Raw genomic sequence first — 72,089 nt, 5'->3', positions numbered from 1 at the left:
CAGACTGAGCTACTGAGTCACTGCCACAGCAGGTGTATTTGCAAGGTATGTGTGCAGGCATGCTGGCTGTGATACACATTGTCTGCATCCATCAGTATGTGCATGGCTTTCTATGGCTGTATTTCTGCACCGGGGTCCAAGTTGAACATGTTCTTTGCCATTGTTGCAGGTGCCTTTCTATATGTTGCTGATACAAGGGCACATTTACCTGCTATGGCAGGCCTCAATTACAACCATTTTTATGTCTTTGGTTGTCTAGTGGTGTATTATTGCACCAGAGTCCAAGGAACACTCCCATTTTCCCATTATTTTTTAATTCTAGTTTGTACGGTGTGGCATGGTGCACAGTTCTGCTGAGACATGCCTAATGATGTAAGTGGCAATCACTATGTTTTGATGCAAACACCTGTTTCAATTAAGATCTGTGTGGTGTGGTGAGTTAATGCAGTGTGCTGCAGGTGTGATGGCCTGGGTTCAAAACATGTCAAAGGTGTTTATTTTGTACATGTGAATTACAATGTCATAAACACATATACTCATTAGAGCTCTATTTAGCTGAGCTAAGTGAAGCTGCGTGACGTGGCGCTCTGCACAGCTCTGTGCTAAAAAATATAAAGAAAAGTAAAAAGGGGAGATAGGAAAATGACAAAATGGGGGCAAGCAGGGGGAAAAACATAGTGAAAGGCAGGCAGTGATGTGCAGGAAGGGTGTAGGAAAGAACCATAGCTATCCATTTCTTGTACAGCAACAGCTGTGCACTTTGACAAATTTTGTAGATGAATTTGAACTCTCAAACTCCAGAGAAAGGGGTGAGGGCAACATAACTGTGTTGTCAAGCCAATTGAACCAAATTACTTGTGTCCAGTGGACACGTGTGAAATGAAGAACTACATATGGGGTGATATTTTTTTTTGGACAGGTGCCTGTTTTTATTTTTTTTTATTAAGGTGAGAGTGGAAAGATTGGGGAAGGGACTTAGGTATGTGTGAGGAGGTAAGATGGGTAAGATGGGTAGGAGAGGATGTATTTGCAGACAGAAAAGACAGGCAAGACAGCAGACAGGGACAGTGTATGACACATGAGATGGGTGAACACCTTGGATGGGGAGGATGTTATGGAATTCAACTTGCATGTCTCTCCAGATGGCAACAGTGTCTCTACCCATGGGACTGTTGACACTGTTCCTTCACTGCCCCAGGGGTGGCTTTGCTGGAGGCTGGTTGCCAGGGCGAGGCTGACCCACCAGGTTGGCCTGCATGCCCTATATCTGGTGCAGGCAGCATTCATAGCTCTGATGAACAATCTTGTGCACCATGACTGGCAGTTCTGGCTGGGTGACAATGCTTCCACCACCACCGCTCCCAGGGGGGAGACCAGGCCCCATACCCTGAGGAAGTCCCAAGAGATGCAGCAGGTGGTACAGGGGCAGCAGAAGGGGTAACACCAGTCTGGGTACCAGATGTGCTAGGAACTGTGCCATGGCCAGTTGAGGCAAGGTAAGCAGATCACCTGGAACCGGCCTATCCCAACGTGCTGTAGTAATGGAGGTATAGCAATAAGTATAGTTTAGTTGTGAACAAATCATTGTTAGTAATAACAGCATGGATTAACATTGGAAATAACCCAGTTACATATCAATACATATTATATGAAACACAAAAATAAATAACAGAACAGTCAGTATGTTAACAGCATGCCAGTAACAGTTACAGCATAACATCAACAAAATAGGTAATTTAACAAGATATGATAATATGCAACCATTATAAAACAAAACTCTAATAAAATACATGTCCAAAATACAGTTAAGGTAATAACATATATTAATAGTAAACCATAACCAATGAATAACAATAAGAAATAAATAAAGATTAGGGGTGGGGAGAGAGAGAGAGAAAAAACAGTCCATTAGTAACATTTCTGGTTATTTCTTTCACAACAATACTACTATCTACTCTGTGGGTCTGCATTTTGTTTATCTGTACAGTGACTACAAGTCTCCTATAGCTGATGTAGCATGTACATACCTCTCAAGCTATTTGCATGGGACACTATGGGTCAAGCAGTAACAGCTGCAGGTACACAACTACACATAACACTTGCACATCAGGTGGACCTATATAACTAACAAGGTGTTCTGTGGGCTGATTCGGTGACACTTTGCACTCTAGGTAATCATTTCCATGGTAATCCTATGAAAGACGGATTACACACTATTAATTACATAATGTGAAATTGTGACACTTGAGAGATATGTATGTGTACAGTACAGACACTAAACAGCTGTCATGCCTTGTTTGGCAGGCATGGGAATATAACTCAGTAGTAGTGACTGCAGGGGACATCTGCATAGGATGTATTAAATGACTGCAGCAACTTTTAACAGACACTCCAGGCATACAGCCATACCGGGAATACACATTTTATTATTTCTGACTGAACATTGCTGATGAGCACATTCTTGCTAACAATTTTAACAGTCTGTGACATCTAAACACAGAATTATCTACTCATAATATGGGCTACCTCACCCATTTACCTGTAGTTTCTGTGAAGAGAGAATTTTTGAGCATTACATGACTGCTACTGTAATATTTACTGGTACATACAACTGGATTTGAACCCTGGACTGTGAGTTGCAAAATGAACTGTATACAGAGCATTTAACAGACTGAGCTACTGGGTCACTGCTGATTATTGACTGACTGATATTTGTCTAGAGCTTACCTGGAACTATAATATGACCTGGTGGTACTACTACAGTGTTATACTAGACTGCAGTGAAAGTAGAACACACATGCATGAAATACAAGCATAACTCAGATAGTATGTAATCTACATTTCAGTATCATATCTGTGAAGTCAAACAATATCAGCTCATGGAGTGGGCTACCTCACCCATATACCTTTATTAGCTGAGCTCTGTGGGTCACAAAGCATTGTGTAACAAATATTGGCTTTGAAACAGCCTTGAACAGTACTCATATTAGTTAACCAATACAATTTGCAGCATTAGATTTGCATTCTACAGCTATTATAGTGTTATACTTGACTTCAGCTCCATACCTTACAGCTTCAATGCATGCAACACTACTGCAATGGTTACGACAACACAATCCTGATGTGCACCATTTCCCTAGGTGTTATTGGTATTGTTTTATGTTTTTATTGCACTACAGTTGACATGATTCATTCATTGCAGTACAGCTCTAATTCCACATTTATTGCACTACAATCTTTATTGTATACACTTTAATGCAGTTATTGGTATTGTTTTATGATTTTATTGCAGTACAGTTGGCATTATTCATTTATTGCAGTACAGCTCCAATGCCACATTTATTGTACTACAGACGTTACTGTATATACTTTATTGCAGTTGTTGCTTTACTCTCTCTTACTAATTTCACTAGAGTTAAAATAATACATCCATACTCACCACACTCATGGAGCAACCTGGCCAAACACCCAGCGTGCAACTCAGCATTGCGAGCCCTCTCAGCTGCAGCTTTTGAGAGAAGCACACCATTATGCAGACTACATATTGGTAAAACTGAGGAAAAAGTATTTACATACTTGTGGGACATTCCCTGCCCTCATTTCTTGGACCCAGTTGTCCAAGAGTACCCTCTTCCATATTTTCAGATCATCATGGTGGTGACGACACTGCTCACCTGTACGGGGGATACCAGTGACACTGATGAGTTTTATGGCCAGCCAGTCTCAGGCCTCTGCCTTTAACTATGAGCCCTGGAAACTGCCCTGCAGCAGTCTGTCTGCATGGTTTTGTACAAGGAGCCCAACCATGACCCTGGACTCCAGAATGCCCCAACACTGCACCCGGAAGCGCGCACCTTCACCACCACCAGCCATTGTATACTATCAATGATAGAACTCCAATGCATTCTGCTGTATTCCTGCCTATTGGGCTTAATATAGCCTGTTTTCCTGCCCTTATATGTCATTGGGCAACATTCAAAAAAGCACTGCATCACTTAGCACCACACAAACCAGCACAGCTGAGCTGAGAAGCACGAACTTTCACAGAACAGTAGTCTTAGCAGAGGTTAGCATCACACAAACCAGCTAAGCACAGCTGAGCAGTGCACAAACACTGGCAGCCATTACCATGTTTATGCGGTGCTTAGCAGGTCTAAGCACAGTTGAGCAGAGCTTAGCACATGTCAGTGAGGCCATCTTTTATTTAAAAAATGAATAATATGTATATGAAAATGAAATTTAGATTTTCCCTTCCATGTATTCAAACCCTAGACCTACTGCACATGAAGCTGTAACTCTACCCATTTAGCTATGAGGATATTAAGAAATCTGGGATACCTTCACATATATCACTCAGCTACCTATAAGCACTGCTGAGCACCGAGCAATGCAAACACGCTTAGACACGCTTAAACACACCTTTAAATAAATAATTAATTACATCTGGTTTCTATTTTAGATGTCTGGCAGGTGTCTGCTATCTTATATGTGAGCACAGCTTGGCATTTCTGTGCTCCGCACCATGCAAACATGCTTTTTTAAAAAAAATCATAAAAATAACACAAAGGAAAATAAAATTAAAATAAAAATAAAATGAAGGACATTGCAAGGAGTCTCATACTCCTCTGCAGCCACGGTTAGCACTACACCTCTCCCTATACTGATTCAACAACTGTGTTCCTCAGCTCTCTTTTGGCAATGAGCCATCATTAATCTGCATGGGACACTGTCGAGGGGGAACTGTGACCACTGACATGGATACATTCCATGTAGGTTCTACATGGTGCCTACATGGATTTTATTAAATCCTGAGGAATGTCTAGAACTAGAAGTTTTTTGTATTGTCTTTAAATGTGGAGGAATGTAAATTATTTCATGACTGCTACCATTTGCCAAAAGATCTGAGGTCTATGTATTTTCACAGGTAAATGCTGAATGCTACCAGCTGCATCAGTGGGGTTTTCAGCTGGGATAGTCAGATGACAAGAAGTGATGTCATTCTGCAAGCTATCCCAGTAGTAATATTTGGGATATTAATTTAAGAACTCTCTTAGAGAGAATCTGGGCATATTGTATTTTGTCTTTGACTTGACAAGAACATCCACTCACCACTTCTGCCTGCTTGCTCAGTAAGTAAGTTAAGGGAACAGTATAATTTGTTTAGATATAGTCAGAAATGTATTTATTTATTTTATTTTACATTTTTTAACAGAGGAAGTCCAACTGGACACATGTCCTTTTTCAGTGGAGACCCGAGGAGAAAAGCTCCAGTTATACCAGTAAAGTACAGAATAAGAAGCTCAAATATATACACCTATGGAACAGAAATGTCTAATACAAGTCAAGAAATGGTGAGTAGGAATACTCTACTTTATTACATAGTTTTTTTGTATATATAACAAGGCTAGGCACTCATACAGTATATAACAGTGTTATTCTAATGTTATAGGAACAGCAGGTCACAAGTGGCAATTTTATACATGATTTGTAGTGAGACTCACAGTAAACAGTTATCAGATTGTTAGTTATAAGTTTCATGGAGTTATTATTACAGAGAAGATAGTGATGAACAAGTGAATTTTGGAGTTATACTTTTATACTCTTACTTATTTGGTATGTTAGTGGTAATTGTGTGGTAGAAAGCATTTGGATAGGTGCTTGTGGAGACTATAGAGTTATTAATCAGCCGAGAGTTGTACAAGAACAGATCCATTTGGTAAGGAGGTAGCTTTTCAAGGCTGGTTTAAATGTTTTTGGTGATGATAGGGAGGTAAGATTAGTTGGAAGAACATTCCAAAGCTTGCCTATATAGTTTGAGAAGAGGGAATCTCCTGCTTGATTTTTGGATATATACGTTTGTATGTGATTTTGGTTGGTGGATTGGAGAGTTCTGGCAGTAGAATAGGATTTAATGAGGGTTTGTAAAGCAGGTATTTTTTCAGACTCTGAGAGGATTTTATGGGCCATTGAGAGTTGTGAGTAGTGTAATAGTTGGGGCAATTCTAACCAATTGAGCTGTTTGAGTGCTAGACAGTGATGAGACCTAGATGGGGAATTTGTGGCAAATCTTGCTATTTTATTGTAGCAGGTTTCAAGTTTTTGTAAATCAGATTTTTTCAGATTAGTGAGAATGGGTGCAGCATATAATAAGGTGGAGAGTAGGTGGGTTTGGGCAGTAGCTATTTTGGTGTTATTTGTGAAATAGTGTTTGTTTCTATGTAGGGTATTGAGTTTTTTGTGTACTTTTTTAACTGTCTTGAGATATATGAATATCAAATCTGAGTTTATGGTCAATTTCTATTCCCAGTAGCTTAGTATGCTCTGAGCTATAGCTAAGCTTAATTTAAACATTTTCCTTTTTATTTGAGAGTGTCCTGCAATGTTGTTTTAAATATTTCCTGTGAGTTTGAAGTCTCATGTAACTGTAATTATATACTGAGTATTTTATTGTTCTCTTATTATCTAGTATTAAATATATTTAAACCTTTCATTGTGGCTTATATTTGTGAGACATATTTAAGTTCTAAGAGTACTTGCATATTTATTTGGTGACATTGTGTAGGCCACTCCTCAGTGGTGTAGCTAGAGTTTGTACCACCCAGGGCTGTCTTTGAGTTTGCCGCCCCTCCACCCTCACAATAATCATGGTCAAATGGCCCCACCATACACAACCCCCCCTGCAGCTATTCCAATGTCTCATTACTTGGCTATTTCTCCCCATTTACCATAAACACTGTCATGTATATTCTGCTTTATGCTTTACTTACTACAATGATTATTTGGATTTCTTTTAAAACTTTTATTTTAAATTTTATTGCACAAACACTGATAGACATCTGCTAAACAATGCAATACAGTCTTACAGTGAAAACAGACTTAGCATTAAAGCTTCTCTGCCCTTGAAACTCACATTCATTCAGACAGCATTGAAACCCACTTTCAAAGAAAATACATCTGGCCAGTGGCAGATAAAGTTTACCTTTGGGCTGTTTTCAAATCATAGGCCCTTTGCACACATATTTAAGACCATGCAAACATACATGTGTTCTTTGATGTACCTTCATGATTATATTAAACTATATTCCTAGTATAATACAGCACACTTGTTAGAGTGTGTATTAAATTTGTTTTGAACATTTTTCCAGTAAACAATGAAACAAAATGTATGAGTCAATATTGACAAAACTTCACAGTTCAGAACATCTCCATCATAAATATCTACTCAAACATCTGTCATTATAATCCACCAATATCAGTAAATATGCACAATCTCTGCAGAAGTAGAAGTCATCTAAATAATTCCACATTAAAGAGATCGGTAACTAATGAAGAGGTTGCTGCTAGCAAACAACTTTATATTCCATTGTTTCATCTACAAATAAAGTGCCTGTCGTCCTTGAAGGATAAAGTGCCTATGTTACATTCAAAAAATGATAAGCTAGTAATATTGCAATAGGGAATGAATGGCAAACTGATGACAAGTTTATAGTTACTAGGTATCTCCTCCAAAGGAAGACATTCTCAGGACTGCAGCATCCAGCCTCTTTAAAGTACAACACAGTATAGCATTAGCAATCCATCTACATACTCTGGGAGTAGAACCCACAGCCTTCTGCAGCAAAATCAAGTATACTACCTGCTGTGCTACTAACAATACAAACAGATTTGAGATAAGCAGAACTAAACTTATCTTCCCCTAAAGCTCACAGCTCCTTGTAAAACCCACTTGACACTCAGCTATATCTCTCAACTTTGCAACACAAGAAATCTGGAAAAAGACAAAGTTTATTGGGGGGGGGGGTTCAAAGGCCCAAAACCAGGGACACATTTTAAACATTGCTTGCATTATCTTAAAAAGTTGCTAGAATAAAATGTTTTGTGTTATGCGTTTCCTGAAAGATAAGAAGGCTGAAACTTAAATGGCTATCATTATTTAGTGAATTCAGTTCTCACTGATTTGCCAAAAAACACAAAAAAGGAACAGACCAAAGTACAAGCCAAACATTCCAGACATTCTGTGAAAATCGGGACAGTTGACAGCTATGGACTCAACTCCTTGAATGACAAATGTTGATAGGGGTAGAGAATTCAGGCTCTTGCTTCTTGTACCTAAGGTACAGATTTGAGCCTGAGTAACACTAACCACCAGATATACCTAAATGGGACATTTTGTACACACACATACACACCAGCAGCAAGTTTCCTTACCACACACACACACACACACACACACACACACACACACACACACACACACACACACACACACACACACACACACTCCAGGAGCAAGTTCCCTTACCCCCCCAACACACACCAGCAGCAAGTTCCCTTACCACACACACACACACACACACACACACACACACACACACACACACACACACCCCAGCAGCAAGTTCCCTTACCACACACACACACACACACACACACACACACACACCAGCAGCAAGTTCCCTTACTCTGCACACACACACACACACACACACACACACACACACACACACACACACACACACACACACACACACACACACACACACATGCACACACACACCGGCAGCAAGTTCCGTTACCTTACACACACACACACACACACACACACACACACACACACACACACACACACACACACACACACACACCAGCAGGTTCCTTTACCACACACACTTCCCTTACTTGAACAGCAGCAGCAAATTCCCTTACTTGAATGGCAGCAGCAAATTCCCTTAGTTGAATTGAATGACAGCAGCAAATTCCCCCCGCACACACAATTCCCTTAATTGAATGGTAGCAGTAAATCCCCCCCCCCCACACACACACACACAGCAAAATTCCTTTACTTGAATGTCAGCAGTAGCAGCAAAGTTTCAACAGGAGCAATAAGAAACATGTACTGTAAAAACGGCAGCAGTAGCTACAATTTCCTTACATGAATTGAACAGCAGCAATAAGAAGCACGTACTGTAAAATGGAAAATTGCTTGCTCAAGTGTCCAGGAAGAACAGCATGTCTGTGTGACAATGCACATGCACAGATGTGATGCAACCGGACCAGCTATGGGACCGTTCTTAAAGAAGAACACCCTTTATAAAAGTTTTTTTAATTAAACTATTAAAGAAAATGTAAATGTGACAAATTAAACTATTAAAGTAAATGTACATTTGACAGTCCCAAAAGTGCCCCCCAGGATGGACCGTCCCTCTTGCCCTCCTAGCTACACTACTGCCACTCCTAATAGCCTTGCTCTTGGTCAAACTACCATTTGTATTGATAGTAACATTACACAGTAAGATTGGACACCCTTTGTTAAGGGCCTTAAAGTAGCTAATAAGGATGTGGCTGGTGGCAGTGATAACTACCTTATAGTCTGGGCAGAAGAGGGCATAGCTAGTAAACCTATGTCAGCCTTTCCCAGGTGTGTGTGTGTGTGTGTGTGTGAGCTACTTGGGCAGGGACACGAAGTACTGGTTGGACAGAGAGGGGGCTGGAGGTCTTGACTTGGCCACTCAGCTGGATCTCAACTCTATAGCTGTGCCAGTGGGAAGTCTTATTGAGGATCTGGAGTAAGAAGGAGAAACAAGCCCCAGACTGACTGTGGTCTCTGTGTGCTCTTAATAGAAATTGCACTTGATGGAGAGAGCTGCATCTGGAAATACTGTGTGTGTACTTGGCATCCTCCCAATGTATGTCCCCCACTGTTGCCAGTGGTGAGGATTGAGGTTCCTTTAACACTGGGCCAGTGGTGGGCCATCACAACAGTAACAGGAAGTAAGTATAATTTTAAAACATGTAAGGCAGCTAGGTTTTTTGGAGGGGCTAGCTGTGCTGTGGATGAAAGAAACTTAACATTTTCAGACAAACTGGCATTAAGGCCTATTGTGCATTTGTGTGAAATACATTGGAATCTGTACTCTTTTTTATTTTAATATACCAGCAGGCAACCAGATGGCGTAGCTAACTGTGTTGTGGATGAAAGTAATTTGCCTTTTTTATTTGTTCAGGTTGAAGTGTGGCATTGAACGCGAGTATGCATTTGTGTGGAAATAAACTGGAATATTTACTCTCTCCTTTTTCAATATGCTGATTGCCAACCAGATTGTAGATGCTAGCTGTGAAGTGAATGAAACTAACCTGCCCTCTTAATTTCATTTTAAGATCTGGCATTAATGAATATTGTATCTTTGTGTTTAATAAACTGGATATTTAATCATTCATTTTAATATGGTGGCAGGGCAATCAGATCTGGAGCTAACTTTGCTGTGGATCAAAGCAACTTGACATCATTCTCTCATTTTAAGTCTGGCATGAAGGGCTAGAGTGTATTTGTGTGAAATAAAATGGATTATTTATTCTCTCTTTTTGAGCAGGGGTTTGGCAGCGCTGTGGATAAAAGTAGCTTACCCTCTTCATTTTCTCAGTTTAAAGTCTGGAATTAAGGGTTACTGTGTATGTGAAATAAACTGGCATAATTAACTGTCTTTTTTAATATACCTGCAGGCAACCAATTTGGGGTTTAGCTGTGCCGTGGATAAAGTTACTCTTCATTTGCTCAGTTTAAAGTCTGGCATTAAGGGTTAGTGTATATTTGTATGAAATAAAATGGCATATCAATTTTTTTTTAATATTAGGCAGTAAGCCAGCTTTGGCAGCTAACTGTGCTGTGGATGAAAGCAGCTTGACTTCTTCATTTCCTCTGTTTAAAGTCTGGCACTAAAATCACATTCATTTGTGTGAAATAAATCAGAATGTTTATTTTCCAGCCTATCTTTGTGTGAAGCAGATTTGATTTCACAGAACAGCCTCGTCTTCTACAGATATTTTTTGTCTGGAACTTACCCTCTTTTCTACCCACAGTGCAGTCTGGTTTTACAGGATTAGTATTTTTTATGTAATAAGATGGAATATATAGTCTATTGTGCTGTTTGTGTGAAACAAATTAAAACTGTTCCTGATTGTGCAGAAAACCCCTGACGTTGCCTATTATTTTTGGTCTGTGTGTCACAAAATAGTACTATTTGTATGAAACGAAGTTAAAACTGTCACTAATTTTGCAGAATGTTCCTAAATTTGTATCATTTTGATCTGTTCCTCATAAAATTTGTGATTTTCCAACAAATCACTGAGGACTGCAGTCATTAATAATGGCAAATATTTTAAATTCGTGGAGAATTTAATAAAGCCTACATGGTCTTTTTTTACCATGTAGGCATTGTGGCATGCTGCCTACATGAATGTAAGCAGGTATGCAAGTCAGCAAACACAGCTGGGCGGTGCGCACACATGTGACAACATGTAAGTATCCGTGGCATGCACATCACCTCATAAGCAGGTGAATTTCATACAAATGAGGGAGGAAGAATGATCAAGGAAGTAGATAGGCATCCCTGCAGAACCCGTGTCGGTGTCCATAGTGTACACAGAAAAATTCCATGTACAGGATTTTAGACAGGCAACAGGGGCTGTAAAAATGTAGGTAAATGCATAGAAATGGCATAGCACATACATATTTGAGCAAAACTATCCATCATGTGTCCAAAAAACGTAAGGAAAATAAGTTAAAATAGTTTTTTTTTTTAATGATCTGGGTATGTTTGAGCAGCATGCCACAGTGTGCAAACATGCATTTATGAAAAAAAAAAAAAAAAGAGTGTAAAAAAAAAATGTAATACTATGTGACAGAAATGTATTATAGGACCCTGCATGGATTATCTACAATGGTGAAATGGTGCTGTTGCTAATGGGAAAGGGCCTGGAACTGTGTAGTTTCCAGGTCATGTGCATGGATGCCTATGCAAATGATATGGGGCTACTGAATAGCACAGATGGGTATTTGTGTCTGCATATTCCTTCCATGTAGGCACAAAACTGTGTTGGTGTCTACAGAAGAGGTAGCTGATACCAAGAAGGGGTTTGTCTGAGGACTTGCAAGCTCATTGGAGCTCAGCTGTGCCTGTTTGCGCTGCACAACCCTGTGTTCAGCAGGGATGAGTGAACACTGGCTGCTAATCTTTATTTACCTTTGGGGTGTGTGTTTCCACGTGTTTGCATGGTGCGCCACCATGCTGAGCATGACCTTTTAGTAGGGTGTATTCAGTGACTGCTGAGCTTTGATTACCTTAGTGGCGCTTGTTTATGAGTGTTTGAGCAGTGTGCCACTGTGCTGAGTGCATCTAAAAGCTAATGATATATTAATTACTGATGACCCCTGTTTCACTTAAACTAGGGCAAGAAAAAACGGCTCCAAGATCCACAAATCGCACCAGCTAGTTTGAATGTTCTTAACGCAAAAATAATTTATTAATCACACAAATACAGCGTTTTCGCCAGTCAAAATAGAGTAGCTTCCTCAGAGATACATATAAAACATTTAAAATCTTGGCGCTATTTATACATTTCACTGCAAGCATGCTCAGTATAGTTCACGTCATTTCCTTTCCTTACAACTTTTTTTCTTTTGTGCCCATACACCATTTTAGGAAGTCATGACGTATAATTAAAAATCATTTAAAATCTCATTTAAGAGTATAAAATCAACAGCAGTCATTTGTAGGCTTGTCTGTCAGTCCATATGACACCTACCATATACGAACGACCTCAACAACAAATGCTAAAATTGTTTGTAAAGAAATTACCCATTTTTACATAGTATCTGTCCTAGATGACTATTACATTAGTCAATCGCTTACATGTATTCATATTTCATCTAGGATATGGAACTGTTTCTTTATTTTATTACCTAGAGTGTAAAATAGAATATGTTATACCTATAGTTTGTAGTGGCTGTAAATATAAGCCGCCCAGTTAATCATGTTTTTTTATTTTGTTATATTTTATTTTCCACTTCACTAAAATACCCAACTTACTATAACCGCTAGTGTGAATACTTACACCAATCATAACCGCTAGTGTGAATTCCTAAACTCCATGCATTAAACTAGTGGTAGTATAAACACTATTGGTCAACCAAGTTGTATTTAATTTTCAGTTAGTTACACATTCCCATTTGTCCACTATTCTTTTTTTGTGGGTTAATTAATGTGTTTAAAAATTCACGTATTGTAACCCAAATACTACCCTATTGTGTACATACCCATTAATAAGTTATCTGAGATAGCTTTTCAATTTTAAAAGGCAAGAGATATTGCAATTCTCATTTAAACCAGGTGCATTGAATGCATTCAATTTAATTTGCCATTCCAACTCTCTGGTTTCGAGTCTAATTGATGTAGGCCCTCCTCTACTATTCTGTGGGATGTGATCTATAGCTGTAAAATAAAATTTATGTCCTATTTGTTGGTCTATATGCTTAGCTAGAGCATTGTCAAGATTTTGTTTTCTTATAGCGTACATATGTTGGTAAATCCTCTCCCTAAACTTGCGGTCGGTTTTACCAACATAGTACGCAGGACAACTGTCACAGGTAGCAAGGTAGACGATGGACCTAGTCTCACAATTTATCTTGTGTCCAATAGAATACTTTCTACCATTGATTGAGAATGAACTTCCTGTTTTTACACTACTGCAATAATTACACCGCCCACATATAAATGTCCCTTTTTGTTTTGAAAATGAATCATCATTTTTGTTCCCTTCTAACAAAGTTTTTAGGTTCTTCCCTTTCCTATATACAATAGTTGGTTTAGTCCCCAACTGTTCTAATAATAGTCTATTACTAGAAATAAAGCACCAGTTTTTGTAGATAATGGTACTAATTTCCTTAAAGTCAGTATTGTATGTTGTGATGAAGCTACAGGAATAACTCCGTGCTCCTTCACAAACTTGTGTTGAAGTGTGGACAAATGGGAATGTGTAACTAACTGAAAATTAAATACAACTTGGTTGACCAATAGTGTTTATACTACCACTAGTTTAATGCATGGAGTGTAGGAATTCACACTAGCGGTTATGATTGGTGTAAGTATTCACTTCACTATAAATAGCGCCAAGATTTTAAATGTTTTATATGTATCTCTGAGGAAGCTACTCTATTTTGACTGGCGAAAACGCTGTATTTGTGTGATTAATAAATTATTTTTGCGTTAAGAACATTCAAACTAGCTGGTGCGATTTGTGGATCTTGGAGCCGTTTTTTCTTGTTCAAGAAGTTTGTAATTTGGTTTGCTTTAGTTTGTTCGTTTGCTCCTATGGCTTCCGGTTCACTATCTAGCCCGGCAAGTCCAAACATTTTTGGGTCTACAAATTCAGGTAGAACCAGTTCAAATAATGATATGACTGCACTGTTAGCGGTCATTACGCAAAGACTCGACCAACTGAACTCTCGGTTGGATATTATTGACCGAGGGAATGGCAGGAGTAATAACTGTGGCGCTACGAGTGCAAGTAACAGTTCTGAATATACGGATAACCACCCTATAACAGCAGGGCAACGGAATGACAACTCTGGAGCTGTTAATAGCAATTCAATTCAAGCAGGGCAACTGAATGGTACCCCTGCAGGCGATGAAAGAATCTTTCTTGGGCCTTCCTCTTCTGGTTTTTCGAACGATCACATAGGCCAACCACAAGTGCTTATTGGAGTTCCGGCGTTGGGTGAATGGATTACAGCCTTGGATTCCTTTACATTTACACAACGAGGGTTACAGGAACTACCGGCATCACAAGGTGATACGAGTACAACTGTGGACAGTCTAGTAAGTAAACTCAAATTACTTGACCAAAAACTGTTGAAATTAAGAAAATTACAGTTGGAAGTATGTTATCTGAACCAATGTGTACAAGATAAGATGGTTCCAAAGGGACTACGCAGTTCCTTTGCACCAACTGGATTATTAACAGAGGAGTCTTTTTTATCAGAATTGCGAGCATTATTTGACCAACAAGGTCTCCAATTGCTAGAGTTAATGATTAAACATTATACATCACATATTGCCATATTAACAGTTGAGATTAACGACTTGGACAAATTAATCAAGATGGATGTGGACTTTGTCAGGTACAAATATGACTATGCACGCATCTTTAACAGCATAGATGCATTGTTGGTGAAACTAAAAGCTAACAAAAGTAAGAAATTAGTGAGAGATAGATTGGCTTATCAACAAAACAAAGTTTATGCCAAACTAACTATGCCACATATACAACGTGAAGTTAATTCAACGGTATTACCATGAAATTCCAACGAGTTAGATCAAGGACCCCAAGGGGACCCTGTAGTGAATAATATGGGGGATGAATATGAACTTGGAGCTCCTGAGGGGCCACGGAGGAGCAATAGAATTAAGGCCAGTAACTATAACAACAAGTTTGGACAACGTCCCCAGGGGGATGGCCAAAAGAACCAGACTGGTTTTTTAGGCCAACGGAACAACAATCACCAGAGGAATTACAGGAACAAACGATGGAACAACAACTAAGCTTGAACTGGGATCCCCAGGTGGATATGCCCCAAGATACTAGGCTAAAAATACTGGCGAACACCAAAGGGGATTTCAAAATCTACAATTTTTCTAGTTTCACTATAGAACAGGAGCTAATTGATTTATTGGCTCTTGGGAACACCTTTGTACCCAGTAGACAGTTCAACCTGACGGAGACTATCATTGACTTGAAATGTTTTACACGGAAGTTAAACCTGGGACTACTGTTTTCAACTCCTATGCAACAGGACGAGTGTAAACTAAAACTGTCCAGTGTATTTAACCCTCCTATTCATCCTGACTTGTCCCTTTTTGAAAGAGTGTGTGAATTTGACCTCAGATATTTAGATTCCAATAGAAATAACTGTTCTAGATATCAAAAATATAACATTTCTAAGGAACAAAGAGCACTCTTAAATGAACTTTGTCATCTACCAGTGAGGGTTTTCAAACCTGATAAAGGGGGTGGGTTGGTCATCTTGGATAATGTTGACTATATCCAAAAAATGCTTTGTATCTTGGATAGTTCAGCTTATACAACTGCTTCCATCAATGAGATGAATAAGGTCTATTCTAGAAACAGGGGATATTTTCGTGATTTATTTTTGGCAGGGAAAATAGATAATGACACCTACCAATATATTGATATTACTACACCGAAGACCCCTGTTATCTTCGGAATTCCGAAGATACATAAAGACCTTTACAACCCGCCCATGAGAGCACTCATAGATGCAAGATCATCTATGACTTATCCAAGTGCATGTCTAGTGGATAAAATCCTCTCTAAGTATATAAAAACAGTCCCTCACATCTGCAAAGATTCCTGGGCGTTCCTTTCCGACATCAATGGACTCCATTTTGACCCACTGTGTAACTTTCTTACAATCGACGTAGTGGACTTGTATACATCTATACCTCATTTGGAAGCCATTGAGTGGATAGGGAGCTTCTTGAATGATCTAGAGGTCCCTAAAAATGAGATTGATATAGTAACGGAACTTCTAGATATAATATTAACATCTAATTTTTTTACATTTGATAAAAAATACTTTTTGCAGACACAAGGCATAGCAATGGGGTCACCATGCGGCCCTTCAGTAGCAAACATATTTGTAGCATACTGGGAGAAGCAATTCATTTTTGGGAATTCCAACTATACAAACCAGATAGTGTATTACACTAGATTCCTGGATGATATCTTTATGGTATTTAAGGGGTCAGAACAGGATGCGTTGGAACTCCTCAACTATATGAACAACACAACTAGATTTTTCAGGTTTACACACAAATTTTCTACATCCAGTATGGATTATTTGGATGTAAAATTAGATAAGAACCTGGAAGATGGATTGCTAATTTCCTCAATACATAGGAAAAAAACCTATTGTAACTCATTCCTCCACTACTCTAGTCAGCACCCATACAAACAGAAACGTTCTATTATCAAAGGACAGTTGATTAGAGCTGTGAAGATGTGTAGTAATGAAGAGAAATTTAATAGAGAATGCCAGCACCTCTACGATATGTTTATAAATAGAGATTATCCTGAAGGGCTAATAAATGAGTTAATATTGGAAGTGAGGAACAAGAGAGAGAATGGATTTTATACACCATTGTTAAAAATGAAAACTTGCAACGACAGTGAGGTGGCCATATGTATCCCCAGTGTAGAAAACATGGATTTGGGATCCCCTTCAACACAAGTTTGTGAAGGAGCACGGAGTTATTCCTGTAGCTTCATCACAACATACAATACTGACTTTAAGGAAATTAGTACCATTATCTACAAAAACTGGTGCTTTATTTCTAGTAATAGACTATTATTAGAAAAGTTGGGGACTAAACCAACTATTGTATATAGGAAAGGGAAGAACCTAAAAACTTTGTTAGAAGGGAACAAAAATGATGATTCATTTTCAAAACAAAAAGGGACATTTATATGTGGGCGGTGTAATTATTGCAGTAGTGTAAAAACAGGAAGTTCATTCTCAATCAATGGTAGAAAGTATTCTACTGGACACAAGATAAATTGTGAGACTAGGTCCATCGTCTACCTTGCTACCTGTGACAGTTGTCCTGCGTACTATGTTGGTAAAACCGACCGTAAGTTTAGGGAGAGGATTTACCAACGTATGTACGCTATAAGAAAACAAAATCTTGACAATGCTCTAGCTAAGCATATAGACCAACAAATAGGACATAAATTTTATTTTACAGCTATAGATCACATCCCACAGAATAGTAGAGGAGGGCCTACATCAATTAGACTCGAAACCAGAGAGTTGGAATGGCAAATTAAATTGAATGCATTCAATGCACCTGGTTTAAATGAGAATTGCAATATCTCTTGCCTTTTAAAATTGAAAAGCTATCTCAGATAACTTATTAATGGGTATGTACACAATAGGGTAGTATTTGGGTTACAATACGTGAATTTTTAAACACATTAATTAACCCACAAAAAAAGAATAGTGGACAAATGGGAATGTGTAACTAACTGAAAATTAAATACAACTTGGTTGACCAATAGTGTTTATACTACCACTAGTTTAATGCATGGAGTGTAGGAATTCACACTAGCGGTTATGATTGGTGTAAGTATTCACACTAGCGGTTATAATAAGTTGGGTATTTTAGTGAAGTGGAAAATAAAATATAACAAAATAAAAAAAACATGATTAACTGGGCGGCTTATATTTACAGCCACTACAAACTATAGGTATAACATATTCTATTTTACACTCTAGGTAATAAAATAAAGAAACAGTTCCATATCCTAGATGAAATATGAATACATGTAAGCGATTGACTAATGTAATAGTCATCTAGGACAGATACTATGTAAAAATGGGTAATTTCTTTACAAACAATTTTAGCATTTGTTGTTGAGGTCGTTCGTATATGGTAGGTGTCATATGGACTGACAGACAAGCCTACAAATGACTGCTGTTGATTTTATACTCTTAAATGAGATTTTAAATGATTTTTAATTATACGTCATGACTTCCTAAAATGGTGTATGGGCACAAAAGAAAAAAAGTTGTAAGGAAAGGAAATGACGTGAACTATACTGAGCATGCTTGCAGTGAAATGTATAAATAGCGCCAAGATTTTAAATGTTTTATATGTATCTCTGAGGAAGCTACTCTATTTTGACTGGCGAAAACGCTGTATTTGTGTGATTAATAAATTATTTTTGCGTTAAGAACATTCAAACTAGCTGGTGCGATTTGTGGATCTTGGAGCCGTTTTTTCTTGTTCAAGAAGTTTGTAATTTGGTTTACTTAAACTAGGGCCATTAAATCTTCTTAGTGATGTACTTAGCAGGTAGAATGTATCATAGGTAGTCAGTTACACAGCCTGCACCTACAGCAGAGTACTATAAAGGTTGCATACACCCTAAAATCTGATTTTGCCTCCATACTTTGCACCAGTGGAGTACAGACTTGGGAATTTTAACTGAAGGAATGCTAGGGCTGCTGCAGGTCTGCTACATCTGTATGTGCCAGATGCTGAGGTCAGTGCTGCTGCTGCTGCTGACAGTAGGCCTAGACTGAGAAGGAGAAGAGTGTTCAGGCCCAGGGTAACCTTCCAGGAACTACATGAGCTGGAGATTGTACAGTACTACAGGGTGGACAGGGACATACAACAAGAACTCATTGAGCTCTGCCGCCCTCAACTCAGACCCAGAGCCAACAGAGGGGAACCCATCCTAATGGACACAAAGGTGTGTGTAGCTCTTAGGATACTAGCCACAGGTACTTTTCAAACACCAACTGGGGACATGATGGGGGTCTTTCAGGCATCTGTATCCAGGGTACTTAACCAATTCTGGAATGCCATAGTGCCACATACCAGTGAGCACATATCTTTTCCCCTCACTCCTGAGGTGAGGGCCAGCAATATGCAACACTTCTACCATGCCGCACGCTACCCTGAGGTACTGGGTGCCATAGGTTGCACTCATGTACACATCATGGCATCACTTGGTGAGGAGGGTAGAATTTAAGTAAACTGCAAGGGGTATCAGTGCATCAACTTCCAGGTCATGTGCAATGCCCAGGGCATCATCATGAATGTGTGTGCTAGCAACCCTGGCAGTTATCATGACTCCCATATCTGGGAAAAAAATGACTGGGCTGTTTTCAGGACTTTGCCATTTCCTCCACTGTGGTGCAATCTTGGAGTTGGTATATTTTATATTTAAGTAGAGAAGGTGTGAGGACACAGCCCCCCACTTTATTTTGTGTTTGGATTTTTTTTTTACAGATCAGTGATTTTTTTTCCCTGAAAAAAACGTTGATCCATGTGTTCGACATTTTGGATTTTCGGGGATTGTGGGTCGATTATATGGCATTTGCAATTCACTGCATTCACTAATATAATATAGACCCTGTAAATATATCCCCCTACAGCAATATGGACATGCCTTTATGGGCTTTCTTCCTGCAATGCTTAGGCACTTTTTGGCCCTGTAACTAGCTGCTGGCCTCTAAATTGCCATCCTCTACAAGGCCTTTTGATGTCATCCACCTTAAGAGCGCTTGCTGACAGTCTAGCAGCAGATAAACTCCATGGCTAATGTGATAAGTATTGCGAGCTATAGTGTACAACAGTAGATTGGTAGGAGTTCTAATCTCACATCAGCAAAGTCTGTGTTTGTGTCTAAATATATCCCCCTGCAGCACTATGGACATGCCCTGTAACTAGCTGTTGGTCTCTAAATTGCCCTCCTCTATAAGTCCTTTTGATGTCATTCACCTTAAGAGTGCTGGCTGACAGTCTAACATTAGATAAACTCAGTGGCACATGCAATAAGTACTGCAAGCTGCAGTGTGTAATAGTAGATAGGTAGGGGTTCTAATCTCACATCAGCCAACTCTGTGTATGTGTGTGTCTGTGTGTGTGTGTGTGTGTGTGTGTGTGTGTGTGTCCATACTGTATACACATATGATAACCTTTGTAACGTACACATTGGTAGGGTTTTGCATTACTTTACTGGTTATGGGTGATATGGCCTCCCAACTGAATGACCACAACATGGCCTGCTGATATCAACAAACATTATGTGTCCTACATGGATACTACTAGCAGACATGAGGCATACAGTGTGCATCCGGTGTTGTTCTCTGTAGGGTGTACCACTACATAGGTAAGTGTTCCACTGTACATGCAGCCAACATGCATTATGTGTGTGTCATGGCGAATCCTGTATACAGTGAGTGGAAGTACTGCTAGCCTGAATGTGGCCATATGTGCATATCAGTCTGTGACAGCATTGTACATCATGTCACAGAGCAAAAGGAGATGTGCACATCAGTAGCATGATAGCCATACAGTCATCACAATGGAAGGCATCATTACCCCTCATCACAGGAACAGCACATATTGCCCAAGTCCATGAGAGATGCAGCCACACCCCCAGTGTTGAGATGACATCCACCCAGCCAGTCATACAGATGGCATGTGCAGATTTGCACTGAGGTGCTCTCTGTACTGTACCAGTAGGGTGGGTCTTTGTCAAGGGTGTGTTACGTCTGCTACACAAATGTCTCTAGCAAGCATGTAATACTAATGTCACATAGTTGGTTAATGTTCTTAGAGTGACTAGTCTATCTACTATGCTTCTTAGTGATAGGCAGCATATGCAATCAAGCATGGTCACACTTTTTCCTGTATGTACTGCACAGATCACCTATCAGTACTCTGAATGGCACAGGTGGCACTGACATGCATTGCAGATGAGCAGCAGTGAGCACATACTGAAGATATGATATGACCCTGTGAGGGGCCATACTGTTGCGTGCAAGTGCCACTACAGTTTGGAAAGGTACATCAACACATGGCTGTTGCAGTTAAATAGTGGCATGTTGAGGGAAGAGTATATGGAGGGTATCAGTATGTCTCCTACCAGTGACTGTGGCCGCCACTGTGCCATATGATTCCTGCCATGCCATTCTACAGACATGTTGATGTGTGGCACATGAGTTGTACACCTGTGTGGTTGGGTCTATATGGCTACCTGTCACCCCTAAGTATGTACAGGGTCTATATCAGAAGCTCGAATGGTCAAAAGAGCGAACAGTTTTTGAGTGAGCTTTAAAGATCAAAGCAACTAAACAGTGAAGACATGGAATGGTGATTTTTTTACCAGGGAAAAAAATTGCTGCTTGTCCTACATGGATACTACTAGCAGACATGAGGCATACAGTGTGCATCCGGTGTTGTTCTCTGTAGGGTGTACCACTACATAGGTAAGTGTTCCACTGTACATGCAGCCAACATGCATTATGTGTGTGTCATGGCGAATCCTGTATACAGTGAGTGGAAGTACTGCTAGCCTGAATGTGGCCATATGTGCATATCAGTCTGTGACAGCATTGTACATCATGTCACAGAGCAAAAGGAGATGTGCACATCAGTAGCATGATAGCCATACAGTCATCACAATGGCAGGCATCATTACCCCTCATCACAGGAACAGCACATATTGCCCAAGTCCATGAGAGATGCAGCCACACCCCCAGTGTTGAGATGACATCCACCCAGCCAGTCATACAGATGGCATGTGCAGATTTGCACTGAGGTGCTCTCTGTACTGTACCAGCAGGGTGGGTCTTTGTCAAGGGTGTGTTACGTCTGCTACACAAATGTCTCTAGCAAGCATGTAATACTAATGTCACATAGTTGGTTAATGTTCTTAGAGTGACTAGTCTATCTACTATGCTTCTTAGTGATAGGCAGCATATGCAATCAAGCATGGTCACACTTTTTCCTGTATGTACTGCACAGATCACCTATCAGTACTCTGAATGGCACAGGTGGCACTGACATGCATTGCAGATGAGCAGCAGTGAGCACATACTGAAGATATGATATGACCCTGTGAGGGGCCATACTGTTGCGTGCAAGTGCCACTACAGTTTGGAAAGGTACATCAACACATGGCTGTTGCAGTTAAATAGTGGCATGTTGAGGGAAGAGTATATGGAGGGTATCAGTATGTCTCCTACCAGTGACTGTGGCCGCCACTGTGCCATATGCTTCCTGCCATGCCATTCTACAGACATGTTGATGTGTGGCACATGAGTTGTACACCTGTGTGGTTGGGTCTATATGGCTACCTGTCACCCGTAAGTATGTACAGGGTGTATATCAGAAGCTCGAATGGTCAAAAGAGCGAACACTTTTTGAGTGAGCTTTAAAGATCAAAGCTACTAAACAGCGAAGACATGGAATGGTGATTTTTTTACCAGGGAAAAAAATTGCTGCTCCGCAAAAAAACAAATGCAAACACAACAAAAAGTGGAGGTCTTTGTCCCTCACAGCCCCTGATGTGGGGGCTGTGCCCCCACCCCCCCTACTTAAATATACAAACTCCGAGATCGCACCACAGTGGAGGAAATGGCAAACACCCAAAGATGGCCCACTGATTTTTTCCCCTGGGAAAAAAATTGCTGTTCCATATCTTTGCTGTTTAGTGCCTTTGATCTTTAAAGCTTGATCAAAGAGCATTCACTGTTTTGACCATTCGAGCTTCTGATATAGACCCGTATGTACATCACATGTAGGGACTGCTGTGCTACTAACCGGGACATAGGTCTTCCCGCTGGAAAGGATAGTACATATATATTTGACTGGGGTTTATGGTCATTACTATGTTACCAGGCATGTATTTGTAATACTGTCATGCAAGACACCAACATAACACAGTGACTGTATGAGTGGTCGCAAGTAGCAGGCAGTAGCCAACATTGTTAGCCACAGTCAATCAATACCCACGTGTACTGTGGTGACATGCAGTCCGAGCAGTACAGGACCCGGTACTGTGCCCTGTTGAGCACTGCTGCTTACAGAACAGCTATTGGAGTCAGATGTCCATAGGTTGCATATGTCTGCCATCAATGGGACACGTAGTGGCACCTACATTGACAGTATCTTTGATGCCTAAGTGGGTGCTTTGTACATTTTGCCTAAATGGGCAGTATAGCAAGACATGTTGTCTCAGTCTGGATGTTGTACACCCTGATGTACCCCCACACATGTCCCTGCTGACTGCCACAACAAGGTTTATAAGAATATTAGGGCAGCAGAGCATGCTGCCAACTGTGTACACCATGTACGGACTGGTATGTCAGCTAGTGTATACACAAGTGTCTGAGAGTCATAGTGGCAACATACCATCAGGAGACCTATACTGCACTGATGTCACGCACCAGAGGGGTTCACCATCTGACATTAATGGCATATCCCTTCTAGGTATTCCCTCTCTGCAGTCACAACAACTGTCAGTGACCTCTGACTGATACATTAGCAGGTGATTGCATATTACTAGCCATCACTGACACCCATACAGACCCAACAGTTATCCAGGATGGCCTAAACTACAGTGTTGTCTGCGCAACTGACACAGATAACATGCCAACCACTGCACATTACTATCCTGTGGGATATCATCCACCCCAGCACAATAATTTAGTGTCTTCACACTGCACACACTGGCGCCATGACACATGAAGGTATGGACACACAGTGCTGTGCCCTTTGATGGTCACTGTTTATGGGAATGCAGGGATGCATTCACTGTTGTGCCACCAATACCAACAGGTAATGGATGGATGTAAATGTCAGACTGTTACTGCTATAATGAATGTGGCAGACAGCACACCATCATTGGGTGCAATGGCACCCTTGTCATGTCACCACACAGGCACAATGTACAACTGTAGCAGCCAGACAGGTGCCATGGTACAGTGATACACAGTGTAGATAACATGTCCTATGGTGTCTATGTCATGACCATATAAATGTAGTCCGTCCACTAATTGCTATGATGGGGATGTGTATGTCCCCATACAAGAAGGTGTCAGATACCACTGTGTACCCCTGGTATTGCCATGACAGGTGTAACACTTGCCCCACATGTGCTATACACCTACAACATGAAAGTGGTAGACATAGTACATACTGGGGAAAGTGTTATCTGACACAGACAGTACACCCTACATGATACAGGCCCCCCCATGCATGTAAAGCACACATCTGCAGTCACACACACATCATGTGCAGGTTACACAATGGGATGCACAACACAACAGTCATAACGGATGTCTGCCACCTGTTTGAACTGGACACAGGATATTTGTAGATGTGTCATCTCCATCACCACACCTTGTAGATTTGTAAGTTCAGAAACCCAGATGACACATATCAAGAATAGCAGACCTTATCACAAAGTATGAATGCATAATTACGCTGACTGCTGCCATTGTCCCTGTTAGACTGTTATACACATATGCACTTAGGGAGCCATGCACGTATACTGCCATACCTTGTTGATGTCATATTTCTGCTGTGCTGGCATGCCATCCTGTGCCAGTGTATTGCCACCATGTGTCCATAGTTTATCACAGTAAGCTTACCTGGATGCTCCTGTGTTGTGGACACTGTGGCACTCACCCCCAAAATGTATGGTGTAATGGATGCCTGAAAGCTGTCATGTGTTCCTAGGTTTACCAGGAATTCTGCTGTGGCTGAGAGTGGTTGTTCCACTGCAGGCCCTCCACCGGTGGCAGCACAGTCCTTGGCAACATCAGCCACCCTTCATTGTACAGCATTCACCATGCCCGTGGTGTGGTGTTGGATCTGCTCATAGGTCTTGTCCTGGTGGCCAACTTCATTAACATCCCATACAAGGTCTGCCAACAATGCAGCCTGCTGTTCTTGGTTATGCCTCCCTCTGGATAACAGGATCCGATGATGCTGCCTTAGTCCATCAACTATTATCTCATTCTCTGCATTTGAGAATGGGGCATGTCATCATTGGTACATAGTTCCTGAAAGATGACAAGAGGGGAACACATTACAGGAACAGATACATGGATGTCCACTATGTACAGATATAGCATGCCCATAATGGCCTGCACTATCCACTGCTCCCTCACAAATGTCATACCCCACAGCGTGGCAACATACTACGTGTGTGTATACCACTGAGATAGTACCAATACTGAGGTATGTCCCTGTGTGCCATGACAGATTCTGCTGTGTGTTCCTACAGCCAGCACTCCAGTCTACTGTGGTGTGTCCCCTATGGGCAACCTCCCACTAATATGTCATACAGTCACTGCCAGACAAATATCAGTGTGCTATTACAACCACTATATGGGGAGAGTCCAGCAACACCAGTGTGCCACAATGACAGAAAATAATGTGAACCTGCTGTAGTATATGTTCCCTGTAGGCATCATACCTCCCAACTATACAGATGTTCACAGAGTGTCAAGATACTTGCCTAATATGTTTGGTCATTTTCACACAAAATTGTGGATTTCTGGAACACTGTTGGCAAATCACTGAGGGTTGATGGCAGATAATAAAGATGGACATCTGAGTTTCAGATGTCATACCCTTCAGAACACAGACATGCTACTGTAATACCTGTTATTCTATTAACTTTTCTTAGTTTGTAAGAGCAATATTTAAAAAGTGTCCCAAATTTTGGGCATTTCTCCCGCCATTAATTATAGCTTTGTCCGGATTTCTTGCTGTAAGAGGCTGACAGGTATGTTAGGCATGGCTGTCAACCAAACAGTGACAAATGTCAACAGAATCAGGGACGTAGCCAGAGTACATCAGGGAAAATCTGGGACACTTTTAAAATGTTAGAACTGTTTATGTGAGACAATGACAGAATGAGAGGAGGTACAAGTGTACATTGTTTGACATTGCAGGAGTGTACACCCTTATTTAATGTCACTATGTATTACATGTAATTCACTAGCTTTCCTACAAAAGCCATCCATTGTAGGAGGGATTAAGAGCAAAAGAGCTAAGATCTGAGTGAAAATCAGGGACAGTTGAGAGGCATGACTGTAGGTGTAAGACAGCAGAGTATCAATGCCATGTCAGTACCATAGGTCTAAGACAGGCTTACTTGTGTAATCCCTATTCCCCATACCCCCATCCTCCAATCTGCATCCTGTTATATGGAGAAATCAATTACATACATGATGGAGTGCAGTACTACTTTGTTGAACTTTGCTTCCAGTAATGTTTTGCAAAGACGTTCTCTGTGTGAGGTATGTCTCATACAGACTTGTCCCCATAAGCAGCTGCTTTCCTTTTTAAGGTATTCCTCATTAGCAGGTAATTGCCTCTGCACCAATCTGTGCCTCTGAGATGCTAATTGCAGCCAAAATAGCTGAATTGCACTATCATTAACCAATGAAATACAACCACAGTGCAATATATAAGGCCTTCATGTAGACCTGGGCCCCTTTTGTAGCTGTTAAGGTGGACATTACTGAGGTGTGGAGACTACAGCATTGCAGAGGGTAGATATCATACCTTTCGACTGTAGAGATTTATGCAATATGTCCACAGTTTCACCTCATATGTGTAGTCAGTGTTACATTACATTGTGGTCATCTGGCAAATCACTGGTAAATCATTGTGGGTTGAAGTAAGTAATGAAAGACACACATTTGAGTGTCATACTTCATACCCATCAGAATATGCATGCTAATGGAATAGCTGTTATTCTATCAACTTGCTATGTATGTATAAGCAAACTGTAAAACATGTCCCTATCTCTGGGCCTTTGTTCCCCCATTATGTATGGCTGTGTCCAGATTCCTTGTGCTAGGGTGTTGGGAGGTATGGTAGGTGTGTAGTAGCTACCTTTACATATAGGTGTGTGTGCTACAGGCTGCAGATGCTGCTGCAGCTAATGCACATAGAGGGGTGTATGGAGGACAATACGCTGTATGTGTAACTGTGGCAGCTGTGTCAGCCCTGTTGTTACAGCAGAGCCACGGTAAGGGTACACTTTACACTCCAATCAAGGCAAGTAATTAAGGTACATCTGTTATGCAACAGTACCAATAACAGAGTAGTAGGCGACATATAGTTATGCTATACGGATTTGTGCAGTGTGTCCCTACCTGCATGCCTTTGACTTGCAAAACTGGATAGCAGTTAAGTAATTAGCAGTAACTTGTACAGATAAAGATTGCTTGACTCAGTCATTAATTGCTGTTTTCATAATAATTTAATTGAACTGCAACACAAGACTGGATTTGAACCCAGGACTGTGTGTGGCAAAATTTTCTGTATGCCAGGCATTTAACAGACTGAGCTACTGAGTCATTGCTACAGAAGGTTTATTTGCAAGGTATATGTGCAGACTTACAGGCTGTGACACACATTGTCTGAATCCATCAGTATGTGCATGACTTTGTATGGCAGTATTTCTGCTCCAGGGTCCCAGTTGAATATGTACTTTGCCATTTATGCCTTAACAGGTGTCTTTCTACATGTTTATTTATTTTATTTATTTATTTATTTCAGTTTGATTACCGGGGAAGTCCACTGGGCCAAGAAGTGCCCATTTTCAGTGGAGGCCCGGGGAGAAAAGCTCCACAAGCAATACAATGAAACATGGTTACATAAAGTTAATGGTATAATACAAGAGTAAGATTCATACAGTCAGGAAATACATTTACATAAAATGTGCATAATGAGCAAGTATAATAAAGCAATACAATGCAGAGAAAAAATAACGATAATACATAGATGTGATTTTTTTTTTTTAACAGACTGAAAAAAGTAGGAGTCAGGAAAAGCTTGGGCGTAGAGAGGGGCAGGAAATGGAGAGCTCAGGGAAAGAGATCCCTGGAAATTATATCTGGTGAGAGCAGGAACATTTCCATTTGGATGACAGGTATTTGAGAAGTAGGGTCTTGAAGGATTCGGAGTTAGGTATAGTCCTAAGAGAAGGAGGGAGGGAGTTCCATTTTTTACCTAGAGAGAAGGAGAGTAGAAGTTGGCCTGCAGGACGTTTGGCTTTGTGGATGGAGATAAGGTTTTGGTGTTCAGATCTCAGAGATCTGTTTGGGGTGTATGGTGGAAGGATGTTTATTAAGGCAGGGCATGAGTCTGGGTAGAATATTAGTTTGTGAGCGGTGGTTAGTTGGAGATAGTCTAAGTGGTTAGGAAGTTCAAGCCAATTTAGAGATTGAAGGGTAAGGCAGTGGTGAGTTGAGGTTTTGGATTTGGTTGCGAATTTAGAGATCTTATTATAGCAAGTTTCAAGTTTTGAGATGTTGGAAGTAGACAGATTGGTTAGAAGAGGGGCTCCATAAAGAAGAGAGGGTAGAAGGTATGTAATTGCCAGGGTGTGCCTAGAGCAGTTGGAAAGAAATTGGTTGTTTCTGTACAGCATACCTAACTTTTGGTGGGTTTTCTTTATGTTTTGTTGAATGTGGAGATCGAATTTTAGGTGTTCGTCTATGGTAATGCCGAGTAGTTTAGAGGAAGGCACTACTTCTATAGCAGTGTTGCTTTGGCTGAGGACTTTGAAGGAATCTTTGTCAAAGGATGAGGAAACTCTGGAAGGGGTGAAAATTAGAATTTTGGATTTATTAGAGTTGAGGGAGAGGTGGTTTTGGTGCATCCAGTTCTCTGTAGTGGAAAAGGCTATTTGTGTTTTAGTCTGGAGTTCAGAAATGTTAGAGGCAGCACAAACTAAGGTGGAGTCATCAGCGTATTGGATGACTGTGGTGTCAGGTAAGACAGAGTGTAGATTATTTATAAAGATGTTGAAGAGCATGGGTCCGAGGATGGACCCCTGGGGAACACCGGTAGGTGTGGGCAAGAAGGAAGAGGTGGAATTCATCCATCTGACAGCTTGAGATCTTTCAGATAGGTAACTGGAGAACCAGGAAAGAGTATTTGGGGAGAGATTAAGGTTGGCGAGATGAAAGAGTAGGTGTGTATGGGAGATGGTGTCAAAGGCTTTAGATAGATCTAGTAGTACTGTGGATACAAGGAGTCCAGAGTCTCGGGCTCGGTTGATTGTTTCAAGGAAGGATAGTAAGGCAGTAATGGTGCTGTGACCAGGGCGGAAGCCGTGTTGGGTGGATGTAAGTAGGTGATTCTGTGTTAGGAAAGGTAAAAGCTGGTGGTGGACACATTTTTCTAGGACTTTAGATATTGGAGAGAGTGGGGCGATGGGGCAGAAATTAGAGATAGTGGTGTTTTTACCTCCTTTGTGGAGAGGTAGGATGTAGGTTGAATGCCAGAGTTTGGGTACATATGACTCATTTAAGGATCTGTTTATCAGGACGCTAATAGGGAGAGCAATACCTTCAGCTGCGCATTTGAGGAAGGAGGAGGGTATGTTGTCAGGGGCATTGGAGCATGGTTTAAGATTAGATAAGAGCCTTTTATGAAGCTGGCTGAAACTGGTTTGAACTGGAAATTCAAGAGACATTTATTAAGGTTATTGGGTGTTGAAGAGAGGATGTTAGGTGGATTATTGTTTGGGAATGTTTTGGTTAGATTAGCTATGGATTCTATGAAGAAGGTGTTGAAGTGAGAACTCAATTCCTTGTCAGTTAAGCTAGGGTCTGGGCAGGGATTATTCTTGGACCCTGGGTGGAGAAGGGAGTTAACTGATTTCCAAAATTGTTTTGGGTTCTTATTATTGTTAGACTGAAGTTTACTATAGTAGTTTTTTGTGTTTAAAGTGATTAGTTTTTTTACTTGGTTGCGAAGTTGGGTATATTGGAGCAAGGAAGAAGGCAGTTTATTTTTCTGATAATGCTTCCAGGCTTTGTCTCTGTGATGCATGATTTGTTTAGTATCTTTTGTCAGCCAAGGAGCAGAGTTAGTTTTGATTTGTTTGTTTCTTAGAGGGGCTAGGGAATTCAGAGTGTGTAGGAAAATAGAGTTGAAATGTTCTACAGCATTGTCTAGGGGGAGAGTGTTAAGGATTTGCCAGTTGATTAGTTTGAAGGTGTTTGTGAAAATTGTAGGGTTAAAGTTGCTAAGATTTCGAGTTTGAATGTACTGGTGATAAAATTGGGTGGAATTAGCTGACCGATGAGTGAAGGCAGGGAGATGGTCACTGAAAGTATCGGGGATGGTGCCTGAGAGAATTATTTTGTTGGGATGAGAAACTAGAATCCAGTCTAAGATGGATCCTGGAGGGTGGATTTTGTTAGGACGAGTTGTTGAATGGATTACTTGGGTGAAGTTGTATAGATTAATGGATAGAGAAGGGGAAGGTAAGTTGATTTTATTCCAGTCTATATTAACGTCACCAAGAATGTACATTTCATATTTTATTTCAGTTGAGGCCCAGTGAAGAATATTTTCAAGGGTAGAGATTTGCAGAGGGATTAGAGAGAGATGGTTAGAGTAGATTAGAGCAGATCCTCCACCTTTTTTATTTAAACGATCATTTCTGAGGATGTGGAAGCCTGGAGGTAAGACTTCAGGGTCAGTAATATAAGGTTTTAGCCAGGTTTCAGAGATGGCTAAGATGTCTGGTTGATTGTGGTTTATCCAAGCTTGTAATTGGTGGATTTTGTTGTTGAGGCTCTGAGCATTGATGGTGAAGAACTTAAGTGTATTAAGAGAGAAAGTAGAGGAAGGGGGGAAAGGGGTGTTAGTAGTATGGGAGGAAAGGGGTGGAGGGAAGGGGTTGTTTGTATAGAGGCCGGGGCCTGGGTTAGGATGGATATCTCCAGATAAGGCTATGGCATTACTGGCACCAGCTTTTGGTCTTTTGGGTTGGTACAATAGGGCGTTGTTTGGGATTGGCTGTAGTTTAGGTTTAAAAATTTCTGTGGAGGTGGAAAAGACTTTGGGCTGGAAAAGGTATAGAAGTTTAGGTGGGATAAGGAAGGAGGATATGAAGTGTAAGTGATTGAGTAGTGGAGGGTGAAGGTGAGTGTATGGGATGGTGTAAGCAGAAGGGGGGGATGGGGAGATTTGGAAGAGAAGGAAGTAGCATGATAAAGGGGAATTATTAAGATGAGAAGGGAGCAGGGGAGTCGGGTAATGGCGAGAATTTGGAAGGGCATGTTTACAAAGGATGGGTTAAAGGATGTTGCTGATAAAAGAGCAAAATAAACACCTGATAAAAGGGCACATTTACCTGCTATCACAGGCCTCTCATATTCATTATTATGTCTTTGGCTGTCTAGTGGTGTATTATTTCACCACAGTCCAAGGTACACTTCCATTTTTCCAATTAGGTTTTATTCCAGTTTGTGTGGTGCGGCACAGCATGCAGCTCTGCTTAGACATGCCTAATGACTATAAGTGGAAATCACTGTTTTTATGAAAATACCTAGTTTGATCCAGCGTTATGTGGTGTGACTAGTTAATGAAGTGTGCTGTATGTGTGATGGGCTTGGTTTTGAGACATGGTAGAGGTGTTTATTTTGTACATGTGTCTGACAATGGTATAAACACATTTAATCATTACAGCTCTATTTAGCTGAGCTAAGCGAAGCTACCTCACGCTAAAAAATATAAAGAAAAGAAAAAGGGGTGATAGGAAAGTGGTGAAATGGGGGAAAGCAGGCGGGAAAACATAATGAAAGGCAGATAGGGATGTGCAGGAAGGCTGTAGAAAAGAACCATAACTATCCATTTCTTGTACAGCAACAGCTGTGCACTTTGACTAAATCTGTAGATGAATCTAGAATCTCAAAACCCAGAGAGAGTGGTGAGGACAAAAAAACTGTCTTATCCTCAAAACTGGACCAAATTATTACATGTGTCCAGTGGACACATGTGTGAAATGGAGAGCTATGCATGGGGCGAAATTTTTGGGGGGACAAGTGTCCATTTATTTTAAGGTGAGAGTAGAATGTTGAGGAAGAGACATAGGTACATGTGAGGGAAGTAGGTTGGGTACGTGAGGATGCATTTGCAAACAGACAAGACAGCAGACAAGGGCAGTGTATGACATATGAGGGGGTGAAAATCTTGGATAGGGAGGGTGTTGTTGAATCCAAGTCCCATGAGCCTCCAGACAGTAGCAGTGTGACTCACATCCCCACCCATGGGACTGTCAAAACTGCTTCTTCACTGTCTCAAGGGTGGCTGTGCTAGAGGTGGGGCACCAGGGTGATGCTGCCCCACCAGGTTGACCAGCATACCCTCAGTCTGGCACAAGCATTAGTCATAGCCGTGGTGGACTATCCTGTGCAACAGGACCGATAGCTCATCCCAGGTGACTACTCTCCCTCTGTCACCACTCCTAGAGGGGGACTGGGGCCATCCCCTGAGATGGAACTACCCGACACAGCAGGTAGTGCAGGGGCAGTAGAGGGAGCACCACCAGTCTGGGTCCCAGATGTGCTGGAACCTGGTGCCATGGCCAGTTGAGGCAAGGTAGGGGGATCAGCCAGACCTGGCCTACCTTGACATGCTGTGGTAAATGGGGTAAAACAATAAGTTACTGTTAGTAACAACAAAACCATTGTTAGTAGCAACAGAATGGATCATATTTATTAATCTAAATACATATTAATGTATATAATGTGCAACACAACATTATGTAACATAACAGTCAGTATGGTAACAGCATGCCAGTATGAAGTAAACCATAAGGCCAGCAAAATAGTTAGTTTAACAAAATATGTTAATATTATATCATAATAAAACATAACAATAATCAACTGCATTTTCCAAAATATAGTTAGGTTTGTGAAGATTGGGGGAAGATGGGTGAAGGCTGCCAGCCTAGTCAAAAAGAATTTGATACATAATTCTGGCATTTGTAAATATAAATGTAAAATACAGCGTTGTTTCTTAAATGCAAGAAAACACTGTAAAATGTGAACTTCAAGATTGTAGCAACATTGCCATCTGCTGTAAGGAAAACTAAGCCAAGCATTTCAAATGTTCTTTGAAGTCAAAATTATGTCTTGTATATCTTTTGATCTAAATAGTGGTGCCAAAGAGGCTAAATGAACACATTCTTTCTGTTGTCTTAACTTAAGGAATAATTACTAGAGTATACATGTGAAATGTCTTTTACTGTTGTAGTTTCCTAAGCAGGTGTTAGATTGTTAAATAATGTAGCCTTTTGGCCTGGGAACTCCAGACTAAGTGTCAAAATGATGTAATGTGTATACTGGGAAAACCTAAGTGTCAAAATTATGTAATCTGGGAGGGCCCAGCAGAGATGTTTGTTAGTGAGTTTAAAAACTATTGTTCAGAGAGAGACTGTAAGAATTTTGATCTTGATATACAACTTTCAGCACTGCCTTATGCTCTCTTTGTGTAAGTAGTATTTTAGAAGTATGTTTTCTTGTAGAAATAGCTAGGACTATAAAGATTAGACAAGTGCTTTTCTGTTATATCAGAACTTTCCTACTGCATTGTTTTAAGTTTCTATGTGGTCTCTGAATTCTTGAGTAGCACTGTGGTGTAGTAGTATTGTCTTGTGTTTTTAATTATTTATTATTAAATATTCTAAAAAACCTTTTACCTGTGGCTGGTTTGTGTAGAGATAAGTAAGCTCTAGAGTACATTGCATATTTATAGAGTTTATTGTACAAGGCCACTCTAATAAGCCTTAGACTGATTAGTCACATTACCAATTGGATAATAATATGGCACAGCAATAATTGGACACCCTTTTAAGAGCCTTTGGGTAGCTGATAAGTATTAGCTGGTGGTGGCAGTAATTGCTACTGTATGAAACACACTAAAATTGACCCTAGGCGTGAGTGCGTGCATGTTTGTGCCTTCCGTAGAGGGTTGGGCACCGGGCTGGCAATTTGATACCATAAAACTCCACTGCCAATCATGAGTGGACAAGGTGATCCGCTGTGGTGACCCCTAACTGGGAAAAGCCGAGAGAGAGAGAGAGAGAGTCTGGGTAAAGGGGCACAGCTGGAGAACCTGTGTCAGCCTTTCCCAGGAGTGTCTGTGAAGTTGTATAAATACTTATCTCAAAGTGTCTGTGGTGTGTCAGCTACCTGGGCAGAGACACGAAGCACTGATGGGACAGAGAGGGTACTGGAGGTTAGCTTGCCAGCTAGGCTGAGATCTGGACCCTATAGCTGTGCCACTGGGGAGTCTTATTGGGGACATGGGGAGCAAGGAAGTAACCAGCCCCAGACTGACTGTGATCTCTGTGTGCACTTAAGGGAAATTGTACTTTACTGTGTGTATTTGTTATCCTTTCCTCTTATATGAGATGCCCACCATGGTGTTAGTGGTGAGGATTGAGGCTTCTTGATCATTGGGCCAGGGCACAGCCATCACAAGGTTAACAAATTATGTTAATATGAAATCATAATAATACATTACAGTAATGAATAAATTCAGGTAAGGGGTGGAGAGAGTGAAAAACATTCCATTAGTGCCACTGCAGATGATATCTCTGACAACATTGGTCATACATACTTCTACAGGTGTGTACTACCGGTTGTGATTACAGTGACTATATTTCTCCTATAGCTGTTGTAGCATGTACATACCTCTCAAGCTGATAGCATGGGACAATAAGGGCCAAGCACTAACAAATGCAGGTACAGAACTACTCAGAATGGTTTCACATAATGTGGACTTATATAACTACCATGGTGTTCTGTAAATAGATTTGGTAATACATTGCATTCCAAGTAATAATTTATCTGGTAAACATGTGACAGATGGATTAGTCAGTTTTAATTACATTACAAGAAATTGTGACACTTGAGAGGCATGCTTGTGTACAGAAATTAAACTAGATAGCTGTCACAGCTTAGTTGGCAGGCCTGGGAATAGAACCCACTAGCTGTGACTGCAGGGCACATCTGCAAATAATTTAATAATTGACTGCAGCAGCATAATACAGACATGCAAGACATACAGCCATACTCGAATTACAGTTTTATTTCTGAATCAACAACGCTGATGAACACATTCTTGCTAATGAGTGTAACATTCTGTAAGATCTAAACACAATATTTGCACATAATACAGATTTACTCACCTATAACATTTTTGTGTTCTTGGGAGAGACAAACTTTGAGCATTACATGACTGATACTGAAAATGTAATGCTACGTAGCATTGGATTTGAATGCAGGACTGCGTGTGGCCAAATGTACTGTGTACAAGGAATTTAAAAGACTAAACTACTGAGTCACTGCTGACTACAGGGTGACTGATACTTGCGTGTACAAGTTACAGGACTTTTCTCTATCATTCTAGTACTGTTACAGTGTTATACTAGACTGCAGTGCCAATAAAACACACATGCATGGCACACAACCATACTGCACATATTACTTCAGCTTTATTTCACTTTCAGCAATAGTGGTGAACACATATTATTGTTATTGGTTTGAAATATCTGTAAAGTCCACACACAATATCTGGCTGTGGAAGACAGAGCATTATATGACCGGTATTGGCCTAGAGACAGCTTTGACCAGTACTATGAGTTAAGCAATACAGTTTGCAGCCATTAGATTTGCATTCTACAGCTATTACAGTGTTATACTTGACTGCAGTGACTTTACCTTATAGACTTAATGCATACAGCTCTACTTCAATGGTTATGACAAGACAATTCTGATGTACACCATTTACCTTGCTGTTATTGGTATTGTTTCCTATTTTTATTGAACTGCAGTTATTATTCATTTATTGCACTACAACTCTAATTCCAAATTAATTGCACTACAGCTCTAATTCCACATTTATTGCACTACAGACTTTATTGTATATACTTTATTGCAGTTAATGCTTTACTCTTTCTTGCTTATTGCAGTACAGTTGGCATAATACATCCATACTCACTATGCTCACAGTGCAACCTGGCCAAGCACACAGCATGAGACTCAAAATTGTGAGCCCTGTCAGCTGTAGCTGTTGGGAGAGAAGCACACCATTATGCATACCAGTTTTGCAGACATTCAGATTACATATTGGTAAAACAGAGGAAAAATGACTTACATATTTGTGGGGCATTCCCTCCCTTGCTTCTGGGACTCAGGGGTCTAAGGTCCCCCTGTTTCACCTTTTCAGGTCATCATGGTGGTCATGACACTGCTCAGCTGTGTGAGGGATACTAGTAACACTAGTGAGTTTTCTGTCCAACTGGCCTCAAGCCTCCACCTTACACTCCAAGCCCTGGAAACTGCCCTGCAGCAGTCTATCTTCATGGTTTTTGACAGGGAGCCCAACCACGACCCTAGACTCCTGAATGCCCCACCACTGCTCTTGAAAGTGCACACCTTCTCAAACACCACCAGCCATACCAACAGATGATTGAACACCAATGGATTCTGCAAAATTCCTGTCTAGTGCACTTAATATAGGTTGTTTTATGGCCCTTACACATCACTGAGTAACATTCAAAAAAGTGCCGCATTGCTTAGCAGCATGCATACCAACTAAGCATAGCTGAGCAGCATGCAAACACACACAGTCGAGATTTTAGTGAAGCTTAGCATCATGTAAACATTGGCATCCATTACCATGTTTATGCAGTGCTTAGCAGGTTTGAGCACAGTTGCGCAGAGTGCAGCACAGTCATATTTTAAAATTGCCCATAATGTGTGCAACAAAAATACAGACAAGTTCTGACATCCACATATTCAAACCCTGGCCCAACTACACATACAGCCATAACTCTACTCATTTAGCTACATGGATATTAGACTGTCCGGTATACCTTCACATATACCACTGAGCTACCGGTTAGCAGTGCTGAGCTCCATGCCACCCTGAGCAAACATGGTTAAACACACCAATAAATAAATAATTAATCACATCCTGTTTCTATTTTAAGATATCTGGCAGGTGTTGGCTATGTATGCATAAGCTCCGCTCGGCTTAGCTGTGCTCCGCGCCATGTCACGTAAATGCCAAATAAAAAAAACCCACATAAAATGTCATTATGCTTATTAATTTCATCTGGTTTCTGTTTTCAGATGTCTGGCAGCTGGCAGCTGTCTACATGTGAGCACAACTTGGCATTGTTGTGCTTCATGCCATGCCATGCAAACATGCATTAAAACAAAAAACACAGACAATACTGATTCAATATCCATGTTCCTCATCTCTCCCTTGGCAGCACACCATCATTAATATGCATAGCATGCTGCCGAGGGGGGACCATAGTCATGTACACAGATACATTCTGTGTAGGCTCTACAAGGTGCCTACACAGAGTTTATTAAATCCTGGGGTCAGACTTCTTATCCTTCAGAAAATGCATGTTAATGTAAACATTATTATTGTAGCAACTTTCCAAGAATATAAGATCAATGCTTAAACGTGTTTCTTATTTGCAACCTTTGGCCCTCATTATTTTCTTGCCAAGTGGTTGAGATGTATTATTTTTATCATGGTCAAATGAGGTGTACACAATGGGGTGGCTATAAATGATGGGTAGGGTGGCACAGGAGCAGTTTATGGATGGAAGTAACTTATTTTGTAATTGTTTACTGAGTTAACCATCTTTTTTGCAGTATGAAAGTGCATTTGTATGAAATAAATTGAAATACTTGTAGACTGGCTACTGTTTATGTGAAATAAAGTTGAAATCACATTTTTTTTAATTGTCTCTGAGAATGCTGAATGCACCAATTTTATCGAACATTTTTTGGCTTGTTTCTCATAAAATTTGTGCTTTTCTGGCACATCCTTGAGGTCTGCATTCACTAAATAATGGCAGACATTTAAGTTTTAGACTTCATGTTCTTTAGAAAATGCATGCTAATTTAAAAACTGTTATTCTAGCAACTTTAAGAACATAGCAATATTTAAAAACTTTTCTTGATTGTTTCTCAATCATGCTCTAAGTTGAGAAGTATTATTTTTTTAATACAGTCAGATGAAGTGTACATGGCAAATTGGCTATATTTGCTAGGTGGGTTGTGGGGGTATCTGTTAATTATTACCTTCTTGCCATTTGATCAGTTTTAACAATCTGGCTTTGCAGGACAGTGGGCAGTTATGTGAAATACATTGGAATACTTCTTGCACTACTATGTTTGAGTACAATAAACCTGAAATACATTATTGTGCCCATAATTATTATTTTTACCACAACAGACATCTGAAGTGTACACAGTCAACAATGGGGTTACAATTGCTGGCTATATAGGCTGTCTATGGATGAGAATGGCTTACCCTGCCATCATGATCAAGCTAAATAGTCATTATTCTGGCTTTTCAGGACTAGTATACATTTATGTAAAGCAAACTGAATTTTTTCCTGTGGACATTTTTTAACTGAATTGGAAATTTGAGGTTTACATAGTCAAATGGTTGTAATTGATGGGTGTGGGCATTGGTGGATGATAATGATAATAGTTGAATTGTTTTAAATCAGCATGATGAATCCAAAATTATGTCGGCGTTTATGTGTGCCCCCCCCCCTAAAAAAAGTGTTGGTGTGGTGTCCATGACCTGAAAACCACCCAAAATACTGAGGCACTGTAGATCTGCCAGTGACTGTAGGGGACTATGTATATGTATATTTGTAATGAATGCAGGTCTGATGTATGATACATAGGCGTACAGAACAAAATTACTCATCAGTGGTGAAGTTATCAGTCAAAAAACAAGTTCCTTAATCCTACAGTACATAATATTTCATGGTATTAAACACACCAGACCCCCCCCCACACACACACACACACACACACACACACACACACACACACACACACATTCAGTTTATCCATTTTCTGCATTTATATGTTGAGTACATTCCCATTAATTTCAGCGTATTGTATATCAATAGGGAGTGTACTTAGATTGTCTTCCTATTTGGTTTAAATGTTTTAATGAACAAATATTAATATAGATTTTAAAAGTTTGTCATTAGTCGGGAAAGTTGTGATTGGTTACAATGGTATGACGTGACAGTTATTGAGGGATATTTAAACGGGTTAAAGTTATGCTATTCTGAAGAGGTCTATAACTACAGACTGATGAAAGCACTAAATTAAAATCCGTTTTTATAATCCGTGGTTTTGCTTTGTCCTTATTGAAACAGGTTTTATTTTTTAAGTCATTTCTTGGTTCTTGTTTTTTTTCGTTGTAAAGTATGATCCTTATTATAATCATAATTGCAGCTAGTAAGGACCATACTGTAGACTATCTAGCTGACTCTGTGACTGGGAGCACCTACCTTGTATCCCTTATGTCAAAAATGTGTCATCCTTTCCATGAAAGAATAAATACAACTTTCTAGTTGCACATATTTATATGAATTATAATGCAATTTTTAGAATTGTTTCTTCTAAGAGTGAATGTTCTTGAGTGAAGCAAAAAGACTGATCTGTTTTAGATTGAATACAAGCCACCCTGCACCCTCCACACCTCTCCTGCTAATTATATATACCAGCTTCGAGAGTGCACAACAGTGAAGAAAGGACAAATTCTCAGAGCTTGCTGTAATGTGATGCCATACACAGCAGTCTAGCAGCCAGGAAAACAGAAAATTCACCATTATGCACTGCAGTTATAGCTCTCTATCTATCTATCTATCTATCTATCTATCTATCTATCTATCTATCTATCTATCTAGTTAACATTCATAAGGGAAAATGCTCATATGAGCAAACAGTTTTTGTTTCTGTTTTTAAGAGCAAACCTTAGAAGAGCAAAGGTTCACTTTTAATTGCATTTCAGTCAGGTGGCTGTTTTCTGTGTGAGATTGTGTTGCAGCAGCATTGGGAATTTGCCCTTACCCCATCGTTGTGCAGTGTTGGAGTTGGTATATAAAATTAGCATGAGGTGTGGGGGGTTTGCTTCACAACAAAAAATATTATTTTTGTTTTTGCTAGTTTTCAGTCATTTTAGACTCTCTAAAATTAAAGTTCTTTTTTAGTTCACTGTTTGTAGCCTTCAGTATTTGATGAGACTTTTGTATATGTGTGTGTGTGTGTGTGTGTGTGTGTGTGTGTGTGTGTGTGTGTGTGTGTGTGTGTGTGTGTGTGTGTGTGTGTGTGTGTGTGCATGCATGCATGTGTTTGAAGCTGTCTCTGGATACTGCATGGTCCTCCATGAGAATGGTCACAAACAACCAACACAGGGGGAACATCACCTTCTTCTGTTGCTTCTGTTCTCTGCATTGCAGTGTTGCTAACATTTATCATGTCAGACAACTTCGCTAGCTTAAGGCTATCAAAACAAGACTGTTCACAGGCTTGGATTTAGTAATTTGGTGTTTACTAAATACATGTTTGTCCTGACCTTTGATAATGTCTTTATCCTGATATGTTGCAGACACCAGATAATAACTCGGGAATGATGCTGGGTAATCCAGACTCAACACTAGTATGGGATATAAACTTGAATCCGTGTACAGAAAATGAGCACTTCAACAAGGAGGAGAAAACTGGTTCATTGAAGACTGTGACTGAAAGCAATATTTCTGTTAATCCTGATAATGTCCAGGAAAATGAAGAACAAAGATTAAATCAAGTTATGACAAACATAAGTGCCTCAACACCAGACAGCTCATTTGGACTTGCAGTGGACTTGCTCACTACAGAGCTTAGCAATGTTCACCTGAAGGTAAGAAATCTTCTCATCAAATAGCTTAAACAGAGGTCAGAGGATAAGTCCAGCTATTTCATTTCAACATTACTGCATACAACACACATTTTCTCGTAACTTTTCAAGTGATAAAAAATTGTAAGTAAACATAATGTTTGGTAGTTGGCTTAGATGATTAATTCACTGCTAAAAAGCTGTTTACCATTGTCTAGTGGTACAAAGTTTGATTCCCTCAGCCTCCATTGTCTAAATGTGTGACTGAGCAAGGCATATAAAAAGACAACACTCCTGGGCTGGTCCATGGAGATCAGTGCTCTACCCCAGAAAACAAATACAAATATCTATTGTTTGCCCAGTGAATGTCACATATCATCTTAATGCTACAGATTATATTACCAATCTGTCTAGGTATCTATTTATTGACATTTGTTGACCAGCTAAGTCTGACTGGACAATGGTGCCTATTTTCATAGGTTAGTACTAGGCTAACTGCCCTTGCGAGCCATTTTTTTTAAGCCTAGCCAATTATCCTTTGTGAGACTCAAACCCTGCACCTTGTGTTTATAAGGCAAACACCTTAACCATTAGGCCACCCTCCCAACTTTTTCATTGGAGGAAAAGCTCCAGACAATGAAAACATTTCAATAGGTATTACAGATATACAATCAATACAAAAGCTCTAATAAAAAGAATATGAGTTATATATAATTTGCATTAGAAAGCAAGAATATTGAAATACTATGCTGATAAATACATTATGTCATAAAAAAATATTGATAACTATAAGGTATATATATATATATATATATATATATATATATATATATATATATATATATGTATAATAGGAGATATAGGGAAATAAAGCTGGATATGGCTGAGGGTAGGCAGGATTGATAGAATAGGGATAGGATTACTGGTAAGGTGGACATACAGTAGAAATGAGAAGCAGTAGATGATTTTGTAGTGGAAGAGAGAAGTTTAACAGTAGGACTTAGCTGAGACTGTGTGGAATGTAGATACTGAAGATAAAGTGTAAAGAGAACACATAAAGAATGTAATAATTAGTAATAGAAAGTAGAAAATATATGCACTGCATGCAAAAAGGTGAATATGAAACTCTTACTTTATGTATAGTGGTGGAATAGTATATTGCTTGAATGGGTTAGCAAAGAACTTGTGTAGTATTTAAGGTTAGCAAGGTATAGAGTAGGAGCAAAGCCAGGAATCATTTATATTTAAAATCACAGTGGTTGGATACTGACCTCAGAGATAGTGGGACTAGTTTACAGGATATGGCCACAGAGCAATAATTTTTGAAGGTTGTGCAGAAACTTTTTTCTTTTTTTCTGTTTTTTTTTTTTGAGCATAGAGATCTGTTAGGATTGTAATTTTCCAAATGTGTCTTTGTGCTGATCATTTTAAAGGTTTATGAATTAAAGGAGTATAGATAAGGTGGAAAGTTAATTTTAGTCACTTAGTTGTTTTAATGCAATACAATGAGAAGTGGGTTCTATATGGCTTGCAGGTAGCAAATTCTGCAACTTTATTTTAAAATAGCTCTAATTGTTATATGCAGATTTATATAAAAAGAATGGAACTGTATAGTAGTGATAAAATGAAGTTGGGTTAGTAGCTGAGGAAGTTTTGTTAATGTTGGTGAGGATATTGTTTACTCTGTCATTCCATGGCATTCCTACTTTTTTTTTTGATAATCTGTTTAACGTGCAGATCAAAATTCAAGGTTGTAATCTGTTATCATCCATAGTACTTAAGTGTAAGGAACCACTTACACTATTGCATTGTCAAAGAAGGTAATTTTAAAAGTGGATTTGTCTTGTGTTTGGGATTTGGGGAGAATATGAGTAGCTTAAGTATTGGGATTTAGTAGCATCTGAGCATTACAAAGCGTTTCTATACAGGCAACTGCTTCTTGTGTAATTTATTGATGACTTAAACTGTCTGCAGACCATATACAGGTCAAAACATCTGAGTACTGGATTAGGGAGGCTTTTTGAGAAGCATTATGCAAGTTATCAATAAAAATATCAAAGAAGAGAGGGCCAAGAATAGAGTCCTAGGTGTACCCCAACAGAAACAGGCAAAAAAGGAGAGTATTTTGCTATTGTACTGAATGAAATTTGCCTGGTATATAGCTTGGATAATCTTAGAGAAGAGGTTTGTTGTAGTTTAATGTGTGAGATGGTGTCAAATGCTTTTGGCAAGTCTAGAAATAATGATGCAGCAGGTTTACTGCTGATTTTTGCTTCACTGATGCTTTTTAAAAGGTAAGCAAGGCCGAGGTTCTGTTGTACCCAGGGATCAAATCATGCTGAGTTGGAGTGAGGAGTTGTTCGTGAAGGAGGAACGAAGTATTCAGAGGAATACACTAATTTAAACATACCTTACTTAATACATCTGACTCAGATCTTTCTTCAGACTTTACAAAGGAAAAGTTATTACATCACACATATGCAGGGAGGGCAGGATTTAAATCCTATCTGTGCTGACAAAAGATCCCAGTATATGTTTATAATCCAACTTATCTTGATCAGGAATAAAGAATGCAAATAGAATTCATAATTAGCAAATGGAAAGTCAAAGACCACATTTTCATCACTTGAACCTGTCATGAAACTTAACTCATCACATTGTAGCACATACTTTGTACTTTATGTAACCTGTTCCCCATATTTGTACACAGTTCTGGTTATTGTTGTATCAGTCTGCATCAGACAATATCACTTTACCTTGAAGCGACACAGTGACTTATCTTGTTCTAATTAAACCAACATATTAAAGCATGTCTGCCTTTAATTTATTTAAAAGCATCAGTCAATCTATGCAACAAAACATGCAATATAAAAATTAAAATTGCATTCAACATTAATTTACTTTAAAATCGTTCCACTTCAGCTATAAAATCCTACACCAAAACACACCTTTTTTTTTTTACATTTAACCTGTCATTTTAGAAAAGAGAATAAATAATCTCAGTTTTACCACTACTGTTTATGGACTGATGATTCAAGTATTCTTGACAATGGGGACAGTACAAGAATTTTTCTGTAATTTGATAACTGTCCAGAATTGCGTCATTTGTTGAGTGGAATAAGGTATGACTTTTTTCTAGCAGGGAAAACCACAGGATTTGTGGATAGATATATTTATTAAAATTGGTATAGGATAGGTTAGGGCATCCACTGCAATTTACTGGTCAGCAGATAGTAAAATATATTTTCATTTTTGCAAGTTATTTTTTTTCTTTTGATAGAGAAAATACGGTCAGGCTGCATTTAAAAGTGCGGGAACTTCTAGATGAGCACTGAATAATGTCAGATTCTGTAGTGGGAATGTCTTTTGTTAGAGCTGCTATTCTATCTATGAAGTATGAGTTTAACTGTGTTGCTATATCAGTTTCAGAAGTGTTAGGAGAAGGATTCATCTGCCTTTTTGTTACATGGCTTAGTATTTCTTTGTCAAATGACCACATTATGCAGGTAGATATAGTATAGTTTTTCTCTGCATTGACCTGTATTAGGTAAGAGTACGTGCTCTTTGAAATACTGTAGATTTTGTTGGGATTTCTGTTTTGTCCATTTTTCCAGGCCACGTCTCTGTTATGCATAAGTTGCTTAGTACTTGTGGAAAGCCTTAGAGGAGAGTTGAATATTATTCCTTTTTCTCATTAGTGGAGGATAACTACTGAGTATATTTAGGAATACTGTATTGAATTCCTGAGCAGCGGCATCTAGGAGTAATGTTTTGAGGATGGACCATTTGTACGATTTTAAGGTAGAAGTAAGTGTCCATGGTAAATTTTCATAGGCTGCATGTGAGTTAATGGAGGTGCTGTCTAAGTTGATAGGTGATAAGTCTATTAGTGTATGTCAGGAGTAGGTCACTAAGGGTATCAAAAAGATTATAGATTATTATATTTGGAACAGTGAGAAATCATTATCCATTCAAGCATGGTACCCTTATCATTAGTTTTGCTGTATCTTGTGGGTGTAATAATAAGTTGTGTGAAACAATAGAAGTTTGAACTAGAGAAAGAAAATTCCGGGGAAAGATTTCACCATTTAGTGTTTACATCCCCTAATGTTATAATATAATAGTTTTAGATAGCCAAGAACAGTTATCTCCAAGTGTGGTCAAGTTGTTTCTTGGAGGGATGTAAAGAACAGTTAAACATAAGCATAACTAACTAGTGATAATTTGTCTAGGATACCAAAGAAATTTCCTTGTCTTTTCTTTTCCTGGGAGAGTAGAGGCAATCCTGTGTAGCAAAGGGTGGAGAACATGTGGTGTTAATGAAGTCCGACTCTGACAATGTTGCTTTGGTTCAGCTTGGTAGAGTTTCTGCAATACTGATTTTCCTCCATACTGAGATTGCTGTCATCCTCTTAGTCTGAATGGGCTATCTACTCAGCCACTTTTAGACATGGATGCTGACCCCCATGTACACATGTGCAAACTGACATGTCTAAGAAGTCATGAGGTGAAATTATGGATAGTATCACTGAAGAAATGGGCAATAAAGGACCAGTTGTAGTTCTAATGCATGTTGGAATTATGGAAGGGGCAGCAATGACTTCCAAGGTTTCTGACATAGTAGACTTACCAGGATGATACCTCATGTTGACAGAGCCTAGAAAGTATTGAAAATGGTACAGGAATCAGGAGAAGAGTTGCATCTGGGAAGATTGCTGGTTTTGCTGATTTTTCCTCACAAACTGTAAGTAATAAGTCCAAATCTGAACAGAGGAGTAGATTTTCTTCTGATAAAGTATGTGCACAGATTAGACCAAGCAGTGGGAGTTCCCAAATGAAAAGAAAAGCTAAACTGCTATTTGATGGCGAAGGCAAGGCACCTGACAAATACTTTATATGAGAAACCTGATAAAATAACCATATCTGAAGTGAGGACTGTGATGTATTATGGACTACTCTTAAGGTCTGCTTTGAAACTGTGAATGCTATGACTAGGGCATTAGAACTGTGTTATAGGTTCATAGGTGTTTACTGGGCTAATGAACACAAGGGCCTTTTTAAGCCTAGCCATGCATCCCAAATCTCTGGCATGTTCTGGTACCCTTGATAAGTGTAAGCAGGGTCTTGGGAGGTGAAACATTTACAAGCAGAGGCCTGGGAGATGAACCACTTACAGGCTGCCTGTGTCTATTAGAGACATAGGTGCCAAACCAGGGATGAATTTTCTGTTCACTATCCAATTGTCCAAGTTACACTTGAATTGAGATAGGAAGGAATTCTGCTTCACATGGATGGGTAGTCTCTGGGATACATACCTGTCTGTCCAGCAGGTCCTATTTATATCACAGGCAAAGTTTAAGTCTTTAGAATGGGTAATTCGGGTGCTGTTTATTTTGCAGATATGCAAGTCCATCAGGGTAGGGTTTGAGAATGCCTTGTATGATAGGCATAGATTTCCCCTCAACAGGCTGTATGAAATGGAATACAGGGCTAGGGCCTTGAGGTGGTCTGCATAGGACAAGTTACTTATGCCCTATATTCTTTTAGTGGATGACTTCCCAAAGGATACTATTATGCATTTATTGGCATTTAGTTTTAGTATATGGCTCTGACACCAGTTATTTGTCTGTATCAGCCCTTCCTGGAGAACATTAGTATCACTGGGGAATTGTATGACTGCTCCTAATTTTCAATCATCTGCAAATTTATTCAGCAAGAGGCCATCGACATTGGCCTTGACTTCAGAGAGGTAAATGCCAAAAAAGAGTGGTTCCAGGACTGATCCCTGAGGGATTTGACTTGTGACTGACCTCTTTGTAGAGGTGGACTCCCCAGTTTTAACTTCTTAGGTCCTGTTTATGAGCCAGCTGGCTACCCACCAGGTGACATAAGGGTTTATACCTAACCTCTTGAGTTAGTCAACAATGCCCAAGTGAGGTATTGTGTCAGATTCCTTCGCCAGGTCAAGCTAGGCAGTGTGAATCATTTTGTCCTCATCCATTGCTTTGGTGACCTTCTTAAAGTAGTCCATCAGGTTGAGTAGGCATGGTCTGCCCTTAACAAAATCAAATTGGGTTAGATCCAGTGTCCGGACGTTTCCTATGTCATGACTGATATTTCCATAATAATTCATTCCATGGCTTTGCATATGAGACTAGTGAGACTTATGGGTCTGTAGTTTCCAGAATCTGTAGATGGCCCACCTTTGTACAGAGGGATGACTGTTGCTGTTCTCCATTTGTGAGGCATTGGCTGAATGCATCCACAAAGGAAAAAGTTAATAGTCATGGACATTCTGAAGCCATATAGCTGAAACACTTGATGTCCTTAAAGGGTCATTTGCATATATCCCATGGGCCTCTATTACAGGAGGTTTATGCTATCACACAGCACAGGACAGTGAAAACTCTAGTTTGGCTAGGTTTTTTCTTGTATTTTTTAGTAATGGATTTGTTTGTGTGACCTTTGCTCTTTGGTTTTGATTTAGACTTGGATGACAATGCTTAAATTCACTTTCCAATCATTATGTATGCAAAGCCATGTTTAATAACTGTTATATGGTAGACAGCCAAAAATATTATCTTTATGAGTCTGACGGTCACTTGATTAATGGTTGTCCCAAAAAGTAGTGTGATGCACATGGAACATGGTACCATAATAAAAATGGTTGTATACCTATCCAAATGTAAGTAAAGGCATTTCTTTATTGACCATAGTGATCTGGACTGTGGGAATGCAACTGTGGCTATGGAAAGTTTCAGTGTGGAGTCTCTTCACAATAACATAGAACATAGGGATTATTGGCCTGGATAAAACAGAGATAAGACAGAGAAAGCACCTATAAGTGACAATGTCACTATTATTATTGACTTGGGTGTTCTTCTTCTTCTGGCTTTTCCCGGTTAAGGGTTGCCACAGCGGATCACCTGTCTGCTCATGATTGGAGTTTTATGGTGTTGAGTTGCCAGCCTGGCGCCCAACCTTCCACAGTGGGCACACATGCACTCACACCTAGGGCTAATTTAGAGTGTCCAATCCACTTACAGCATGTCTTTGGGATGTGGGAAGAAACCGGAGCAGCCGGAGGAAACCCACGCGACCACAGGGAGGAGATGCAGACTCCGCGCAGAAGGCACCCCAGCCGAGGATGGAACCAGAGAACCTCTTGCTGTGAGGCGGCAACACTAACCACTGCACCACCGCAGCTGCCCCACCACTGCAGCCGTCCTGACTTGGGTGTTAACAGGCAAATATTGATGAAGAGGAATTATGCAGACTAATCAATATGGCAAGTTGCAGGAGGAGGGTGAAAAGATCAATGGTGAGGGTCCTCAGATGCTCCTACAGTTGAGATAATTAGTAAACAAGTACAAAGGCATCATAGGATGAAAAAGGAAAATGAAAGGGAGAAAGATAATGATGTATTTAATGTTTACCCTTAAACTATTAATCTTAGATGTTAACAGCATTAAAACAGAGTTATGATCCTTATCTCTTCTGCATTAACTTCAAGTTCAGCACCAGAGTGTTATTTGTCTCCAGGACTACAGATTTCTGACTGACAGGGATAGGAGCATTTTTGAGTTTAGATGGGAGGAGTGTCCTCTGGAATTTGGGAGCAAAGGATTGTCCTGGTATATATATATATATATATATATATATATATATATATATGTGTGTGTGTGTGTGTACATATATATATATATATATATATATATATATATATATATATATATATATATATATATATACATATAGTTAGAGAAGGGCTAACATTGTTGACCACATGGAAAATTAAAGCTACGTATTACTAATAATAGGTTCATAGGCAGTTACTAGGCTATTGGCCCTTGGGCCTATACAAGCCTAGCCAAAAAGGTACCCTGGCTTTTGCCATCCAAGAAAATTATTTTCCTGTGCCACTGTCGAGCAGAGCCACAGAAGTAATCCCTGGGGTGAATTTCCTGTTTCCCATCCAGTCATCAAGATTTTTCTTGAAGAGTGCTAATGAGGAGCTTTGATTGATATAGATAGGTAGTTTATTCCAGAGTATGGGAAGTCTCTGGGACAGGAATCTATCCCTCCGGCATGTTCTGTTTATTGTGGTGACAAGGTTTAGGTCCCTAGAGCGTGTAGCTCGGAGGGACTGGGATTTTTTTAAGTGGAGCATGTCCAACAGCTCTGGGTTTGATATAGCTTTGTATGTTAGGCAGAGATCACCTCTGAGTAGGCAATATGCGACGGAGTAAAGCTGGAGATTTTTGAGACGGTCTGTGTAGGGCATCTGTTTGAGGCTGGTAATCCTCTTTGTGAGGTATTTCTGTGGCCTTTCCAGTTGTTGTAGATGTCTTGTGAGGTACATACCAAAAGGGGCATTGTGCTCTATAGTGGGTCTAATGAGTGATGAGTAGAGGGGAGCAATAACCTCTTTTTATCTGGATGAGAAACCTTTTGTGATGAGGTGTGCTACATAGAAGGATTTCCTGACTACTGTGGTGATGTGATTATCAAAGGAGAGACTACTGTCCACCTGTGTCCCAAGGTCTGTTATTACACTTTCGGTGTTAAGTATACTACCGTCTATGATGTAGTTCATGGGTACAGAGTTTTTACCAAAGGGGATGACAATGCACTTTTTGGCATTGAGCTTGAGGCCATGGCTTTGACACCAGGCATCTGTCTCAGTGAAGCCCTTTTATAGGATGTCCACATCATTAGGAGTTACGATTATGGCTCTTAGTTTGCAGTCATCTGCGAACTTCATTAGCCAAAGACCTTCTGTGTTTGGTATCTACTTCTCTGAAGTACAGGCTAACAGGAGAGGACCCAGGACTGAACCCTGTGGTACTCCACTTGTCACTGGTCTGAAGTTGGATTTGGAGTCTGCTACTTTCACAGTGTGGGTTCTGTCAGTGAGCCAGTTGGCAACTCATCTTGTAACATAGGGAATTATACCTAATTTAGTGAGTTTATCTATAATTCCAGAGTGGGGGATAGTGTCGAAAGCCTTGGCAAGATCTGGATAGGCTGTGTGAACCACCTTACCCTGGTCTACGGCTTTGGTGACTTCTTCAAAGAAGTCTATCAGGTTTAGGAGACATTATCTGCCTTTTACAAACCCAAACTGGGTGGGGTCCAGAGTTTGGAGATTACCAATGTCTTTGTTTATAAGTTCCATGATGATATGTTCCATGGCCTTGCAGACCAGGCTCGGCAGGCTAATAGGGCAGTAGTTCCGGGGTCCGTGGTGGCTCCCCCCTTGTGGAGTGGGATAACTGTCACTGTGCGCCATTCAGCGGGCACAAAGCCTGAGGTGAGTAATAATTTATGCACACCTAATATCCAAGGAAAGGAACTCTTTATTTGAATTACTTTAGTCTTAGTGCATTGTTTCAACACATATCACTACTGCCATATATTGATCTGTAATTCTATAGAACAGAAAAGAAAAAAAGAGTGGGGATGATTTGAGGGCCTTGCTTTAGCTAGCTGACTAACAGTGACTGCACTGTAGGACTGTCAGGTGTTTACATATCATACAGGTTTCTTAGACTGAATATTGACGATATATTATACAATGACTATTGGATATCACCTCTACTGGCTTTCCTGACCATAAGGTAGTTTGGTGATTTGGAATAGGGATCTGTAATTCTATAGAACAGAAAAGAAAAAAAGAGTGAGGATGATCTGAGGGCCTTGCTTTAGCTAGCTGACTAACAGTGACTGCACTGTAGGACTGTCAGGTGTTTACATATCATACAAGTTTCTTAGACTGAATATTGACGATATATTATACAATGACTATTGGATATCACCTCTACTGGCTTTCCTGACCATAAGGTAGTTTGGTGATTTGGAATAGGGATAGCGTGTAAACTGAGGACAGAGAGCCAGGACTGAAATTAATAAACTTGATAATCAACATATCTGTGCACTGTTATGACATGATCACCAGTCATTGAGGGCCTTATGCCCTAACTGGAGATCACTGTCAAAAGAGCTCAATTTAAAATTAATGGCTGCTTAAATGATTGAGTAGTGGAACTCATCTGGGGAACATGGTACAATTTTTCAAAATGAACAACAAAAGCTGCCTATTGATTGTTGGAAAAATGACAAATGTAGGCCTGGACATCTGCTAAATGGCATATTCTAAAAGAGAACACTTGTTTCCCTAGCTAAGTGAAATAGGTAGACAAGTGATGAAAAAAGATTTAGGATGTCTTAATTGATGAATATGTCAGAGATATCATTGGCTTTCAAAAAGAATACTATATAGATGTTTTAACATGTATGTAATTAGTATGTTTTGGTAGTAATGAGAAAGGGGAAGGAAAACAGTAGGGCATTAAGTCACTGCAACCATACAGAGTATCTCACTTGAATAAGTGGAATGTGGTTAATGAGTTAAAGGTGGTCTTGAATGGGTCTATATTAGAACATCGAAGTTTCAAAACTTGGAATGTTCTAATATCAACCCAAATTCAGCGAAAGCTGAAAATATCGAAGCAACAGAAAACCAAATTTTTTTCCTAGGGAAAGAATTCGGTTGTCCGTTTCTGTTGCTTCGGTATTTTCAGTGCTGTGGTGGAAAGTTACGTGTCGGGTTCAGGTAAGTGGGCGATTGAGTGCGGATTAGGTTAGTTAGGGTTAGGGTGTGGGTTAGGTATGTGCGCGACTGTGATGTGAGGGTTAGGGCTGGTTGGGTGAGTTAGGGTTAGGGCGTGGGTTAGGTATTTGTGCGATTGTGTGGACATGAGGGTTAGGGCGGGGTAGGTGAGTTAGGGTTAGGGCGTGGGTGAGGTGAGTGTGCGATATTGACGGAACTTAGGGTTAGGGTTTGGGTTAAGGTAAGTGGATAGTTAGTGGTGTGTGTATAGTTTAGTGTAGGGTTAGGTGTAAGATTTTAGGTGTATGTGTGTGGATTTCTGTTTGTTTGGTGTGCTTGTGTTGTGTGCATGTGTTTTGGAACAGCAAATTTTTTCTCTTGGAAAAAATTTGCTGTTCTGTATGTCTGATGTTTTCAGCTTTCGCTGAATAGGGGTCGATATTAGAACATTCGAAGTTTTGAAACTTCGATGTTCTAATATAGACCCGTATTTTGAGCCAGAATGCACTTTTATTCATCTGGACAAAAAATAACCTTAAAGACTAGAAATGTATCTATTTACTGAATATGGACTATCAGTTGTTAATGGAGGTTAGCTAACAGGCTTGTAAAATAAGAAATGTTTATTGGCCACTCTGTATTCCAAATAGAGGAAGTAATATATTAGGAGAACCTGATGAAAAATAAGAGTGCATAATTATGCCACTGAGTCCATATCACATAACTGAAAATGGTGCTTAAAGCCACCATTTGTCCTACATTCACTAACCACAACTGTGCTTTTCCAGTTCGGTTTTTGTGGTACTTATGCATTATCGCACCTGTAATTCCACAAATTTTTGGTAAAAAATGGCAGAAGTTGTATCATTAGTTCTGTGCAGTGGCCCTTGTTACTCATGATCTGATTTACCACATCCCTTCTGTTTCCCAATGCATTTTTTACCCTATATTTCTTTTGTAAGTTAAGTAAAGCATTTAGTTGATTTGCCTTTGGAACACATGTCGCAAGCATCAATGATTACATCTATCAAACGACGCATTCAAATCTCCGGCTGTGTCCCCAACGGTTTTTAATGACCAACTAGTCCTGAATATTTAAATATATAAACAGCAATACCTAATTAAATGCAACACTGCAAATCTAATTTCAAAATTGTACTTGAATGATGGATAAAAAGTCCATGGTTGTAGCAGTTCTATATTGAAAGGATGTCTCAAATATGTAAAGTTAAGATGGCACATGTTAACTGCAGTTAGTACTACAAAAAGGCAGTGTTGATGTAGGAAGTGCTTTTCAACAGTAGTACAGAAAAGTAAAACACTTACAAGTTTGCACTTCCCTGCTTTTCTGGTCAATGTATTAGTACACACAACGGTTGTAGGCTTCGTTGTTTTAAAATCTCGCTGAATGAGAAATGCTGTCCTCTAGCAGTTGTTTGACAGCCTCTGGCTGGTGTGTCTTATTCCTGCTCCTCTTTCCAAAGTGATGTGGTACAATATAGCAATAACCCATGCCTGGGTGTGGGTAATGCTGGATTTACCCATGGTTGGTGTGGTTTGGTCACAAGGGTGAAGCCCGAGTGACCAAACAAAGCCAACCATGGGTAAATCCAGCATTACCCACACCCAGAAGTGGGTTATTGCTATTATACAATGACATTATTTAAGAAAAAAAAAATTAATTTTCTTAAATAATGGCATTGTATAATGCCTCCTTGCTGCCCTTCCGCAGCTGTCTGGTATTCTGCGGCAGTTCTGATGTACTGTGCATGCGTATGCCTCACGCAGTACATCAGAGCTGTGGCAAAGCAACGGAGAAAGCAAGATCTCCGTTGCTTTTTACAAACTGTTTCGCTATGTTAAATGGGTTTAACATAGCGAGACAGCTTTAAAAAAAGCAACAGAGAATCTCCGTTGCTTTTTTTAATGCTGTCTCGCTATGTTAAACGAGTTTAACATAGCGAGACAATGTGAAGCAATGGAGATCTTTCGTTCTCCGTTGCTGTAAAAAAAAAAAAAAAGACCAATCAGCGTGCACGTTTTTTGAATATTAATGGGGGGTTGTTGTATAATAGTAATTTGGAGTGTGCACAGTCATTTATATTTACAGCTGAACTCATTTCTCGAAAACGTTATGAATTACAGGATGTAAAAAATCTGATTGCGATAATACGTAAGTACAGTTTTTATTTATTCATAAACAGGAACCAGACAATTGCTTAGAATTGTCAACATAAAGGAAACTGTTCTCGTTTAATGCAATATAGTAGAGGGGTTCAGCTACCTTCACACAGATATGAAAAAGTAGTTGATCATCTCACTCCTATTTGTGAAAAAAAAAAAGACTGATTCTAAAGCATCTCATCAAAAGAATGAGGCTTGTCATTTAACAATCTTGCCGGGAGAAGTTTCATGCTAAAAAGGAAAGAAAAAGAAAGACATAAAGTAATGCATGTGTGTTTGTTGTGTATAACTGTGTGTGTATGTATATGTAGGTGAGTCTGTACGTGCGCGCGTGTGTGTGTGTGTGTGTGTGTGTGTGTGTATAGGTGTGTGTGTTTGTATATGTGTTTGTGTAGGTGAGTCTGTACATGTCTGCGCGCGCGCATGTGTGTGTTTTGTGTGTTAGGTACATAATATGAACCAGGTGTTCAATTGTTATACAGGTTTAATATTTAGGATGCAAAATATTTCCTCCAACAACAACTGCTTTTCCAACACCAGTTTTCAAACTTTAAGCAGAGAAACTATTTTACATCAAAAATACAATATATATATATATATATATATATATATATATATATATATATATATATATATATATATATATACCAGTAATAAAATAAATGCAGAAGAACTTCAGAGCAACTTAACAAATAACCTGTTTCTAAGTGCAATGATGCTCCTGGGGTGGGGGTGGGGGGTCTATATTACATCATCGAATACTTAAAAAAGCGAACGATGATTAATCGACCCCACGAAACCTTACATTATTGAAACCTCAGAACAGTGATTTTTTTTCCAAGGGAAAAAAAAAATTCCTGTTCCAAAAAAAAAAAACAAACAAAAAAAATTTAAAACATTACATAAAGTGGGGGCCTTCACCCCCCACCCCCACCCCCCAACGTGGGGGGCTTTCCCCTCCACCCCCCCTACTTAAATATACCAACTCTGAGATTGCACTACAGTGCCGAAAATGGCAAAGTAATGGCAGTGGCCAAGCAAATTCTTTCCTAGGGAAAGAATTTGCTTAAAAGCCACTTCGCTATTTTGCCTTTTCGTTCTTTTATGTTCGATCAAGACGCATTCGACAGAATGCGTCTTCGATCACATAATAGGACCCCCTCCTTGGGTAGAAATTGCAAGGAAATAACACACCTTCAAGTGGTGGGAAGACTCTCTGCCACCCTAGGCAGTCCATTATCCTTCTGCAATATCGACCCTATCAGGCATTAATTCTTGTTTATTCAGATCTGGCCTGAGGGAATTTTAGGGGGCAATATTAACATTGAAGGCTTTGAGATCAATGCAGGTAGAAATAGTAGGAAATTGCTATTATCTTTGAGGGAAGTGGTTGTTGACATCCTTTGTCATAAAAACCTGCCCATCTTGTACTGTTACATTATTAAAGCTTGTGACAATGTTAGTCATTTCAGTTGCATGTGAATATGGCTTTGGTAATCAGAATGTCATTGTTTTGTGATCTGTTTATGATTAGCATAATCATAGTCTGGAGCATTTCTCCCCGGGCCTCCGCTAAAAACAGGATCTGTGGAACCTAGTCGGACTTTCCCGGTCAACAAATGTTAAATAAAAAAAAAAAAAAAAAAATTAGGCAGTGGTTATGTTTTTGTTCACTAATGAGTGGGTGGGAAGGAGGTCCATCTTCTGAATGGGGTTGAAAGAAAGCTGCCCACTATGTCTGATTTTGTTTGGATTTATATTAAATACTGTGACTTCTCACATGGAGACTGTGTCATTTATTTGCAGATGAGAAAGTGTAGACGGAATTTGTTTCCCTGTACTAATAAGTTATATATATGATATCGTAGTTTTGACTAAAATTTGCCCTCCTACACTAACAGGTTATGCAGATGATATTGTAGTTTTAACTAAAGATGTGAGTTTTGTGTAGATTGCCATGGATATTTGATATCAGACTTCAGTGGATATGGAATTCGAACTGAACTTGAAAAATGGACGGTGCAGCTGTAGTGTTGTCACCTCACAGCAAGAGGTTCTCCAGTTTGATTCTTGGCTTGGGTGCCTTGTGTGTGGAGTCTGCATGTCTTCCTTGCATTTGTGTGGGTTTCCTCTGGGTACTCTTGTTTCCTCCCTTGTTACAAAGGCATGCGTCTGGAGCTTTTTTCCCCAGATCTCTGCTGAAAACTGGCTTCATTCCAAGTCAGACTTTCCTGGTTAACAAATGTTAAATAAATAAGTCCAAATGTATTAAGTTTTCAGAGGAAAAAATATACTTTATTACTAAAATGATTAAGATACTAGCTGTGATTATCCACACCAACAAGTATGAGAAATGGACTAGTATTATACAACATACACAGGATATTAGATCTGTATGGTAAGCTTCTGGAATGCCTTTTTGGATAAAGTGCTAGTGATAACTCCATAACAACCGAAGATTTTCCAATCTCACTTGTAGATAATTGCCTCTAACTCTAAAATGGTTCAATAATTCAATAAAGATGTTTAAAAAGTTTTTCTTTTTCAGGAAAATGTTAGGTGTACTGATAACTGGTTACTGGCATAATTACATACATAACACTCATATTGGATTCCTAACTTCAAAGGCAAAGTAGTAGCTATATTTTTAATTGTTATGGAAACAATCACATTTTATGTAATTTTTTATATCTTGGCATATAAAAAGAATAAAACAAAAGCTTACCTTTGTACAGAAAAGCATGCTGTTTAGGTCTGAAATCACAACAATACTATATATTTGTGTTTTTGATAGCACTTTTCATTGTGAAGAGAATGATAAGAATGAATTCTGCCTTCAAGCCGCTGTTTTGCAATTATCACAGTTTGTACATTTCCTAAATCGATTCTGGCCTGCATGCTACCCTAGCTTCAAATGCTGATATCTCTTTACTGCTTCAAGATATTCTTATGAAGTTTGTAGATGAAGACCCTGAATAGTCAGACCTGTATAGTGTTTATATCTTTCTTTATGTAATAGCTGTAACACAAAGCAAATATCGGTTTCTCAGACTTGTGCATGCTTGTCAAAACAAATAAAATAGGTATTTGTGTTATAACATATCCATTGACAGAAAACATCACTTTTTCTGAGAAAGGAATATTATGATTTAGAATTCATGGGTGGCCACAGCGGTGCAGCAGTTAGCGTTGCCGCCTCACAGCAAGAGGTTCTCCGGTTTGATATTCGGCTGGGGTGCCTTGTGTGCGGAGTCTACATGTTCTCCCTGTGGTCATGTGGGTTCCCTCTGGGTGCTCCGGTTTCTTCCAGCATCCCAAAGACATGCTGTAGGTGGATTGGACACTCTAAATTGGCCCTAGGCATGAGTGAGTGCGTTATAACCCCTAGTTACACAATACATTTAACTAGTCTGATGAAAGGTTCAGTGATTCATGTACAATTTTATCTTCATGCACAATTTTATCTTCATGTAAAATGCTTTACTGCATACAAGTCTAAATTAGGGTTGTTCATAATTACAGTGATAGAAAAACTTCCTTGTTCAGAAGAAATAGATAAGATGTTTACTGATGTTCAAATGCCAAATAAGTACAAAGAAATTCTAAACCATTACTGTATGCTTGATACTGCGCTAGAGTTGAGTAGAACAGCCCTAACAAAAAGAAGTGTGATAAAAAATGGCACACTGTGGCAGTAAAGGCATTTGGACCGAAGCACCAGGTGCCTACATATAAATGGTAATATCCCTTTGAGACTTCATTATGAAAGTTTCAGGTGGTAACAACAGTTTAGTTAACTACAGAACGGCCATGAGACTGCTGTCTTTACATGTTTCAGTGCAGCTAAACACCATACTTGACAAAAGGGTTGGGAGGGTGGCCTAATGGTTAAGGTGTTTGCTTTACAAATGCAAAATACAGGGTTTGAGTCTCACAAGGGATAATTGGCTAGGCTTAAAATGGCTCACAAGGGCAGTTAGCTTAGTACCAACCTGTGAACCTAAACTATAGTTAGGAACAGCATGTTGCAAGTGAAAATATTATTATGAGAATTAATTTATGATTTTAACACTTCTGATGTAATAACTAATTAAAGAAATATTTAAGTTGTAGTTATATTCTGTTTTCAGAGCAGAGGTTCAACAAAATGCACCCAAATGAAAACGGAGTATAATGCAACATTTCAGACTGTGGTAAAGAAGGCCTATGAACTATATATATATATATATATATATATATATATATATATATATATATATATATATATATATATATATGATATCTGTATATTAAAGGCTATATCCATTATCCCTTTGAGAAATCATTTCAAAATGTTCATGCAGTAACAACAGGATGTTCAGCTACAAAACGTTGCTATTTTACTCTTAACGTTTTTAGTGCATTTTTACACTAAATCAACCCACTATTTTACCTGCTTCAGACTAAGGCATTTTAGCCATTGCATGTTACAAATAAAAATATATTTTCTGGGGAAATACATATGCTGTTTATTTGTAAGGCAATGGCTACTTAGTGAACAGATTTCCTGGACATGTCTTTATGTAGCCTTTTGAGCAGTGGCCAAAGATCTTCTTAGTGGAATTGATGTGTAATTTCAATCTATGACAACAAAACGTATCTAAAACACTTTGTTACCTATATATATATATATATATATATATATATATATATATATATATATATATATATATATATATATATATATACATATACATACATACACACACACACACATACAGTGGATATAAAAAGTGTACACACCCCTGTTAAAATGCCAGATTTTTGTGATATAAAAAATGAGACCACAATAAATCATTTCAAAACTTTTTCTACCTTTAATGTGACTTATAACCTGTACAATTCAATTGAAAAGCAAACAAATATGTTAGGGGGAAAATATAAAAAATAAAAAACGACTAATACTTTGTTGAAGCACCTTGTGATTTAATTACAGCATTCAGTCTTCTTGGGTACACACCTGCCATCAATTAAATAGACTATGATTAACCCCAAATAAAGTTCAGCTGTCCTAGTAGGATTTTACTGACATTTACTCAGTTGCCTGTTTCAGCAAAAGCCATGGTTCACAGAGAGCTTACAAAGCATTGACAGGATCTCATTGTTGAAAGGTATCAGTCAGGAGAAGGGTACAAAAAAATTTCCACAGCATTGGATATACCATGGAACACAGTGAAGACAGTCATCAAAAAGTGGAGAAAATATGGGACAACAGTAAAATTGCAAAGAACTGGACGTCCCTCCAAAATTGATGAAAAGATAAGACGAAAACTGGTCAATGAGGCCAACAAGAGGACCTACAGCAACACTGAAGGAGCTGCAGGAATTTATTTCAAGTACTGGTTGTGTACTACATGTGACAACAATCTCTCGTATTCTCCATATGTCTGGACTATGGGGTAGGTTTGCAAGACGGAAGCCTTTTCTTGCACAGAAAAACATCCAGGCCTGGCTAAAATTTGTAAAACAATACATCAGGTCTCCCAAAAGCATGTGGGAAAATGTGTTATGGTCTGATGAGACCAAGGTTGAACTTTTTAGCCACAATTCCAAAAGTTTATTTTAGCGCAAAAACAACACTTTGCATCAACAAAAAAACACCATCCTCACGGTGAAGCATGGTGTTGGCAGTATCATGCTTTGGGGTTGCTTTTCTTCAGCTGAAACTGAGGCTTTAGTCAAGGTGGAGGGAATTATGAACAGTTTCAAATAACAGTCACTTTTGGCCCAAAACCTTCAGGCGTCTGCTAGAAAGCTGAAGATGAAGAGGAATTTCACCTTTCAACATAACAATGACCCCAAGCATACATCCAAATCAACAAAAGAATGGGTTCGTCAGAAGAAAATTAAAGTTTTGGAATGGCCCAGCCAGAGCCCAGACCTAAATCCAATAGTAAATCTGTGGGGTGACCTGAACAGGGCTGTGCACAAAAGATGCCCTCTCAATCTGACAGATTTGGAGCACTTTTGCATGGAAGAGTGGCCAAATATTGCCAGGTCAAGATGTGCCATGCTGATAGACTCCTACCCAAGAAGACTGAATGCTTTAATTAAATCAAAAGGTGCTTCAACAAAGTATTAGTTTAAGGGTGTGCACACTTATGCAACCAGCTTATTGTACGTTTTTTATTTTTTATATTTTTCCCCTAACAGATTTGCTTGTTTTTCAATTGAAAATGTACAGGCTATAGGTTACATTAAAGGTGGGAAAAGTTTTGAAATTATTTATTGTGGTCTCATTTTTTTTTATATCACAGAACCTGCATTTTAACAGGGGTGTGTACACTTTGTATATCCACTCTCTCTCTCTCTCTATATATATATGTATATATATACATATATATATATATATATATATATATATATATATATATATATATATATACATATGTATATATATACATATACATATATATATATATATATATATATATATATATATATATATATATATATATATATATATCAATGGTCATCTGCCAGTTGTCTTAACACCATTCATAATAAAAAAATTGCAATTCTAACAAGGTACATAGGTAGAAAACACACTGGAAAATGACATTTTTTAAGATTTATATGCATCTCTTTGTTACATATCACAATTATTCTAACCTCTGTACCCAGTATTTACTTTGTTACATGTTTCTTGTGTTTTATTTGGAAAATATTCACATACTATCTTTTTATTTGTATTCTGTTTTTACATGGCATTAGGCAACTTTTAATGCGTTGGGTTAGGCCTCGCCATATATGCAGTATCAGAATTGTTGCCTTGCCTGGTGACAGTTATTATTTACTTATTTATTTTACTTCTGATGTAATAAGAACTTATAGCACATATATTCTAGATGTTACTAAAAATGTACCTTTTAAGCAAAGATTAAATAGTCCCTCAGTGGAAACCAAGCACAATACCAGTCTGTGACAACAAAAGTCCTCTGTGTTATTGCATTTGCTATCTGTATTTAACAAACCATATATTAGTTATCACAGAGCAATTTGTAGTAAAAAACTAGGCAATAAAATAATTAGGTACAAACACATGCATTGTATTTCAGTGTTTTTACTGGTTTACAATCCTGTTTTAATCAGAAGCACATAGATTTTCTCAGAATGTGATGTTAGGCCTAACCCTATATGTGGTAACAGAAATGTTGTATTGCATAATGAAATACTTATGGTATTTTTTTACCTCTGCTGAAATAGAAACTTAGTGCATATACTGCATATTATATGCATTACTTTTACCTACTCATTTAAGCAAAGATCAACTAAGACCCAATGGGAACTGAGTATGATGCCAGACTGTGACAAAGTCCTCTGATACAAGCACTCAACTCTCCTTGTCAATAAGGAGAAATTAATCGTAGGCCCTAAACAGCCTATAATTTCAAAGTACATTGCAAAGGTAAGGGGAAACAGCTCTTGTACTTTACAAAAAAAGCACCTAAACAGGCATGTCCAAGGGTCAGCTTCCGGTGATATCTCCTGTCCACTTGGTGAATCTGGGCAACTGCCTCGTGTACACAGACAACCCTCTCCTCCTACCACCCAATACTACGAGCTGCGAGAGATGCACTTACATAGCCAAACTGGAAGCAAAGCTCTCTCCAGCCAAGATTGTGCTAGACAGTCAAGAGGAGAAGGTTAGCACCTGCACTACACCTCAAGCAACACATAGCCCTTCAAAACCCACACCATCAACACTAAACCCACATATGCAGAGGCCTTTAACATTAACCTGCCCAAGCAACGAGGACCTCCAAAGCTGAAATGCAAACAAACACCAGTCACAACCAAAGTGACACATAGCTCACAACACCAGTGTGCCACCCAACAACAGCCCCTAAGGCAAGACAATGTACCCAGCACTTTAGTCATAGGTGACTTTAGAGTCAGGCACACTGATGTCCCACCTACCATGCTGACCAAAGAGAAGATTACAGTCAGCTGTCTGTCCGGTGCTAGGATCAACCACATAATGCATGCACTCAAGTCACTCCACATCAAGTACAAATATGACTCTGTCATTGTCCATGCTGGAGTGAATGACTTGAGACGTACCTCCCTGGACTACATGAAAAGAGACATGGAAGAGCTCTCGGATCATGTGGCCCAGGCAGGTATGACCCTAGCCCTGAGTATCATCCTGCCTTCACCCAGAATGATACCACAGTATAAGGACAAAATGATTGACTTCAACAATTGGCTAAGCTTCTGGTGTCATTCAAAGGGGATCCAGTATCTGTCTGCCTGGGAAGACATGATCGACAAACCACGATGCTTTGCCAGAGATGGTCTGCACCTGTCACCCCTGGGATTCAGGTTACTGGCTAAAGTTCTTGCCACCCCTATAGTGCCTGTTTTTAGGCAAGGTTCAAAGGACAAAACCACCACCGTAACAGATACAATCATGCAAAATCTGAAGGTAATGCTACTCAATGCTAGAAGTCTAAACCTCAAAATGCACTCTCTCGAGCCACTCCTAAAAATGAAGAACATCGATATCTGTGCAGTAACTGAGACCTGGTTCAAGGCTCCAGAGAGCACCCCTGCAATACCAGGCTACAACTCTTACCAATTTTCGGCCACCAAACCAAGACCAAAACACTAAAGGTGGAAGAGTGTTCATATTTACCAAGGATATTCATACCTCCAGGCTAGTTGCCCAACACAATGCATCTGAAATTCTCCAGGTGTAACTAACACTAGGTAAGACTGCAATCCAAACTGTAGCTTGCTACATATCCCCCACCATGCCCCAAGATTCTCACTACACCTTTCTAAACATACTGGAAAATATTAAGATACAACCAAACACCCTAATATTGGGTGATTTCAACTACCTGTCATTAACTGGGAAAACTACTCAGGTACCAACACCTTTTCCCAACAGTTTTTGGAATTGATTCCAATGCCCCGGATCAACTAATCCATTGTCCCACCAGGGGCTCCAATATCCTAGACCTGGTCATTATCAACATGGAAGATAGATGCTCCACACCAGTGGTCACTCCCCCATTGGTCAGGTCTGACCATAAGCAAATCACCCTTGACATCCACATCCCCCCACCCCCCCAGTAAGGAAACCTCTGTAAAAAAACTTCTCCAAAGCCATCTTCATGCCACTCAAGTCAGAAGTGACAAACCTCATGACACCCATGCAGACGGGTTCTGAAAGTTCAACTGCTGAATCCTATACTAAGACACTGTACGAGCACATCCATTTGTGCATGAATCATGCCATCCCAAATAGGACCAAGATGCTGTCCTCCAAAAAAAGGAAGCCAATCTGGTGGTCCCCTGCTATAAACAAACTATACAACAGAAGGAAGAAACTGATGCAGAAAAGAGGAAAATCCCAGGATACAAAAAACTCCCTTGCCAGCCTCAGTAAGAAGCCGAGATCCCTCATAAAATCCTCAAAAGCTAGTTATGAAAATAAAATTGCCAAAGATTCCAAAGACAACCACAAGGCATTCTATAGTTATGTCAAGAATCTAAATGGCAATGCTCAGATCTGCTCTGAGCTACAACAGAATGGCATAACATATGCTAAGCCCAAGGATATTGACAATATCCTGGCAGATCGATTTAGTGACAACTTCACCCCTCTCTCACCCCCTAAAGGGCCCATCTCAATACCAAAAGATTGCCAAATTCCGGTAATCATGGCCACACAGGTAGAAATCGCACTCTCCAAAGCTAAGGATACAGCATTTATGGGACCAGATGACATCCTGGGCCTTACACTATATGAACTACAAAATTAACTGGCACCTCACCTAAGTGTCATGTTTAATCATAGCCTCACTTCAGGCTTCGTGCCCACTGAGTGGCGCACAGCTACAGTTATCCCACTCCACAAGGGGGGATCCACCTTGGATCCCGGGGACTACCTTCCCATCAGTCTGGTGAGCCTGATCTGCAAGAACATGGAACGCATTATCATGGAACTTATAAACAAAGACATTGGCAACCTTCAAACACTGGACCCCACCCAGTTTGGGTTCATGAAGGGTTGATCTCGTCTCCTGAACCTGATTGACTTCTTTGAATCAGTCTCCAGAGCTGTGGACAAGGGTAAGGCAGTCCACACAGCCTATCTGGACCTCGCCAAGGCCTTCAACACCATCCCCCACTCAGGAAATATAGCTAAACTTACTAAGCTGGGCATAAATCCCTATGTCACTCGATGGGTTGCCATCTGGCTTACTGACAGAACCCACACTGTAAAAGTAGCCGACTCCAAATTCAGCTCCAGACAAGTGACAAGTGGAGTACTTCAGGGTTCAGTCCTGGGACCGCTCTTGCTTGGCATCTACTTCTCTGAAGTACAGGCCAACACTAAGGGGCTCTGGCTAACAAAGTTCACAGATGACTGCAAACTGGGAGCCATTACTGAATCCCCAAATGATGTGGATATTCTACAAAAGGGCCTTACAGAAACAGATGCTTGGTGCCAGAGCCATGGGCTCAAGCTTAATGCCAAGAAATGTATAGTTATCCCCTTTGGAAAACAAACATGTACCCGTGAATTACCATATATGTGGCAGCACACTAAACATCAAAAGTGTGATGAGAGACTTAGGGACACAGGTGGACAGTGGTCTCACCTTCAATAACTATATCACCACAACGGTCAGGAAATCCTTCTATGTGGCACACCTCATCACTAAGGGCTTTTCATCCAGAAAAAAGGAGGTCATTGTCCCACTTTACTCATCCCTCATTAGACCCATTATAGAGTATAATGCCCTGTTTGGTATGTACCTCACAAGACATCTGCAATAGCTGGAAAGGCCACAGAAATACCTCACTAAAAGAATCACATGCCTAAAGCAGATGCCATATGCTGACTATCTAAACAAACTCCAACTATACTCTGTGCCATATTGTCTACTCAGAGGCGATCTCTGCTTAACATGCAAGGCCATGTCAAACCATGAGCTGTTGGACATGCTCCACTTAAAGAAATCCCAATCCCTCAGAGTCACATGCTCCAGGGATCTAAACCTTGTCATCACAATGAACAAAACATGCTAGAGGGATAGGTTCCTGACTCAGAGACTTCCCATACTCTGGAATAGACTGCCCATACAAGTCAAGCAGAGCGCCTCCTTGGCCCTCTTTAAAAGGAACCTTGATGATTGGATGGGAGATAGGAAATTCACCCCGGGGATCATGTCAGTCACCCTGCTAGACAGGGGTCCAGGGAACTAAATATTGTGGGATGAAATATCCAGGGAATTGTTTTGGCTAGGCTTGTATAGAACCAAGGGCCGATAGCCTAGTACCAGCCTATGAACCTATGAAATACTACCTATGCCACCTGTATATAAGAGGCACTATGTCAGTTTCCCTAAGACAATTCATAATAAAATAAAATTCAATCAATTCTAATGAACTGACAGAATCCAAAACACATTCAAGAAAGCCATCCTACCCAAATTATTTCACTGCCTTTCAATTCTGATTACACAGCAACATGTAGCCTTTGTCAATACACAGAATTTATGCGTCAACCTAGATGCGTTGCACACATATTGCCTTGCCTTGTGAGCCAAAAATGGATTTTTTTTGCTTTGAGTGTTATGGGACACTTCTTCAAGTGTGTTCTGATCATCACATTTACCAGACCTTTTGAGCAGTAGTCAGATAACCCCAAGTGGAAACAGGGTAAATGCCAGAGTGTAACTACAAAATAATCCTCTGAAATTCTACATTTGCTAAATGAGCATAACAAGCCATGTGTCAGTTCATCTGAGACAGTTCATAACAAAAACTGCAACTATCAAATTCTAATAAGATATTTGGGTATAAAATCATTCAATAATGCACTCTACCTCCAAGGATTCACTGCATTTCAATCCTGAATTACATGGCAGCACACTGACTTTATTAGTACAGAGTTTTGGTGTGACCCTACATGTCTATTGAGCCTTCAGTTCTTTTATAGATAAAACATGATCATAGGAGAGAGTCTAGCTGAGTCAAATCCATGGGTTTTAGCTTCTATTCTTGTGCACAAGTTAGCTTTAAGACACTAGGGAGTACTCAGTCTGCCTCCAGAGCTTGCAAATGGAGATGAGTCTATTTGTCCCTTAGGCCAAATAAGAAGAATGTACACTTTTCATGGATGGAAGTATTGAAGATTTGTTTGAAAAGTGCTAAAGGTGTTGCCAATAGGAGGTAAGCACAGGACAATACCAAAACATGTACATGTTAACTGCTGCTAATTGTGCGAACTTTCAACACTTTCCATCTCCCTAAGGTCATGTTTTACTTGACTAGCAGGAGTGAATGAAGCAATTTCTATAAGAAAACACATTGTACTTAATTTTAGATTTAACAGCAAGTTTTAATGAGAGAGTCTCCAAAAGCAGTCTTACCACTGCACTTTCTATTAATTGTTTTCATATTTCCTTAAGAGTAATCAAGTGCAATGTAGGTAACTTATTCCACCTAGGAATAACAGAGCTATTTCAGAATCCAGTGCATTAAGTAGTATTAATAGGACAATACATATCACAATTATGGTAGACGTGGTTACCATCTGTGATCAGTAAAGGAGAATATAGGCCAAACATTTGTGAAAATTTCTACTATAGACTTGACATCCCTTACTAGGGATTCTCCATGTTCTATAAGATCATTTATTTTGCTAGTATCATAATTCAAAACTGCTTTTTTGTAGTCCTTTATACAAACATGATTGTTGAAATGTATATGTAGCAGGTAAAGTGACCTCCTTTGGTTTACATGCAATTTTATTTAGCTTGGATTTATTTCCTATAGAAGGAAACAGTTAAGAAAGCAGTGCATCTAGATAACAAAAAAATGCATGTTTTTGTACAGAGGAAATGGTGATGTGCAGTTTCATGAGGCATACGTTTTAAAAAGAGCATGATTATCCATTGGTTGCTAATGTCTTTTATAAAAATCTGTGTGACCTACAGACCCTGATTTATAGGATTTGTAAGTTTGTACTTCTTCTTTTAAACAGTTGTGACATAGGGGAAACTTATAATTTAAATAAAAAATAATCAAGCCATACTAACAAGTTCAAATTTACAAACATTATACATCACGTGTATTGTTATATATCATATAACCTAAGCAGCTATATATAAATTATTCAGTTCCTGCCTTCTCTTAAACCTCAGTCCTCCTCCAAAACATTTTTTCAGGTATTGTTCCCACAATTTCTATCTTTTCCTATGTAACTTACTGCAACCCTTTTCTAAAAAATCCCACTTATTGTTCTTTTATCTCTGTTACAATATTTACTACTTCAAGTATAGTTCATTTAAATTTTGATTTCCATGTTTTAGTAATTTTTTTTTTTTTGGTAGCCACCAGAATTAAACTTCACAGGACCTTACTCTTTGTAGGCAATTCAGATCCTGTATCCCAGCTTGAAAAAAAAAAATCATTAACCTGGTTATACTCATTTGCTTGTCCACTATTTCTGACAGAGTACTGTGTAAGGAATTTTTAAAGTCTGCCAACTCAATACACTCCCAAAACATATGCTCCCATTTACCACTTTCTTCCCCATCACAGCTCCAATTTTTGCGATCTACCTGAGGAAATTTTTTTTTGGTGTCTGCTTGGGGTATGAAAGTATCTATGCAAACACTTCCAGGCAAAAATCCTAAAAATCTTCTAGAATTTGTTGCATATTTGGAAGCCATACTTATGGCCTCCAATTGTTTCTTTATGAATTGCATATATAATCTCTCTTCTAATCTTTTCTGACCTCTTCTGATTGATTCCTATAGTTATCATGCAATATTCCGTATGCCCTACTAATTATCCCTTTTTTAACAGCAGCTTCTGTTCTAGAGTCAACTAAAACCTCAACCTCTTTCATTTAGGATTCCCCTATCTCTTTCTCTTTGTCTATATTCTGATATCGGTCACTGAAAAGGAAGGCTATCACTAGCTAGCCTGCAATACATATGTCTTGTTGGCCTCTTTCTATCCTATTACCTTTACTTCTGTAATTATTTGTTCCCAGTACCTTGGTTTCTCTGCTATCTTCCTCCAGTAAATTTCAGCTTCCTCTTATCTGTTTTCTGTATTCCTAATTGCAGTCAGCCCTACTGGCAGAATCACCTTTTTCCATTCCATTGTTAGTTTATCTCTTAGTATACTTTCTGCTACTTTATGAATATAATATTATGTATGATTGTTGTTATTCTCTTTAATGATCTGCATCCAAAATCCCATTCTTTCCTTACTTCTTGAATTACACTCTGCTTCATCATTATCCCTTTCAACTTTGAATTATAGTTTTTTCTTTCATTATGTATAAGAGCCTAAATTGTGTAGCTCTAAATATCCCTTCATATCAGGTAATCCTAAACCTCCTTGTTCTATAGGGTGGATCAACTTATGAAAGCCAAACACAAACGAAAACCAACCTTCACACAAAGTAACACAGGCTGAAATCCACTGATCCAAACATGAACATTTATTTAAAACATGAAACAAAGTAAGCACTTCCGTCTGGTATATATAACCAGACTTCTTCAGACAACTAAAAACTGCATGCAAAGCAATTTATATACATCAGTCACAATTGGTCACACCCCACTTAAACTTAAATGAGCTCAAAGAAAAGAAAAACTTTTTGTGCTAACCAAAATGCATGATGCAGCTAAAAAAAGCATTGCATATAAATTATTTTGTAGAATAAAAAAAATACATATGTATCTGTTCTAAAATCAGAAAATTTGTCATACAATAAATAGCCTAAACCTACATGGTATGAAACATTTTTTAAAATTGCATACATATATAAATAATTATGCTAACATTATTATGAAAAAAATTATTAAAACATATAGTTCTGAAAAAACATTTAACCTAATCTATATCAAATAAAGCCAGGGACACCCTCACTAACTAGAACTAGAAAAATTACCTATCAAATACTTTTAATTTTAACTTGCTTGCTATGGAAACTGTGTCATTTAAACCTGGGGGGGGGGGTATGCATGAAGAAAAACCTGCCACCTCATTTCTTTCTCTTCAAGGAATATCTTCCATGCCCCCCCATCCCCACATTTTACTTGTTGTAATATTACAAATTTAAATGTATGATCGGGGAAAAGTTTTGTGTGCCTATATAGTGCATTTTTCTCATCGTGATGCCGCATTTCATATCTATGCTCATATATCCTTTGAGCAAGTTTGCTGTGAGTTTTGCCTATTTAAAAGGCTGGGCACTTGGTACATATAGCGGCAAACATGACTGCTTGAGTATAACAACTATATTTACCTTTAATCTTAATCCTTTTATCATGTAGAGTAATACTAGTAGTTGGCAAAATAAAATTACACTGGTGGCACATACCACATGGATACATCTTTCCTTATTTTCCCCCATCTGTAGTTTATTCCAGGAGGCCCTTGATATTCCTGCCCTTTCTAAAAACAAAGTTAGGTTTCCTACCACAAATCCCTGCCAAACCCTTTCTAAGTCAACATCAGAATAAAAGAGCTACAAACAGGTGTAGAATGGGACCTTTTAAGTGTGGCAGATGTACCCAGTGTCCCTACATATATAACAAGGACTCCATTAGTTTAACCTCTAGAAATAAAATTATTACAGCGAAACAATATAGTAACTGTGAAAGTATGGGTGTAATATATTTAGCTTTATGTTTGTGTCAAGCATTTTACATAGGTAAAACAGAGAGAAAATTAAAGAGAAGGATATACAAACATTTAAATGCTATATGTACACAAAACACTAATAATTCCATATATAAACATAGTACACAATGTGGTATTATAAATTATAAGTTTTTTGTTCTTGAAGAAATTCCTAAAGATGTGAAGGGTGAAATTTGGGAAACAAAAATCGAATACAGGGAACTCTACTGGTAAATTTTTTAGAGGCCAGTAGATTCCCTGGACTAAATGATGCTGTTTCCCTAGCTCCAGTTCTTATATTAAGGGCAGCTAGGCTGTAACCAACATTTAAAACTTAGAAACAATATGCTTTCTATTTTTTATAATATAACAGCATTTTATGTTATTATCAGCTAATATAACATTAGTTATTTAAAAAATTTTAAAGATAAATTATTGAAATCACCACCAGAGGGAGCTTTATAATGTAGTGAATGAAATATAGTTTCATTTAGATAGAATTATATGCATGCATTTTATAAATTTTAAATATATTTTTTTGCTAATAGTAATGATTGTTTATAATAGAGGGTTATTTATGGTGTATCAATAAAATCAGAGAATTTTATATTATATTATATTAATGAAATTTTAACATCACTGGAGCATAGAATTTTAAACTATGTAATGTGATTTTTAAATGGGTGTGTGTATAAAAGAAGATTGGTGTTTTGAAACTTTTATCTGAAGAAGTTAGAGACGAAAACATATTGTGGAGCTTGTATCATTAATGGTGTATTGGAGAGCCTTTATTGTTGCAATAAATTGTGCTGGGAAGAGTTTGTCTGCTTTGTGCATACTTGGGAATCCATCAGAGTGCTGAGGACTTGGTTTTGGTTTTTAGCAGCACCCTTTTTCTCTTTTCGTTGTTAATAGAAAAACATATAACTATGTAAATCTTCGAATAATGAAGTTTAACCATCCTAATAGGAACATTTGTGTCAAATAGACAGCTGCTAATACAACCACTAATTAACCTGGAATTGAGGTTATCCATGCTAAAACATGTTATTGCCTGTGCTTCTATCTACACTAATTGATGTTTGTTATTTTTTTATCTTTAGCCCCTAGATGTGCAAACTACTTGCATACTTTCAGAAATCATTAACTTCTGTTTTTATTGCCCTATTATCAACTTGCCCCCATGGAAAAGTAAGAAAAAAATAAAAATGTAGTCCTCACCTGTAGCCTGAAAAACGATCTGAAAATGTATTATTAAAGGAAAACTTTTCATTATATTTGGTGCTCTCATATTTACTTGTTTTTACTTAAAATGTGTTATTAGGTTAAGCCAGATGTCTTAATCCAGGCATTCACCTGTGTAAAAGGAAAGACAAAATATATCAGCTCTACATTTATTATGATCTGCATACTTTTATACCCCATCCCCCACCTCAGTGATCCAAGATTACAAACTATTAACTTAAACGTGCTTTTGTCTAGCTTTTCTTCTGTTTTTATAGTGTAATACCTACATTTCATAATCACAAAAAAGAATAAAGGAAAGAGAAAAGGAAAAAAGGTATCTGTCAACTTTAATAACTTTATCACATACAACAACTAAAAGTACTTTACTACAAATTTATATTGTGCAAAATTTCATTTAAATAGTGTTAAGAAAATAAATTGTTTTACTTACAGAGCCCATTTTCAGCAGAGGCCTGGGGAGAAATGCTTCAGACACATAGGTTCATAGGTTGATACTAGACTATCTGCCCTAGGGCATTTATAAGCCTAGCCAGAGTGTGTTTGGCTTTCACCACCCTTTTAGATTAGTTGACTGTGCCTCTGTATAGTAGGTCACAGAAGATAGCCCTTTTAAGGTTAGTTTGCTGTGCCTCTGTCTAGTAGGGACACAAAAGAGATCCCAAGGGTAAACCTACGATCTCCCATCCACTCGTCAAGATTTCTCTTGAAGAGGGTCATTGAGGGGCTCTGCCTAACATGGATTGGGATTTTGTTCCAGAGTGAGGGGAGCTTCTGGGATATGAATCTGTCCCTTCAGCATGTCCTATTTATTCATGTGCTGAGGTTTACGTCCCTGGAGCGTGTAGCTCTAAGGGATTTGGATTTCCTGAGGTGGAGCATGTCCATTAATTCTGGGTTGGACATGGCTTTATACGTCAGGCGCAGATCACCTCTGAGTAGGCGGTAAGCAACTGAGTAGAGCTGGAGTTTCTTTAGCCTAACTGTGTAGGGCATCTGTTTGAGTCCCTTGATCCTCTTGGTGAGGTACTTTTGGGGTCTTTCCAGTTGCTGCAGGTGTCAGGTATGGTACATCCCGAATGGGGCATTATATTCAATTATGGGCCTGATGAGTGATGAGTAGAGGGGCACAATGACCTCTCTTGATCTAGATGTGAACCCTTTTGTGATAAGGTGGGCTATATAAAAGGTCTTTCTAACCACTTTGGCAATGTGGTTGTCAAAGGAGAGATTGCTATCTACTTGGGTCCCCAAATCCCTAATTACTTCTTCCGTACTTAAAGGATTACCACCTATGTGGTAATTTGTGGGCACTTTGTTTTTCCCAAAGGGGATGACTATGCACTTTTTGGCATTTAGCTTTAGGCCATGGCTCTGGCACCAGTTATCCGTCTCTGTGAGACCCTTTTGGAAGATGCTTGTGTCAGTCGGCGAGTCGATTATGGCACCCAGTTTGCAGTCATCTGCGAACTTGGTCAGCCATAGTCCTCCCGTGTTAGCCTGTACCTCAGAAAAATATATACCAAACAAGAGAGGTTTCAGGACTGAGCCTTGTGGGATGCCACTTGTAACTGGTTTAGAGTCTGACATGGCACCTGCAATTCTGACCATGTGGGTTCTATCCCTGAGCCAGTTTGCAACCCATC

The sequence above is a fragment of the Protopterus annectens genome, chromosome 3.part1 (genome assembly GCF_019279795.1).
Source record: "Protopterus annectens isolate FY-2018-M chromosome 3.part1, PAN1.0, whole genome shotgun sequence".
Classification (NCBI taxonomy): Eukaryota; Metazoa; Chordata; order Ceratodontiformes; family Protopteridae; genus Protopterus; species Protopterus annectens.
The sequence above is the reverse complement of the archived record's forward strand: the minus strand, read 5'-3'. Positions refer to the sequence as shown.